We start from the raw sequence: 71,174 nt of genomic DNA, 5'->3' as shown, positions 1-71,174 counted from the left end.
AAAAGAGCAAGGTGTTCCCGAAACAATCTAATCGCCCACAGGAGAGTAGGGGGTGCAGGACTGGTGGATATACAGGACTACCTGTACGCAGTCAGACTTGACAGCATTAAACATTGGTTCACCACTCTAGGTACACCTTTATGGGTCAGTATTGAACAATCAATTGCACCTATTGAGGATTTAAAACTCCTCCTTTTGAGTGATGCATGGGTCCCGTGGAATTTATCCTCTCTATCACCACCTTTGCAAACCTCTTTATTAACCTGGAGACTCTACCTAAAATTAACCAGTGACATAACCCAAACCATAACGTATCAACTACCTCTAACTCTCCTTGAAGCCAAAATCCCAATGCTATCAGTGAAAGAACTCACTAACAAGGGTATATCCTGGATATCAGATTTATTTGATGGACACAAACCTAAGTCCATAGAACAATTAATAACCCAATACAACCTACCTACCACTATATGGTTCTCTTGCTTGCGCATTATGAACTTCCTCAAACTTCATCCGATCCCAGTAGTTCATGCCCCTTCCAAAGCTTGGCAATTTTACACTAGCACGGAAACTAATAAGAAAGGTATTTCCTTTTTCTATAACCATCTACAAAACAAACTTATATTTAAAAAAACAACAGCAATGTGCAAATGGGAGATCGATCTCAATACTACTTTCTCAGATACTCAATGGAAATCAGCTTTCAACGCTATATACGCCTCGACACATTGTGTTCAACATTGGGAGATGACCATAAAAATAGTCCACAGGTGGCAATACACGCCTTATAGATTATCAAAATACTTTCTAGGATCCTTACCGTATTGTTGGAGACAATGCGGTCAAATAGGAAATCTGTTACATATGTTTTGGGACTGCCCAAATGTTCGCAGTTTATGGAATCAAGTGTTTAGCCTAATCTCTTCTATCACTGGGGTGATAACCGCCCCTTCGCCAGCTCTGGCATTATTACATATAGGCATTGACAAATTTCCACGTGAACATAGTCAGGTTGTTAGCCATATTCTCTTAGAGGCCCGAGCGTCTATATTGCGCACGTGGAAAACGAACGCTACCATTAATATTGCTGATATCTCCAAAGCAGTCCATTTAAACTACACCTTTGAACGTCTCCTTGCTATCAATATCTTACATTGTAAGAAATTTGATAAAAGATTGTCCATATGGCCAAAGAGTGATAAATCTTGAGAGGTGGTCAGTACATTTGATATCTAGTTACACGTTGTTATAGTATAGCTTTTTTTGCTTCTGCTTACTTATGATGGAATTTCACCCTACTGTTTTATATAATAAGTAAGGAAAAACTGTGTATATCGCAATACTTTTTGTTATTGTGTTTTGTTTATTGTACTGTTATAAAAATCAATAAAAACGTATTGAAACAAAAAAAAAAACGAATAAGTGAAACGAAAACTAAACAAATTCCGAAAATGGATTTAACTAATTTTACTAAATGAAATTAGTTAATTAACGAATCTGAACGAAATGAAACAAAACAAATGCATTTGCTCTGCCTACTACTAGTCACACTTGTAGTTAAGTGCTTTTGTATAAAGTAATGCTGTATTCTGGTATTTGACTTTGTCACATCTATAAAACAAAATATAGTTTCGTAATGGCAATAATGATGGCATTTTGTTTTTCTAGCAAAGTCCACCATAGTTATTAATTATAATTTTGTTGTATATTTTTGACTTGCAGAAAATAAAACTATTCATAGGTATGAAAATGTAAGTGGACAGAAGCCTGTAACTCTAGTTTGTAGAGCAGACGGTAACCCAGAAGCCAATGTTACTTGGTACAAGGAAAATAAGATTGTCAAGAGGAGTAAATCATCATCAACTCTGCACATTACTATAATGAGCCCTACCACCTATACTTGTTTAGCATGGAATAAGCTGGGAGTGGACCTACAACATGTGATTTTCTTGCAGGGTAGGTGTATTGCCTCGAAAATATTAATGAAAGAGAAAAATACTACAGTAAATCACATGCAATATGTACTCTGAAGGATCAAAGCTGATAAGGTATAATGAATCTGAAAAACCAATGGGTTTCTGTGTAGGGGAAGCTTCTTGAGCTGTGCTCAGATGGAGATCAGTTGGCCTTTTAAATGGATTTTTACATATGCCCTTAAAAAGAATCTGTCACTTTGCCTTTATATGCACCTTTACCACTATCTTCACTTTGTAGAGGATTGGAGGGTCCAATGCTTGAGTTGGCAAGCACAAGGTCTGAACATTTTCACCTGTTGAGGTAGACCATGTCATCAACTATGTAAGCTTCAACATCATCCAACACAAAGCTTACACAGGGTTTTAGGATTGGTAAAACTAAGTAACAAGTAAGTAAAGGGAATTATGAGAGGATTTAGGGGTGGGCTACTAAATAGTAAAAGTGATAAGGACACTATAAACTAAATTCAAACTAAACTAATGAGAAAAATGATCACGTTACACCACTTTATGTACATTATACTAACATACAGAAATCTGCCTTAAAGTGCACTCAGACTTTGAGCACTTTGAGCACTGAGGGCCAATTTACTTCTTTGTATTTTGAGAGTGCATGCACTAATACTCACCTTACTGCGTGGCAAGGCAACACATGTGACCTGCATTGACATTCATTTTAAATAGTACTTCAATGCACTAAGGCAATGCATGTGTGTTTCAATGTACCGTAGTGTGTTGTGGTAAAATATTTGTGACGTATCCCATTTTTTATCTATATTGGTTCATCATTATATTGAGATTATTGATTTCAATAGGGCAGCTTAATACAATGCATGTTAACTCGTAACATAAAGCGTGTTAGTGCACATGCAATAAAGTGGAAGTAAAATCATGTTTTTAACTTGTACCTACAGGTAAGCCTATAATAGGGGTTACCTGTAGGTACAGTGAATATCTTCTAAACTTGTGGTGTTAGAGTTATGCTGGATGCAGCCAGCGACGTCACCGGCACATTCACTCTGAAGGTCTGGCATACTGTGCTGTACCTTCAGAGCAGGTGAGGGCTCCCATGAGCCGTGATGTCATCACGGCTCTGGCCAATCATACAGCCAAAGTGCGCAAACCCTGGGTGACGATGAAAGCCCTATCAGTGGTGATAGCTCAAGTTTAAGAATTTCATAATGAGCTAGTATACGATGCATATTAGCACCTTATCCCATTGACTTGCATGGGATTTTTTTTTTTAATGCTGCTTCAATGCAAAACACAAATTAAAATTGGCTGTAAAGTATTTAGAGATTCTCAAAGAGACCCTGTCTCTAACACAATGAAACTTCCAGTTTCATGCAATAGAAGAAGCAGTATACTCACCAATTTGGTCTCATGTTGCTTACCTCCCCTATGTTCCAGCCCTGCAGTCTTCAGATTCCTGTGTCCCCTGTAATGCACTGTGGTTTCATCCTCTGACCCCTTCATCATTACAGGACTCACTACTGACTAAGGCCGCGTACACACGGGCGGACTGTTCGCCCAACTTTGTCCGTCCAACAGTTTCGGCAAACAGTCCGCTCAAAATTAGCATGGACGGACATGGCCACACACGACGAACGAACAGTTTGCTGAAACCGTGCGCGATGACGTGAACGGCACGTACGACGGGACGAAAAATACGATGTCCTATACACTGCATTATAGCTTTCGGCGTGAAAATCCTTTCTGAGCATGCGCGCAACTTTGTTTGACGAACAAGCCTACACATGAGCGGACTGTTCGCTGAAACAAGGTTTCAGCGGACAGTTTTTCGGAAATTCCGAAAAACCTTGTCCGTCCAACTGTCCGCTGAAACTGTCCGCTGAAAGCCCACACACGAGCGGACTGTCCGCCCAAACACTGTTCAGCGGACAAAGTTGGGCGAACAGTCCGCCCGTGTGTACGCGGCCTTAGAGGTCCAAAGAAGGAACCATAGAGGTGGGAACATGGGTATATAACAAGGGTTGAATGCTGTACACTCTAATGGAGGCTGTATTATTTCCCATTGCTAGATAGACCATAAAGAGTATATAATCTAGTATGTATATGAATTCAGTCTAACTGCAACTATAAGGCCGCGTACACACGGGCGGACTGTTCGCCCAACCTTGTTCGGCAAACAGTTTCATCAAACAGTCCGCTCAAAATTTGCATGAGCGGACTTGCCCACACACGAGCGGACTGTTTGACGAACAAGGTTGGGCAAACAGTTCGCTCAACTTTTGAAATGAACGGACTCGCCCACGTAAGGCGGAGGCAAATCCGCCCATTTCGAGCGCGTGTACAGGTAGGCGGGGCCCGCGAAGGAGACGTCGCGGGCTCCGCCGCCTGGAATGGGCTTAAAGGGGAACCCCAACGCCGAAAAAAATCGGCGTGGGGGTTCCCCCCAAGTCCACACCAGACCCTTGTCCGAGCACGCTACCCGGCCGGCCAGGAAAGGGGGGCGAGCGAGCGCGCCCCCCCTCCTGAGCCGTACCAGGCCGCGTGCCCTCAACATGGGGGGTGCCTTGGGGAAGGGGGGGCCGCGCGGCCCCCCCACCCCAAAGCACCTTGTCCCCATGTTGATGAGGACAAGGGCCTCTTCCCGACAACCCTGGCCGTTGGTTGTTGGGGTCTGCGGGCGGGGGGCTTATCGGAATCCGGGAGCCCCCTTTAAGAAGGGGGCCCCCGGATACCGGCCCCCCACCCTATGTGAATGAGTATGGGGTACAATGTACCCCTACCCATTCACCTGTGAACTAAAGTACAATAAAAAACACAACACAGAGAAAAAATATTTTATTGCACAGCTCCGGGGGTCTTCGGGGGTCTTCTCGCCGGACTCCTCCGCTATGTGTGTGTAGCTCTTTTGCTAGCGGAGGAGTCCGGCTTTCTTCCTCCCCGCCGCCGGCCTCTTCTCCCGACTTCGGGGGTCTTGTCCCCCTCTTCGGTTCTTCTGCCGGGCCACCGCGCCTGGTCCGGTGGCCCGGTCTTCTGTCGCCGTCTTCCGTTCTTCTGTCGCCGCCTTCGGTTCTTCTGCCGGGCCACCGCGCCTTCTTGTAGCTCTTTTACAGGCGGTGGCCCGGTCTTCTGTCGCCGCTGTCGTCGCCGCCGCCGCCGCCTTCCGTTCTTGTTCTTCTTCTTGTTCTTCTTCTTCTTCTCCTGGAGATGTTGACTCGACGAGCTCTCCGGCCGGAATGCCAGAGCCGCGCTGTGCGGTCACTTATATAGTGACAATGGGGCGGTGTCACATGGTATATGTCACATGGGTTGGTCACATGGTGACCCCGCCCCCTTACGATGTCATAGTCCCCATGTGACATCAACCCATGTGACCAACCCATGTGACATATACCATGTGACACCGCCCCATTGTCACTATATAAGTGACAGCGGAGCGTGTCCCTGGCATTCCGGCCGGAGAGATCGTCGAGTCAACATCTCCAGGAGAAGAAGAAGAAGAACAAGAAGAAGAACAAGAACGGAAGGCGGCGGCGGCGGCGACGACAGCGGCGACAGAAGACCGGGCCACCGCCTGTAAAAGAGCTACAAGAAGGCGCGGTGGCCCGGCAGAAGAACCGAAGGCGGCGACAGAAGAACGGAAGACGGCGACAGAAGACCGGGCCACCGGACCAGGCGCGGTGGCCCGGCAGAAGAACCGAAGAGGGGGACAAGACCCCCGAAGTCGGGAGAAGAGGCCGGCGGCGGGGAGGAAGAAAGCCGGACTCCTCCGCTAGCAAAAGAGCTACACACACATAGCGGAGGAGTCCGGCGAGAAGACCCCCGAAGACCCCCGGAGCTGTGCAATAAAATATTTTTTCTCTGTGTTGTGTTTTTTATTGTACTTTAGTTCACAGGTGAATGGGTAGGGGTACATTGTACCCCATACTCATTCACATAGGGTGGGGGGCCGGTATCCGGGGGCCCCCTTCTTAAAGGGGGCTCCCGGATTCCGATAAGCCCCCCGCCCGCAGACCCCGACAACCAACGGCCAGGGTTGTCGGGAAGAGGCCCTTGTCCTCATCAACATGGGGACAAGGTGCTTTGGGGTGGGGGGGCCGCGCGGCCCCCCCTTCCCCAAGGCACCCCCCATGTTGAGGGCACGCGGCCTGGTACGGCTCAGGAGGGGGGGCGCGCTCGCTCGCCCCCCTTTCCTGGCCGGCCGGGTAGCGTGCTCGGACAAGGGTCTGGTGTGGACTTTGGGGGAACCCCCACGCCGATTTTTTTTCGGCGTTGGGGTTCCCCTTTAAGCCCATTCCAAGCGGCGGAGTCCGCGACGTGTCCTTCGCGGGCCCCGCCTGCCTGTACACGCGCTCGAAATGGGCGGACTTTCCGAGCGGGAACAGTCCGCTCATTTCGAAAGTACAGCGGACAAGCCCACACACGGGCGGACTGTTCGCTCAAACACAGTTTCAGCGGACAGTTTTTCGGAATTTCCGAAAGACTTTGTCCGTCCAACTGTCCGCTGAAACTGTCCGCTGAAAGCCCACACACGAGCGGACTGTCCGCCCAAACACTGTTCAGCGGACAAGGTTGGGCGAACAGTCCGCCCGTGTGTACGCGGCCTAACATACTTTTTGAATGGACTGACCATTTAGCACAAGTGACATTTTTTGCCAAACTCTCCATGTGTAAAAAACTATTTCATTATACATCCTGCTGATTGACCTGCTTTCTTTTGTTCAAACAACGATCTTTGTTACATGTTTTCTTTTTGAAAAATAATAAAATCTTTGTGGAAAAAAAAAAAAAACTATTTCATATACAGTTGCTGAAATTTTTCATTTGATTTAATATCAGTGCACAAATCCTGGTTCAGAGCATGTTATCTTGTGATGTGATGTCATATTATCTTAAAAATTTGCCCTTGATATGCAGTGCAGACTGGCAAATCACCAGATTTTTTAATTTAAACTGGCCATACAAATTGCACTCTCATTTAGTGCAAGAGCCTACCTATAATGTAGGTAGTTAGGTGTAGGTAATGAGTTTTTTTTTACTTCATATTGTTACTTTATACTTTTGACATTCAACCAGCAAGGAGTAAGCACCAAGCAAGATCCACAACTCCTCAAAGTTATTTTGGAACTTTTGTTAGAAGGTAAACTCAAAAAACAGAAGAGATCATATTACTCATAAAGTTTTCTAGCTGAAAGTAGGCACATACCACCTGGGAAGGTAGCAGTCCCTTACAGGAGTTGAGGGAAATATAATGGGTTTTTACCCATTCCTGCATTTTTTTTCTATTACACAGAGAGAGATGAGTGGTAGCTCCACCGCAACATGGAAAACCCAAATGATTGTAAACCTTCACCTTATAAAACAACCAATTCGGTTTCAAATAGAAACTGAATAATAGGTCCTCTTCCCCTTAACCTCTTCTCCAGAATTGGACCTCCATTCCCAGAAGCACTTGCAGCATCTTTATACTGTCGGTGCAGGGGATCATGGTTGTGCTCGCTCCCAAAGGGGCGGGTAAAGTATGCCTTGGGCATTCAGGAGTTAAGAGGAATGATGCTACGCCCAGAAGAGGGCTCTAGATTGCGGAGTGTTTAGTCTGCGGAGAAAGGAGATAGGGTAAGTATTTTAGTGACAAGTGGATAGAAAAGGAGAGAGGTGTAAAAGCTATGGTATTCCCAATAGTAACCTATGGCTGTGAAAGTTGGACCATAAGGAAGGTTGAACACTGAAGAATTGATGCTTTTGAACTGTAATGTTGGAGAAGACTCTTGCAAGTCCAATGGACAACAAGAAGATCAAACCCGTCAATCTTGAAGGAAATCAACCCTAAATATTCACTGGAAGGGCAGATTCTGAAGCTGAAACTCAAATACTTTGGCCACCTAATGCGAAAAGAGGACTCATTGTGAAATACCCGATGCTGGGTAACATGGAAGGAAAAAGGAGAAGAGGATGACAGAAAACAAGATGGATAGATAGCATCATCGAAACAATGAACATGAAGTTAAAGGGGTTGTAAACCTTTGTGTTTTTTTCACCTTAATGCCTCCTATGCATTAAGGTGAAAAAAAAACACCCAATATAGTGTAGTAATTTGATTTATTAGAAGAATAAAAACGTATGTTTATGCACTCACATGGTCGAAGCAATGACAGGTATGTCATGGTAGAAAAACTCCATGGCTGCAGAAAGATGGATGGCTGGACCCTCTGGTGGCTTGGTGAAAAAGAAGCCACTGGAGGTGCGGAAAGGAAAGCCACCTCTGGGAGCGGGATGCAAAGCCTTAGGTGGAACAGAGGATGCTGAAGCCACAGACACTGGTGTCCGCAGTAGGATTGGGAGAGCCAAAACTTTGCTGGAAGAAACTGCCACGTAGGGAAGGTAGTACAGTCTAGAAGCACTGCCGAGGGAGTAAGTGTAGGTATACTATAGGAACATGTTTTCGGGAAGAATTACAAGCTTCATTCATCAGCCTGAGTATTTCAGTGAGAAAACCCTTAGGGAGGAGTGAAAATAAAGAGACCACATTGATTAGATTGGAAGAAATAAAAAATACTTTACCCATTTACAAAAATATTCCTTTTATTAAAATGATTTCTCCTACACTTATAAGTAATAGTTGATCTATGATGACAGTCAAATAAAAATTGTTTTGTCAGTAGGTTATGTACAACTAAAGCCTAATCAGAGCATTCATATAATGTTTCCACTTAACAGAAACCACAGTTCGAGACGTTCTCATTGGGGTAGCATGTGGAATCATTATCAGCATTATTATTGTTGTTATTCTCTTCATATTCTGGTCAAGGTAAGATTTGGAATAACTCTTTTAGGTCTTATTCCAACACTGTACAATTGGTAGTCACATATGTGTGGAAAAGCTAAAAAAAAAAAAAAAACCTTCTCTATAAAGATTTTTTGAACCAACATATAACATGGGGATAGACGATATGCCAACAACCCATGGGCCCTTGGCTTTAAGAAGACCAATTTGTGATCTTAAAGCGGAGTTCCACCCAAAAGTGGGAGGTGAGGTGATCCTTGATGTGCTACATTTAGCCTGTCTTTTTTTGGGGGGGCAGCCGGTACCCTCCTTTTAGAGGGTCCCAGCTCCAACTTCCTCCCGGCGCACCGTGGCACCGGAAGGGAGATCACCTCTCCCCCCTTCCTCTCGGTAATCATCTGGGACACGTCAAGGGTCCCAGATGATTGTACAGTCAATAACGGTGCCACAGAGAGGAGGGGGAGACGAGCATGGCTTCCCCTGCATCGCTGGACCCTGGGACAGGTAAGTGTCCAATTATTGAAAGTCAGCAGCAGCAGTATTTGTAGCTTCTGACTTTTCATTTTTATTTTAAGCAGAACTCCACTTTAAAGAACATGTAAACCCTCACCTTGTAAAACAAACCATTTAGTTTAAAAAATGAATGAAGAGCAAAACATTTGTGTATAGACTTAAAAAGCAATATAAATAGCCCTTTTCCCTTTTTTTTTATAAATACAAAAAACTCCCCCTTAATGGGACTTTAAATTGACCACCAATACCACCAAGATAGGAAATAAAACTTACATACATACTTACATAGAAAACACATGTATATAACAACTCTTATTGATGTCCCAAACCCGACGCGTTTCCAGTATCTGCTACTGCAGAACCTTCATCAGGGGTAGAGAGAGAAAATAAGAATATCATCAAAAGCAGTTCTTATTGAAAATTATCCTCCAAGGATATACGGCAGGAACATAGCCTCAAAGGCGTATGGCCACACTTTCTGAGGAGATTCTGATAAAATGCCGCCGCCCAGTACAAGTCTCCCAAATATATTCCAAAACGGGGAGTGTCCCGTATGTACTGCTTCCTTAAGAACCAGAAGGCGATCAATGGGGTATGTTATAATAAACCATCCCCTAATGGTTTGTTAGAGGGCCCCAATGGGGGGCTACCCAAATCGCTTACGGATAAGAGAGCCGGGAAGATAGAACTATTGCCAGTAGTGTTCATTTTTAACAAATGGTGTTCTATCTTCCCAAATCTCTTATCCGTAAGCTACTGGGGTAACCCCCCCATTGGGAAACTCCCCGTTTTGGAATATATTTGGGAGACTTGTACTGGGCGGCAGCATTTTATCAGAATCTCCTCAGAAAGTGTGGCCATACGCCTTTGAGGCTATCAAATGTTCATGCCGTATATCCTTGGAGGAGCATTTTCAATAAAAACTGCTTTGATGATATTCTTCTTTTGCTCTCTACCCCTGATGGAGGTTCTGCAGTAGCAGATACTGGAAACGCGTCGGGTTTGGGACATCAATAAGAGTTGTTATATACATGTGTTTTCTATGTACAGTTGCCTGATGTTGTTTTATTAGAGATACTATGTGTATGGAGGTTTCTCTTTTTTAAAGTTTTGTTATATGAATAAAAAATACAAGTTTTATTTCCTATCTTGGTGGTATTGGTGGTCCATTTAAAATCCCATTAAGGGGGAGTTTTTTGTATACGTAACATAGGGATAGGACCACCGTGCCTGATTTTCTGACACACTGACAGCCCCATACTTTTTTGTCTTTTTTTTTATAAATGATCACATTCGCTCTGTTCACAGTTGCATAAAAGCTGGGGGAGGAGAAACAGCAATACACTGATCTTCCCATTGAATGGCTGTGCCGGGCGAGGGGGGGTGTCAGCAGAAGTCAATTCATGCTTAATAAATTGATAAGGGTTTTACGCTATGCAAGTTTGTCTTATCGTTTGGGAAATCTGCCGCATGCTTGAATTTATGGATTAAAGGGATTGTAAAGTAAACATTTAAAAAAAAACAAGCATGTTATACTTAGTGCACAGAGTGGCCCCGAACCTGCTCTTCTGGGGTCCCTCGACGGCTGTCTCTCCTTCCTCCTGCAGGTACTTCTCACGTTCATGCGAACTCCCTCGCATGGTGAGAAGCACCTGCGGGCGCGCGCCCGTGATACAGCTGGCGGCTATAGCCGCTCACTGTATCACATGGCCCCGCCCCCCAGCGTGCCGCGTCATTGGATGTGATTGACAGCAGCGTGAGCCAATGGCTGCGCTGCTTTCAATCCATCCACTCCAGCCAATCAGCGGCCAGGCTGAGCGGCGAAGAGGATGGCGGGGGAGAGCGCGGGACTTTCGAGGGGTCGGGTATGTAAAACGGGGGGGCTGGGGGTGCCGGCAGTGTGAGATATGGAAAAAACATTTACCTTTACAACCCCTTTAACCCTTTGGAGCTGGGAAATTCTTTTGATACCAGTCAGTCATAAGTTGTGGCGTTTCAACTGCAGATCACTCGATTGAGTTGAGGAATCTTTTGGGTGCCGTAACCATCCCAGGCTGGGGTTACAGCCATTCGCGCAGTGTGGCCCCCTGCAGTAAGGGACCACCTAGTTCCGGTAAGCGGCAGTGTGTCTATTCGTGGTGGAGGTGCTTCACAAGTCTTCTTGTGTGAAATTCTGGGTGTTACACTAACGCTAAGGAATCACGGAATTGTATAAGGACTATTTATTATCAATTTATCACATTAATTGACTTGATTATTTTTATATGTGGATTTTTCTCTTTTTTGTCACGTGTTTACATTTAGTTTATGTTATGCGCTTTTATCACAGCATTTCACGGAATCACTATTATTTGTGGATATTTCCTTTAATCGCGTGTTTATATTAATGTTATGATATATGCTTTTGATTATTATATATCACCATTTTTATCAGTCAGTATTAATAAGTTATTCAATCTATTGATATTTTATTTATTGTCATTATTTAATATTATTATCAGCACTTTTACCATTTATGGTTTAATTAGAGTGTGGTCACTTATTTAGCACAGCTCCTTTTTTGCATAATAGTATTGTATTTACATCTGTGCTTGTGGCAACCTGTAGTAGTGTTTTTTTTTTTTTTTTGTATTGTTTTTTTACACAGTTTTTATAAATTGGGGTGTCATTCAGGTTAACTTGCAGTGCACGTATACAACATGCTACGGCACACACACAAACAGTGTACTAAACATAATTCCTAATTGACGGCCATTTATTTATTTTTCTTAGGAGCCAGCGGGCATTGAAGCCAGATCTTAATCATCCTCAAGGATTTATCTCATCTCAAGACATTCCACCAGATGACAACAGCCAACTATATGCACACGTTCAGAAATTAAGATTACAAGTCAGTGAATGAAATTAAATTGAGTTGAAAGAGAGTTGAAAAGCCTGTCTCCTGCCAGCATGCTGCTGAGAAAGAACTTTGTTCTGTGTGTGGAAGCAGTGGTCTCTCTGCAGAGATCTGTCATGTTTCCTCTGAGTCAAAAAACGAGAGCTTTCTAATCAATGGGGGATATGAGCTTTAATGGTTGCAGAGCTATATGTCTGAATCGGCAGGGGGTGTGTTTGACCTCTGTAGAGAGATCTGTGCTTCCACAAAGAGAGAGAGGGTGCTTCTCTACAGCATGCTGGCAGAGGATAGGCTTTTCTACTCAGGCTGTGGCTACTTTCTGAAAAAACAAACTTTTTTGTTTTTGATGCACATGGAATGTATTTAGTTGATTTAAAGTGTTACTTAACCTGTAACAGTAAAATCAGTGTGTATATGCAGTAAGGCATGCTTTTTATACTCACTGTGGAGTTAATCCTCTGCATTGTGTAAAAAGGCCATTTGATCCTGCCTTCTCTGATCATCCCCTTCTTCCACAGCCCCCAAACCATCTCCTGATAGAAAAGAACCTTGGGGCAAGCTTCACATGCTCAGTTTGGTGTGTATTGCTAGAGAGTATTTTTATTAATTTTTTTGGTGATCAGAACGGGGCCAATCAGCACTGTCCAGACAGAGGGTCAGGGGCCCTGCAGCCTCATAGGACAGTCAAATGAGAATGAGAACTCCTCCTACAAGCTTTAACCAGACACTGATAGAAGTCCCAAGACTGCTATATACTGCTGATAAGAATAGGTATTTAGCAGTTTATATTTACTAAAATAATTGCATTTTTATGTTCTGTGTACGGTTGGAGATCCGATATAGTAAATGCAGGGTCCTGGGTTTAGTAACACTTTAAGCTAAACGCTTGGTTGGGTTTTAATTTTTTCCTACATTTTTCTTTTGTTTTTAGGCAGCTGAAAATCCACACGGGTCCTCAAATTTAACAGATGTCAGCTACGCATCAATCAAGTTTTCCAAAGCAGTGGCCAAAGGCACATCGATGCAACCTGAAACGGAATACTCAGAGATTAAGTTCCCATAATTCATATTTGAGTTTCTTAAAGGACATATCAACAGCATACTAGTCTTTACACTTGTCCTCAATTAAAAAGCAAAATTACATTTATAGTAATAATAGTAATAAATTACCTGTGCAGCAGTTGTGAAAAATATATACTTATGGGTAGCTGCACCTTGCATACACATTGAACAATAGATTTATGTAAGTTTAAGTGCGCTTAACCCCTAATAAACACCCGTAAGACCCCTTTTACACCACACCGCCCATAGTGTAGGCGGTAAAACGCCGCTATTTTTAGCAGTGTTTTACCACTGGATTTGCGGCGCATTTCGGCCGCTAGCAGGGCGCTTTTCCCCTCCGCTAACGGCCGAGAAAGGGTTAAAAATAGCGGCGTTTTGCCGGCGGTATTACATCGCTGCCCCATTGATTTCAATGGGGAGCAGCGGTGGAGGAGCGGTAAACACACCGACTCCAAAGAAGCTGCTGGCAGGACTTTTCCTGACATCCTGCCAGCGCACCACTGTAGTGTGAAAGCCCTCGGGGCTTTCACACTACAGACAATGGTGCAGCAGTTTTAGGGTGGATTGCAGGCATTATTTCTAACGCTATAGCGCCTGCAAAACGCCGTTGGTGTGAAAGGGGTCTAACTTAGTAAAATTCACACATGAAATACACACATGTGCATAAAGACAGAAAGTCCAAAAAAGTAACTAAATCAAAACAAAATTAGTGGCTGAATGAATAAAGTACAAGTCCATATAGGCTCCCAGGCCAGTTCTGGCATGTAAAAATCATCTTTTTTATTTTGCTAGACAATTACTCACAAACATTATATATATATATATATATCATTTTTTTTTTTTTTTAGCAGAGACCCTAGGGAATAAAATGGCAATATTTACAATGTGAAAGATGATGTTATACCAAAGAAATTGATACCTAACATGTCATGCTTTCAAATTTCACACACTTGTGGAAACTCGCCAAACTATAGTACTTAAAAATCTCCATAGGCGATGTTTTACATTTTTTTTACAGCTTGCCAGTTTAGAGCTAGGCCCCGTTCACACGAGACGGATCCATAATGATCCACTGCGTGATGATCTGCTTGCTCAGCGGGGATCGCTCCGTTTATCCCCGCTGTGCCGGCGGATGACAGGGCGGTCCATGCACACTGTGCAGGGACCGCCCTGTCAGATCTCCGCTCTCCTCTATGGGGGATCGGATGAACATGTACCGTCTGTCCGTGTTCATCCGATCCGTTCTGCAGATGGATAGACAAATAGGATTTTTCTTCGTCTGCAGTATCTGACCATGGCGGAGATATCCGATATCTGGTGTCAGCGGATGTCCATCCGCAGACATCCGCTATCCCATAGGGATGCATGTATGTCCGTATTTCATCTGCAAACGAATGGATGAAATACGGACATACTGTCCGCATGTGTGAAAAGGGCCTTACAGAGAAGGTCTAACATGTTAAAAATTGCTCTTGCTCTAATGATCGCATCGATACATATGTGGTTTGAACATCGTTTACATATGCGTACGCTTACATATGCGTTCATCATTTTTTTTTATTGTTTATTTTATTTTTACATTATTTTTACATTTTCCTCAATGTTTTTTTTAATCACTTTTATTCCTATTAGAAGGAATATAAACACCCCTTGTAATCGGAATAGGGCATGACAGGTCCTCTTTACAAACAGATCTGGGGTCTCAAAGTCCTCTATGCTGGAAAGCCTGAGATGAAAAAAAAAAACGATCTCAGGCTATCCACCAAAAAAAATGGCAGTGTTTAGATCTGCCAGAGCCAGAAGTGACGTCATGATGTCATTTTTCGGCTTCCGAGGGTCATAGAGATGGTAAACCACCGCCACTGGCAGATTTATGCTCCCTGATCACATGGGAGAAATCTGGAGAAGCATCAGAGGGTGGCGAGTTATCCCATAGCGCCGCTTGTAAAAGCAATCTCTGATGTCTCTCACAATGTAGGGAATCGCTGGATGAAAAAAAAAGATATCTGGATGATGCCTGTAGCTTCACCCATCATCCAGATAGCTTCCGGGGGGAAGTGGTTAACAAAAAAATTCATATATTTGTAGAAACGCGCTGAAGCGATGCTTAGTCTTCTGATATACGATCGCAGCCAGCAATCCACTCCATGCAAGTTTGTGCCCCACCCCCAATGGGTTCAAACTCACCAGATGAAGTTGATTCCCTCTAGCTTATACCAAAAGGGGTCTGTACAGATTTTCTAACAGCTCCACTGTGCGTGGACGTGAACCCAGATGTTCTCATACAGGGAAGGGTCAGACAAAAAGGGATTTCCTAGTGCATATCATCTTTTTTTTTTTTTAAATACGTAAAATTGTTAAAAAATACATACACTCACATTTTAGGGTGCCTACCCCGGCACCTAGGAATCATCTGCCAGATGTATGTGTATAAAACCACCGCCACCACTCTACTATTAGAGCCGAAATGCTGACATCCACTGTTCAGAGACCTGGGAGGACATGCTCACCTCTACATGTACGGGTTTTGTCTAAACTAAGACATATTCAGGAAGCGTAGCCAAACACCATTCTCTCAGTCTCTCATACTCATCTACTAGTTTCGATTGGTCATTTTACAAATTCATAGATACTATACTATCCAGCGGGTGATTTAATACAATAAATCCATAGAATCTTTTACACTGTTGCATACATGCAATTAAAATTATTCAGAATACTGTTAAACTATATATCTTTGCAAATGCTTATTAGCACCATCTTGCGTTTTTTTAGCATATTATTTCAACGACAATTCTAGTCTCTACCCCATGATGGCTTTCTATACTGAAGGTTTAAATTGATCACATATTAACCAGTAAAATTTTAAAAAAATAGTATAATTTAATGCTGGTAAACCAATTACATCACCAGATGTAACCAGCACCAGATAAATTAAAGTATGTGCAATTAGTTGCGTTCCAAATTCGTTTTTTAACAAATTTCAGCAAATGAGTTAATTAGGAAATATCCAAATTAACAAAAAGCTGTTTAACATTTTTTTTCTGAATATTGGTAAATTTGAATATTCAAAAATTCATAAATTTGTAAATTCAGAAATTTGGAAATTTGAAATTCGAAAATCCGAAAACCCAAAAATCTGAAATAATATCTAATAATAACATAACTATTACTAACTATTAAATTGTAGGTATTGGAATTTCCTTTCAAATTTGGCAGTTGAATGTAACAAATACGAATTTATCCAAAGTTACAAATTATCTGAAATAACGAATGTCGTATCTAAAAGGGAACATTCTCAAAAGGAACGTAATAAATTAATAGTAATAAATAACAATAATAATTAAAACATGTTTTTATTATTATAATTTTGTATTAATAATTCATTCTGTTCCATTTGTTTAGATGTGGCATTCATTATTTCGGATAATTCATAACTTTGGATAAATTTGTATTCGTTGCATTCACTAATAGCCAAATTTAAAAGGAATTTCCAATACCTATAATTTAATTATTATTCGTTAGTTATTCTTTTCTTTCTTATTTTCAGATTTTCTCATTTTCAAATTTATGAATTTTTTAATTTACGAGTTTATGAATTGCAATCATAACGAATGACCCGAAAAAGGAAAAAAAAAAAATTAAGCGAAAATGAAAACGAACACATTTTTTGTCAGTGCACATGTCTAAATTTAAGTAAAAAATCTACTATGAAAAACAATTTAAATTAAAATCTATGTTCATTCCATAGGAAATGAGAGTGTCCAGTTCATGTATCCGACACGTCTCATTTTGAGAGATGGCTTTTTTGAGATTGGACCCTCTCCAATGTGGTTTAACTCTATCTCTCCCATAGAATGTAAGAAAGCTGGGATCTCTCCCATGGAAAAGACGAAAATGACTTGAGACGCTGCCCTTCTCATATCCCTCGGCTATATTATTCATATGTTCTTTAACCCTAACAGAAAGTTTCCTGGAGGTTTTTCCTATGTACTGTAACATGGACATCTCAGTATGTAGGTTACATATGAAGTATCACATGATATGAACTCCTTTATTTTGTACTGTATTGCTACTTATCCTGCATGGTTTACACCAGTTACATTTATATGAGCCTTTCCTTTCAAAGAAAGTAGTCTTTTTTGGGGGGGAGGGGGGGGGGGTCTGGAATATTTTTGACAAGTTTGGTTCTAAGGCAACACCGTTTTTAATGCATGATCTCTTTTTAATATGGGCCAGTGCTTAATGATATTTTTTTTCAAAATTCCTGTATTGCCTATTAAATTCTGTTTGCGGGGGATTTTATCCTGTTGCATTTTTTTCTCTGTCTAATATGCCCACCAGGTCTTTAATAGAGCATTTTAAAGAAATTAACGAAACTGTTGTAAGAGACAAAAGTCAGTGGATTGAGTGGGCTGAAAAACATGTTTCAGGGAGCCACCCCTTTGTCAGTGTCAGCCAACTCAACCCACTGACTTTGGTCTCTTCCAACAGTCCAGAAGGAAGCCTCACATGCTGACAGCATCTGTATCCCTGGAGGTTTGGCATTCCATCTCCTGGCCAAGCGATCATACATCTCAAATTGTTGTTGAGTGGATCCCCCCACTCACCTAGCTCTTCTGAGTCCATGTGCGTCCAACTCCAGTGCCACTCATCCCTCTTAGTTTGAAGAATCAATCTCACCGAGCGGGGCAGAGGGCTTAGCGCACATGCTGACAGCTTCTTGATCCACAGCGGTGTGGCATTTCACCATCCAGCTCAGCGGTCCCTGGTTTGTGTCTGCTGTTTCCAGCTTTACAATTTTAATCTCTGAAGTGCTTCCCAGAGACTGTTATGTAAATCTGCCAGTGATGTTTTAATAAACGTTGACTTTTTTTTATTGATCCAGCGCCCTGGCTATTTGTATGCATGTAAATGAAAGCAGAACATACATTTTTCATTTTACTATGAGAAGATAATCTGCATCTCTTTGAACATGGGACACCTGCTACAATGTTGGTCATGGGATGTGCCGGATATTGGTGAATTTATGCTAATAGACTCTTCAAACAAATATCATTCTCTGGGGATCCCGTGTCAGTGGTCATATGAGAAATACCTTGACAAGGGTCATGTGATAGGTGACCAGAAGATTGTAGAATTAATTGTGTCGTAGAATAGGGTACATTTTCATAGTTAGTTGCCAATGCTTAAAGTGGTTGTAAACCCTTACAAACCACTTTGACCTACAGGTAAGCCTAGATTAAGGCTTACCTGTAGGTCCAAGCAATATCTCCTAAACCTATATGGTTTAGGAGATATTTGCCTGAAAACGGGCACCGCTGTCTACGGCGCACTGAACGCGGCAGTTCCAAAAATGGAGCTGCCGCATTTGTCGACTCCCGTGCGCATTTGCGGGAGTGACGTCATCGCGGCTTCGCCGAATGACAGCGGCGGAGCTGCGAGACGCCACCAGCAAGATGGATGCGGCGGACTACCGGGGACAGCGCGACTTCGCTGGCTCCTGTGTCAGGTAAGTGACACATAATGGGCTACTATGCGATGCATAGTAGTCCATTATGCTTTACCTTTGCAGGGAAAAAAAGAGGAAGTAAACTCATCAGGGTTTACTTCCTCTTTAAAGTAACATATCATTGGATACTAACTGAGATTTAATAGTTTGCTTGTCTATCATAAATAAGTGCCAATTTTATTTCTAATAAAACACATTTCTACTAGGGTTGCATTGATACCGTTTTTTTCCCGCCAAGTGTCAATACCAATACCTTCAGTCAAGTGCTGACAAGGGTTTTTTGGATGAACTGATTAAGGTTCACATCCCTGATACATGCAATGAAAGAAAGGTTCCTCAAAGGGTGGGGATTTGAACGGACCATAGACAGTAACATCAATATCGTAAAAATAGAAAATGTATTGAAAAATTAGATACATGATAAATAGATAAAACAAAAACACATGGTGAATTGAACAGCATGAAAACAGCCACTGAAATAACTCAAATCAACTGTCAGAGAGACAGGAAAATCCCAACGCGTTTTAACATACAAGGTGAAAGTCTTCTTCAGGCACAATAGGTTAAATGGTTCCAGATTTGTAAACCTTATCTATAATTATAAAATACACATAATTATAAACATGAACAAAATACAATAATGTTTATACACTAGTCATATACAAAACATTCATAAATGGAAACAAGAAAAGGAAAAGTCTGAACATACTGACCTCATGTCTTAGTGATTCAACCAAGGGAGATTATGGTTCAAAACACAAAAAAGGGCATTGTTATCTTAAGTAATGAAAAAATGATCATCAAACAGAGAGGGCTACATGTACACCTGCTATACTGGAAATTTTAATACATGTGTACCAAGCTTTAGTCTTTGGGAGATCCTAAAATAAACAACGATTTATAGTAGTAAATACATAATTTAATTTGTATTGATATAACCCATAAATCAAAAAAAAACACATCAATCTTTCATTTGAAAAATATCTGCTATAATAATTCCCCATTAAGCACACAGCCTAACCTGAGCCAATGAGCTCTCTAAATGTTTTTTTTGTTCCCTCTTACAACCTTATATAATGCAATGGTAGATAGGAGCTGAAGGTGCCAGGAGCCGCACATCAGTACAAGACCAGCTGTGAACTGGCATTCTCAGCCTCGACCCCCACCAGGCCACGCCCCCAACACATTTCACTCTGCCCACCAGAGCTTACTCATGGGAATGGCTATATAATATAGGAGCAAACAGAAAAAAGGATGGGACTATTGCATTGCAAGAAACAAACCAAGGAAAATATGCTGAGATAATATTTTCTAAATGTATTATATATTTACAACAAAGACATATTTTTAAAAGACAAGAATTTGGCTCATAAACTTGTTTAAAGTGGCATAGTGTTGAATCCCGACATGTTTCACCCTGTGTATTGGGCTTCCTCAGCGAATAGCATAAATAATATAAATATATATTACATTTTGAAAATGTTATCTCAACATATTTTCCTTGGTTTGTTTCTTGCACCGCTATAGTGCCATCCTTTGTTTTATTTGCTCCAATAACCCCCGGGATGAGGTGCTTTATATTGGGTGAATCTATTCACATTGGTCTACATTCGACTATATAATATAATGTAATGCATACGGTCAGGGCCGGGACAAGGGGTGGGCAGGAGGAGCGGTTGCCCTGGGCACTGTGGTATCATGTGAGATGGGGGGCACCACAAGGAGTCTGGGGGGAGGCGGATTTGTGTTACGAAGGGGAGTCGGGGGGGCCTCAGGGGGTAAGAATTATTCTAGGAGGGCAAATTTGGGAGGTGTGCTAGGAGTGGTGAATTGGGGGAATTTGTGTTGGGAAGAAGAGGGATGGGAGAAGAGGATTTGTGCTAGAAGGCGGGAATTTTGGGGGTTTGTGTTATAAAAGTAATATCGTAGAGTAGCAATATTTTTTTTTGTGTGGAGAGGGGTGGGGGGGGGGCGCAATTTGGCGGGTTTGCTCTGGGCTTTGGATGGCCTTGTCCCACCACTGCATACGGTCGCAGTGCGTGGTGCAGCATTTGTTCTATTTGCTCCAATAACCCCGGGATGAGGTGCTTTATATTGAGTGAATCTATTCACATTGATCTACTTTTGGCTATATAATATAATGTAATGCATACGGTCGCAGTGCGTGGTGCAGCATTTGGGAGGTTAAAACAATGATGCCTCATTAGATTACTCACCATTACCAGTGTTAATTTTGACATCAAATTTCGATTTAGGTTTAGTTTATAGTTTTTTGACGAAAATGCCATTTTAGCTTTAGTTGTATATTAGTCATCTGAATTGTTTTCGATTTAGTCGTATTTTAGTCTCCAGTTTTAGTCTACAATCACCCGTACATTTTAGTTGACTACAATCGAATGGGTTTAGTCATATTGTAATGCATTATTTAAGCATTTCTATAGAATTGCCAAACTCATTATACACTCCTGGAGTAAAAATCTAATAACATGGTAATATTTATGATATTAGGGTTTGAACATGCACTACAGACACAGATTTAGCCGTTGTAAAATATAACGTCTTTATAAATAAAATCCAAGTTTCATAAACAAACAAAAATATTGCTTTTTGACATACAGAAGTACAACTTTAAAATATAAGAAAAAAAAAAAATTATATATATATATATATATATATATATATATATATATATATATATATATATATATATATATATATATCCCAATGTCTTTAACGCCATTGCACACATTATCAGAATATATTACCAGCATTAAACATACTTTTTTGTAAAAGAGATAGGAAAAGCCATTTTCTTATTTTTTTCTCTCAGCAGCGTAGATGCCCCCTACTTATTCTTATGTGGGAGTCAATTTTTAATTTAGTTTCAATAGACTTTTGACTAAAAGGCCATTTTAGTTTTAGACGTATTTTAGTCATCTGAATTGTTTTAGTTTTAGTCATCTAAAATAGTGTTAATTTAGTCGACAAAAATATTTTCATCTACATAATTATCACTTCCCATTACACAAACACACAGCTGACTCTCTAGCACAACAGCCCAAAAGTCTCTAAGATCTCTCACAGCAGTCGGTACTCACAACTGTCCTAGGAAAGTTGGTTGCCTTCTTCTTCCATCATCCAACCATGTGACACCTTTTCCTGTTATAACAGACTAGATCTTCAGACAACAGCCCCTCAGTCAGCTCTCAGAAATTTCAGCATCAAGGCCCCTCAACTGGCTCTGCTGAGGCCTCAAGAACAGCAAACACATAACAGGGCTACCCAGAGAGCAGCAAGCCCTCCAGGCTGGACTTCTCCTCTCCAGGACAATGCATATAGACTCCAGCAGCCTTCATGCCTACCCTCCCTGGGATTGGCCAGAGTTGTATAAATATTCATGCTATTTGCATTGCTCCACACCTATGTTCCAGAGAGATCCACAGTTCTCTGGAAAGCAGAGAGAGCAATCAAATCTGCAGCAAGGGAAACACTGAACAGACCTAACTAATCACATACATCTACACTGATTACAGTGATCTAGAACTTAATTTGCCTGACCCAGAAATTGCAGCCACACCGATTACAGTGAGACAAGCTAAGTTTAGCTAATAGAGTTGGGCCGAAACACCCCCTGTTTGGTTCGTGTCAGAACTCTCAAACATCGCAAAAGTTCAGACTCGAGCCATGTACCCTATAAAACCTACGGGACCCAAATTTGAAAAATCAAAAGTGCCCACTTTGAAGGATTTATTGGCCATAAAAAGGGTATGGGGGCCCGGGCACTGCCCTGGAGCACATGTATCAATGCAAAAATATTTTTTAAAACTCTCGTTTTTATAGGAGCAGTGATTTTAATGATGCCTAAAGTGAAACAATAAAAATGAAAAATTCCTTTAAATATAGTGCCTGGCACATCTGTACTGTGCATATAAAACCTGCTGTAGCAAAACTAATATTTTTAAAGAAAAAAATGTTTAAAAAATGCCATGGGGTCCCCCCCCCCAATCCATACCAGGCCCTTTGGGTCTGGTATTGAATTTAAGGGGAACCCCATGCCAAAAAAAAAATGTTGTTGAGTCCCCCCAAAATCCATACTGGACTCTTATCCGAGCCTGATCCCGGCATGTCAGGAAAGAGGGGACAAGCAACACCCCACTCCTGAACCATACCATGCCACATGCCCTCAACATGGGTGGGTGCTTTGGAGCAGGGGGCTCTGCCCCCAGATCCTGGCCCCCTCTCTGTGTGAATTAGTAGGGGTACATTGTACCCCCACTCATTCACCAAGAAAAGTGTCAAAAATATATAAAGACAAAAGGCAGTTTTTGACAATTCCTTTATAAAAAAAATAAGAAAAGAATGTCTCCCGATGTAGATCCATCCTCATTCACGAAGCCCGCAGCAGCTCCGGAGCCAAAACCCCCCCAAAAAAATGCTTCGCCCAGGACAAAGGCTAACCACTGAATGCCTGCTCTGCCATTTGAGAGTTCTTAAAGTGGAAGCAAACCCATCGATTTAAACAGTTCAAAAAAAAAAGGCATTCCGGAAATGCTAACTGCACATTGGCTGTGCTCTCAGCCAAACTATCAAACCATCCAATGGCTGGTGTCATAACGAATCACATGTGCAGTACCATAGCAGTTGAAAATTAAACAGAGACAAAGATGGCAGCTTCCTTGGCTGAAACCAATAGGGGAGTTTACTTCCACTTTAAATAGGTAAGAGACGGGACCACCTGGTGAAGTCACCTGGTAGCACTGCCCCCTTGTGACATCACAGACCCAGCATGTACCAGGTAGGCGATCGATCTGAAAACTATATCCCAATGAGCTAGTTGACCTAAATTAATTTAGGGGGTCACTGGACTGCTGGTGAGTGTGTCTTTTTTACACAGTCTAGTGATTTGAGTGGAACATCTATTGGCAGAAGATTTCATGGGGGTGTTTTTTTTTATGCACATTAAAGTGGTTGTAAACCCTTACAAACCACTTTGACCTACAGGTAAGCCTAGATTAAGGCTTACCTGTAGGTCTAAGAAATATCTCCTAAACCTATACGGTTTAGGAGATATTTGCCCGAAGACAGGCACCGCTGTCTACGGCGCATGCGCCGTAGACAGCGGCGCGCAGGCGCACTGAGCGCGGCATTTCCAACAACGGAGCTGCCGCGCGTGTCGGCTCCCATGCGCATGCGCGGGAGTGACGTCATCGCGGCTCCGCCGAATGACAGCTGGGGAGCTGCGAGACCCCACCGAAAAGATGGATGCGCCAGACTACAGGGGACAGCGGTGACTTCGCTGGCTCCTGTGTCAGGTAAGTGACACATAATGGGCTACTATGCGATGCATAGTAGTCCATTATGCTTTGCCTTTGCAGGGAATGAAAGAGGAAGTAAACCCATCAGGGTTTACTTCCTCTTTAAGGAAAGACTATAGACTTTATTATGGTTTAATCATTTATGTATTTGTGTATAAGTTTGAATTGGTGTTAGCTCTATACACCCTCTTTCTTTATATAATCTCTTTTCTGTGTTAGTAAGCATCTTGTGCAGTCAATGCCATTGAGGTCAGGGCTCGGTGGCCATTTAGGTCAAGGCTCTGTGGTCATATATTTCACTTCCTGTTATGTCTTTGTCACTTTCTGTAATTGTGGGAACAAAATGTGAAGAGAAATCTCCCTAATAGGACACAGACAGCAACACAAACATGAACAAGGGTTTTAGCAAAATTAAAACAGGCTTTCCATGTGCACAAACACATTTCAAATGGTTCCTTTTTGTAACCCACATCCTATAATAAAAACCTGTGTTAATTTTGTAGACAAAAATGTTTTCGTCATAATGTCTGTCAGCGGCATGTTACCAGTGATGAAAACTAAACAAAAATGATCCCAAATTTATGTCAATTGATGAAAACTATGACGAAAATCAATTCCAATTTTCATCAACAAACGAAAAAAGAATGAAAATATGAGGGAGGGACGTTTACACAGATGAACTTCAGTTTTTTTCTGCCTGTATAGCCACTGAGTGTTTCCCCTCCTAGCAAACATGGTAGAGACTGTAGCGTGCTTACTGGTGTGGTGTGCTTAGTACTGTGAAGCATTACAGGCCTCCTCAGACCACTGTCCAGAGAATTGTGTGCATTACAGGCCTCCCCAGACCACTGTCCAGAGTATTGTGTGCATTACAGGCCTCCCCAGACCACTGTCCAGAGTATTGTGTGCATTACAGGCCTCCTCAGACCACTGTCCAGAGAATTGTGTGCATTACAGGCCTCCCCAGACCACTGTCCAGAGTATTGTGTGCATTACAGGCCTCCCCAGACCACTGTCCAGAGTATTGTGTGCATTACAGGCCTCCTCAGACCACTGTCCACAGCACCATGTGCATTACAGGCCTCCTCAGACCACTGTCCACAGCACCATGTGCATTACAGGCCTCCTCAGACCACTGTCCACAGCACCATGTGCATTACAGGCCTCCTCAGACCACTGTCCACAGAGCACTGTGTGCATTACTGGCCTCCTCAGACCACTGTCCAGAGCACTTTATGCATTACAGGCCTCCTCAGACCACTGTCCAGAGCACTTTATGCATTACAGGCCTCCTCAGACCACCGTCCAGAGTGTCTGCGTAATTTGTTCATTGGGAGCATCCGGCTCTTTATGCTGCACTTTTGTCACACGACAGTTGTGAGTATTTTCCAGACAATGGGATACCCCAAATTACACCCTTTCTTTTGTTTTTTTTCCTTTACAAAGGCAGTGATTTAGAAGCTAGACATGTGCATTCGTTTTCGTCAGAATTTCAGGTATTTTCAGGAAAGTGCAGAATCTGAAAAACGAAAGATCCGACATAAACAAATGCTTTATTTTTGTTTTCAGAGTGACAACAGTTCGATATAGAATAGGAGATTCGACATGACGCTGACAATAACAATCTGTGTCTATTGAACCTGTGGTCGAATGTGCCTAAACTTACCTCTATTATTCCAAGATTATTCTACATAGAGAGAAAAGATTCGACATAGAGAGAAAAGATCGCTGCTGTAATTGGGTGGGGGAAGTAAAATAAAAATGATGATGATGAATTTTATTGGCTGATTGTAACCAAAGAGGAGTAAAATACCAAAGAGCAGTAAAATAGCTAGAACTAAATACACACGTACAGCCAACTTACTTTCACTTACGATTGCTAGCAGAGAGAGACACACACTGAATCATTTCAGAAGACAGTCAATCTTAGCTGGTCCGTTTGTCAGAGAACCTGAATTAATTAGCAATTCAGCATAAGCACAGCAGCAGAACAATAGTGAAGCAAGCTACAGTTCAACTTAACTTTTTCATAATAATCTGCTGCTATTGTGTTAGTATTGTGAACTTGATAGTGATACTAATGTTGCTAGTGTTGTGATAGCCTCAGAGGCTGCCTGTGTTGTTGGGGAGATTTATTTTATAGATTCTTTATTATAGATTGAGATTCTATATAGATTCTATATACCCCTTATTGTTACCTGTCTGATCAGTGATCACTATCACCAGTCCATTTTCTGTTTAACCAGTTCCCGACCAGCGCACGCCGATGTGCGTCGGCAGAATGGCATGGGGAGGCAAATGGGCGTACCTGTACATCCCTTTAAATTTGGTGGCCTGCCATCGCGAGCACGCCGGCGGCGGCACACTCGCGTGCCAGTCGAGACCCCCGTGAGTCCGGTCGCGGGGCCTGCGGACTCGATTGCCGTGGGCATAACCGAGATCATCTCACGGGGCGGCTGAATGGAGAGATGCCGCTGTAAACAGCATCTCCCCGTTCTGCCAGTGACGCTGATCTCTGCTCCATGTGATTGGAGCAGAGATCAGTGTTCACTAAATGAAAGCCCAGCCCCCCACAGTTAGTAACACACCCCTAGGAACACTTAACCCCTACACTGCCACCCACTGGTTAACCCCTTCACTGCCAGTGTCATTTACACAGGAATCACTGCATTTATATAGCAGTGATTACTGTATAAATGACAATGGTCCCAAAAAATGTGTCAAAAATGTCTGATGTGTCTGCCATAATGTCGCAGTCACAAGAAAAATCTCTGATCGCCTCTATTACTAGTAAAAAAAAAATCATTAATAAAAATGCCATAAAACTATCCCCTATTTTGTAAACGCTATAACTTTTGCGCAAACCAATCTATAATCACTTATTGCAATTTTTTTTACCAAAAATATGTAGAAGAATATGTATCGGCCTAAACTGAGGGAAAAAAAAAATTAATATATTTTTGGGGGATATTTATTATAACAAAAAGTAAAAAATAATGCTTTTTTTCAAAATTGTCGCTCTATTTTTGTTTATAGCGCAAAAAATAAAAACCGCAGGGGTGATAAAATACCACCAAAAGAAAGCTCTATTTGTGGGAAAAAAAGGACTTCAATTTTGTTTGGGAGCCACGTCGCTCGACCGCGCAATTGTGAGTTAAAGCGACGCAGTGCTGAATCGCAAAAAGTGGTCTGGTCTTTGATCAGCAAAATGGTCCGGGGCTTAAGTGGTTAAACTATATACATTCAACTTGAATGACAAAGATTCGACAAAGCAGCGAAAAACATACAAACGTCGAATCTTTGGTTTATGGTGTCTGTCGAAAGTTCTAAGAAGATTCGACGGAGCAGCTAAACTATACAGAGTCATACAGTTTAGCTGCTCCGTTGAATCTTCTTTGAACAGTCGACAGACACCATAAGCCGTCAATGACAGATTTGACCTTAATTCATTTGGATTTTCAGACAAATGCAATTAAAAAAAAAAAAAATAATAAATAAAAGAATTTAGGGAGTAACTAAATAAATGTATTTTTCGGACGAAAACAAAATTCCGAAATGAAATATTTCAGTGTGCACATGTCTATTAGAAACCTATATATCTCTTTCAGATATACACATATTTTCTCCTGAAGAGTGGATAAAACTACATGAAACACGTCGAGCCTCTGTACATGCAATGTTCAACCGCTTCCCAACCATCTCATGCAGATATACTGTGGCAGAAGGGCAGATTAACTTATCTGTATGTGGCCCTTCAACAGGCGGCTTGCGGGCACATGCCCGTCGGGAGATCCGTGACCGTGATTGCGGGTCCCTCTGACTCAATGTCCACGGGCTTACCCGCGATCGTCTCACAGTGAGGAAGAATGGGTAGATGCTAATGTAAACAAGCATCTCCCCATTCTGCCTAATGACACTGTCACTGATCACAGCTCCCTGTAATCGGGAGCAGTGATCAGTGACGTGTCACACACAGCCCCTCCCCCAGTTTGAATCACTCCCTAGGACACACTTAACCCCTACAGCGCCACCTAGTGGTTAACCCGTTCACTCCCAGTGACATTTTTACAGTAATCAATGCAATTTTTTAGCATTGATCGCTGTATTAATGCCAATAGTCCCAAAAATGTGTCAAAATTGTCCGATGTGTCCACCATAATGTCGCAGTCATGATAAAAATTGCTGATCGCCGCCATTACTAGTAAAAAAAAATTATCAATAAAATGCCATAAAACTATCCCCTATTTTTTAGATGCCATAACTTTTGCGCAAACCAATCAATAAAGGCTTATTGCAATTTTTTTTTACCAAAAATATGTAGAAGAATACGTATCGGCCTAAACCGAGGGAAAAAAATGTTTTTTATATATATTTTTGGGGGACATTTATTATAGCAAAAAGTAAAAAATAATGCATTTTTTTCAAAATTGTCTCTATTTTTTGTTTATAGAGCAAAAAATAAAAACCGCAGTGGCGTTCAAATACCACCAAAAGAAAGCTCTATTTTTGGTGGAAAAAAAGGACGTAAAAGGATGTACATTTTTTTTTTTACTCCGGGAGTATATAATGAGTTTGGAAATTCTAGAGAAATGCTTAAATAATGCATTACAATTAACCTAAACCTACTAGATTTTAGTTGACTAAATACGACAAAAAATTAAAACAATTTTGGATTGCTACTCTGACAAAGTTATACTCCGACGGAGTGCTGAAAGAATATCAATGGCTTTGTATGAACTACAAAGTGGAGGTGTTTTTTTCCAGTACCTACAATTAGGAGATACCTTGAAATCCCATGGTTTGTCCTTAAATGTCTCTTTTTTTTTTATTATTCCTATTTTGGGTAGTGTAGTCCAAGCTAATAACACAATGGGCCTGATTTCTAAAGTTTGCATGCAATTGTTATCTAACTCACTTCTTAAATTTCCTATCCCATGGAGGCAGAAATGGGAGATGGATATCAAAGTTGCTCTAGAAGATATATGGGATAAAATAATGATGAGCGTTCAGCTGGTTTCGTTGTTTACAAATCATACAGTCAACTCAACTCTTTATCCTGTATAGGTCATATCAAACCCCAGAACTGCTGCATAGGATAGGCAAAAAGGAAAAGGATGGATGCGCAAGATGTACTCAATTCCATGGTTCTTGTATTCATTTATTTTGGAGATGTCCAAAACGACGTCAGCACTGGCAAGATGTGATAGATGTGATAAATTCTGTTAATAATACTGTGTTGATTTCAGATCCCGTTCCATGTCTCCTAGGGTATATAAACCCCAACAACTTGAAATACAATCAGGTAGTGGCTATTATAAGATCACATTTTATTGCTCGTTAATAGCTTCTCCCTAGGTCTCACCCAACCCTCCTACCCCTGGGGACTGGATCCGGGAAATGGATAAACATGTAATATTTGAAAAATACACTTATGTTCCATGAAATGCATCCCGGAAGTTTAAAAAAAAAATTGAAAAAAATGGATAGATTCTCCATGCTCTAGCGTTAGCTCACAATAAGGAGAGGCAATGCTTGAAGAGCAGGCTGGGCTGTCTTACCTAAATCTTCTACATAGCGTATCGGTTGCCCTGAAATACTTTTGGAATATTTGCAATACTGGATAATGAATTATGAATTATTTGTGTTGTTGAGGTTGATGCTTTATCAGTTTAACTTAGTAGAAAGGGAAGGAGAGGAAAGAAAAAAGACTAAAGGACATTTTTGTTTTGTGTTTTTTTTGTTGTTTGTTCTGTTCTTTTTTTAGATGTTTTGATATGGAAAAAAATAAAATCTGGTTTAACAAAAAAAAAAAGAAATCTATTTAGATGACTAAAATACTACTAAAATGAAAATTGTATTTTAGTCAAAAGACTATGAGACTAAAACTAAATCGAAATTTGACACCAAAATTAATACTGCTAAAAACTAAAAAAAAACAAAAAAAACAAAAAAAAACAGGCACCACCAATAAGACACGTAAAGTTCTGCAGAAAATGTGATGTAAGATAACATTAGAAAAAAAAATGGTGCAAGATATTATTTTAGGTAAGAGACAGAAGTTAGATTTACTGATAAGTGTATGTGAAATAACGAAAAAGGAGAACTTCGTTTTATGTGACTTGAGGAGGAGCAGAAAGAACAAAGTTGTCGGCATATATGCACAGGGCACACAATACATTATACAGGCTTTCTCCGAATGGTTTAATTCTACTCCGATACCTCAGGATTTTTCCACAAATTTCTGAAAATACAAAGTAGAAGACTTTCATTCTCAACTTCCAGGTATGTCCAATCCTTCAGGAATATTGTACAGTCATCAATATTTAAAAAAAAAAGTAGTTTCAGGGTTTTATCACACTGTCCCTGTCTCTGCTGTCACCTTCTGGTTTGGTGAGACTTATCGGTGAAAAGTCAGTATAGAAAAGGATAGATAAAGAACACTCCTTTTCTGTTTACAGACACAGGGCCTTGGGTGTGGGACTTAAATCGGGTAGAAATACAACAAAGAAAAAGCTTGCTAGCCGTGTAGGGCCTTCAAAATGGTTATTTTTTTTATTTTTTTGGATCCCAGCAATGTTTTATCAGGTACGACAAGTCATATAGTTGTAGTTTAGCTTTCCATTAGTTGCTTGCCTGGAATTAAAGCAGAACTTAAAGTGTGTTGACCAAATCTATAGATTATGAGATTTAATATTTCTCTGATATGATTTGGTAAATTAGAATTCTTACCCAAAAAAGGAAAACTTCAACACAACAACAGAAATGTATTGGTAAATAGTATAAAGGTCTGAAACAAAATAAACAAAATTGGGTTACAGACATGAATTATTATTAGGAAAGCCTCTAACATATTACTAAATACAAACAGTGAGGGGAAAAAAAAGACATAACACAAACGTGTAAAAAGGGGAGTTTGGGACTTTAAATGAAGCACTTGGATAGTGGAGGTGAGTTTTAACCATGTTTAGATGTTTATTGATTGTTCAGTAGAAAACCATAAATTATAATAATAGGACAAATTCATAATATGTATAGGCATCAATACAATAAAAACACAATATATAGTATCCCCACATAACAACACTTGATAATGGTAAATGAAATGAAAGAATGGAGTGGCATGGTGGTGCCCATGACAGCAAGCCCGACATCGACAAGTGTACCCACATGGTAAGTATGCATACACTAAAGATAGTTGGTATGTAGTTAAAAAATCAATTCATAACAAAATAAATATGATTCCGTATAAAATATAACTGGGACATCAAAGCTTGACACGTTTCGTGGGTGTCTCCCCACTCATCAGGAGCTGATGCTACCACAAAGTTCCTATAGAATAAAGTAAAAAATATATAAATAATGTACTAACCATATAAATAGAAATAGATTAATGAGGATTTGATACATGTAAATGGTTTGGCCAGGGCGAACTCACCAGTCCGGACGACAAGTGCAGTGCGCGGCGGTGGATGCTGGGCGGGCCAGGAGCACACTCCCTCCATGGGAACTGATAAAGGTGGATGCGATATCGGGCAAAACAAAAAAATGCACCAGCATAAGAGGGTGTTCCCAAAGGTGGGAGGTGTAGTGATTGTTGAAACCAATGTATCTAAGGACAAAATGTTGATTATAGGTATACTTAATGAAAATAATGTTGTAACAAAGGAATTAAAATTAATACTGAACCCCAAAGAGACCCATAAGAGTGATGAACAAATAACCGAATAGTGCTGTGCTGTAGGTATATGGAAATAAATGTCATCTTGTATGATGTGCAGATTGAAGGGAATAATGTGAACACAAACATTTAGATATAAGTGCAAGGGATATATTCCATAATTACCATGGAGCTACGAGTGAGGACCCCATCCTGTTAACTGGTGTTCCAAAGACTTCTCCCTCTTTCTCCATCTAGTGTGTGTATTATCAGAGGGATTTCCTTCAAAGATTTGCATGGAGTGGCTCCGCATGGTGGGCATCTCTATTCCTTCTATTCAAATCTTACTCATACTTTTTAGGATTGACTAATTCCCAATCCCCTGTACTTTGCATAAGTCAGTCCTCTTTAAAGTGGTTGTAAACCCATTACAACCACTTTGACCTACAGGTAAGCCTAGATTAAGGCTTACCTGTAGGTGCAAGAAATGTCTCCCAAACCTAAAAGGGTTAGGAGACATTTGCAGAAATATCGGTACCGTTGTGCCTATGACGCATGCGCCATAGACATCGGGCGCAGGTGCACAGAGCGTGCCGTTTCTAACGGCGATCATGCCGTTAGTGGCGGCACCAGCGCGCATGAGCGAGAGTGACATCATTGCGGCACCGCCCAGTCACAGCGCCCGGGGCTGTGATACCCGGAAGTCACTCCGGGATAGATGGAGGCGTCGCAGGAGGCGAATGAGGGCCAATGTCAGGGCTTCGATCTCAGGTAAGTAATTCATAATGAGCTAGTATGCATACTAGCTCATTATGACTTTGTCTTGCAGGGTGTATTTTTTTTTCCAGAGGCTTTACTTCTTTTTTATTGCAAATCCTTGGCACAAACTATATTGTTTGGTTGGGGCCAGTCTATGACCTTTTTCAGAGAAATTAAGTATTCAAGACAGACTGGCCACCTTCATTGCATATCTATATGAGGGATGCTTTGAAGTGGATATTTGTAAAGCAAACAGGTTTGGGTCCCATTGTTAGATAAGCAAACTCAAACACTGAGCCGTCTAAAATAAGACTTTCAGCATATTAGCCTTCATGTACACAGCAGTAATTAATATTCCCCTGGCAACTAAAACCATCCCCAACTATCTTTAGAACAGGGACTTATAAGAAGACATATTACACACCCACACTGATACAACTCACTGATACAACGCTAACCAAAATATATTCATAATTACAATATTATTTACACTTTTTAATAGAGATTTCAGATAAACTCATTATCTAACAAGTGATTGTAAATGATCACCTTGTTACATAGTTAGCAAGGTTGAATACAGACGTCAGTCCATCCAGTTCAACCTGAGAGAGTGTGGTGCATAGCTACAATTTTATTTAAGGTACCCATATAGTGCTGTCAATTTATGCAGCGCTCCACATGTACATCTCACGCTCACATTGGCCCCTACCTTCAAGGAGCCCACAATCCAAGGTCCCCAACTCACATTCATATATTAGGGCCAATTTTGGACAGAAGCCAATTAACCAACCAGCATGTCTTTGGAGTGTGGGAGGAAACTGCAGTACCCGGAGGAAGCCCACCCAGGCACAGGGAAAACATGCAAACTTCACTTTTTACTGCTACTCACAACACCACTGTGCCACCACACCAACACCACATGTATCGAAATGTCCGCTAGAAAATTTTCCGTCTGTAAAATTGAGAACCTGCTCTCAATCTTTTGCTGGCAGAAATTCGGCCAGCAAAATTCCAATGGAGCATACACATGGTCCCATTTTCCGATGAAAAGCTCTCATTGGTCTTTTACTGGCCGAAAATTCCGACCGTGTGTACACGGCATAACTCTATGAGAGCTCTCATCTTGGGATATTTAAAGTAAAAAAAGAAAAAAAAAAAGGACAGATATGCCATTGCCTGGAGGTAGCTAATTCCTCCTCCAAGGTGCAGAAACACGCTAGAAGCCCAGCACAGAACAATGACAGAGACTTTCAGTGTTTCTCTGAACCAACTCAAGAAAAACATAAATGGCGACTAAGCCTATCACTTTATAACTGGCTTTTAATCAAATTTTAGCCTGATCCCCCAATTTTACCCTTCAAATAACAATACACTTATGCCCCATACACAAGAGCAGATTTTCCGTCGGAAAAGACTTGGATGGTTTTTGCCAACGGAATTCCGTTCAAGCTTGGCTTGCATACACACGGTCACACCAAAGTTCTTTGAACTTTTGACCGTCAAGAATGCCGTGACGTACAACACTACAAAGAGCCGAGAAAATTAAGTTCAACGCTTCTAAGCATGCGTCAAATTGTTTCCGTGCATGCGTAGGAATTTTGCACGTCGGAATTTGTACAGATAATCAGAATTTACGATCTGAACTTTTTCCGACCGAAAAATAGAGAACCTGCTCTCAATCTTTTGCTGACTGGAATTCTGCCAGCAAAAGTTCGATGGAGCATACACACGGTCGGAATTTCTGACCAAAAGCTCACATTCGACTTTTGCTGGCAGAATTTCTGATCGTGTGTATGGGGCTTTAAAGTGTATATAACCCCAAGAACAAAAATTACCAGTCCTAAGATGGGGTGGCTGTATTATTTATTTATTTTTTTAACGCAAAAATATATTCAGCAAGTCCAAAAAATAACAATTGATCTTGCCAGAAATGTCCTTGTCATTTTCGGTGAGCTAAACTGGAAGCAAAAAGAATGTTATCTTACTTCTGTAAACTTCTAATACCATCACCCCCCTCATGCAGTGGAGAAGACATGTAAAGTATGGAATGTATTTCTAATTTAAAACACTATGGTATATAAACTGAAAAAAGTTCAGTTGACTTTACTTAAAACAACAAAGTTGTTTGAGTCTATTGAGTCTGACAAAAATAAGTTTAGTTGACAGTACTTAAAAAGCTGATGCAAATAGTCGCCTCAATTTTTTTGAGTAGACCCAGCACAATATTTTTAAACCTTCCATTTTCGTAGGTCAAATTTTTTCTAAAATTTGCAAAAAACTCTCACTTCAACTACAACTGGAAAAATAAAAAGCCTGCAAAGGGGATGTAACTAAAAATTGCTTCTTTTACCATATATGTGATTGTGTCCTTCTGCCAGGGCTGGATCTACACAAAGGCAGATTGCTGCCTTGATTGCTGTGATGGTTGGGCTGCTGGGGCAGGAGTCTCTCCTGCCGTCATACTTCCCTCCTCCCCAAGGCTCTCCTATTGTAATCTGTTGGGGGTTTCACTGTCAGTTTGATATTCTATGTATCAGAGGAGCTGATTGCAGCCCTCCTGGCAAAGCAGCTTGTCCCCATGTTGATGAGGTCAAGGACCTTTTCCCCACATCCTTGGCTTAATGTACATGGGAGTCTGCAGGGGGGTACTTATCTTAATTTGAAATATAGCCCCCCTCCAGCTATATGCCCCCTTTACGTGAATGAGTAAGGGATGCTTACTGATTCACACAAAAAAAAAAAAAAAAAAACACAAAAAAAAATAATAATAAGTAATCAAGTCCTTTTTTGAACAAAAAAAATACAAAAATGTTTTAAGATGTAAATCCACTGTCAATCATATTATCCAGCGATATAGATCTCTCATCAATAAAGACGTTGTCACAGTCTTGTGAGCTTATTTACTATATTACTTTTTTGTGAATGAGTAAGCATGGGTACTATGTGGTGGATGGATTTCCGAGTGACCCATTAGTGAGGCTGGAAAAGGGTCTAGTATTGATTGTGGGGGTATCCAAACAAGAAGACTCGCTGCTCCAGGTGAGTACATTTCTTCTTTTGATTGATTTTGGGGAGACTTTTTGTGTTTTTTTTTTTTGCAAAGTGTGCACCTTAAAATGCATTTTAGGGGTAACCCATAACCCTTTTTTTGTTTGTTTTTTTACATGGGGTTCTTCCCCTAAATACCATACCAGACCCTTATCTAGGACAACGATCTCAATTTTGTGTTAGTTGTCACCACAACTAAATAAATGGCTTCCAGCTACAGCAGCCATATGTTTTGTTGCCCCATTTGTTGGATGCCTCGCCCCCTGTTACATTCTGTGCTTCCACCCGCCAGTGGGGGAGAGGGAATCAGGGGTGCAGGCACTCAACACATTGAAAATATCACCTAAAGATTTTAAATAAGTCCATAGCTCCTAAACAGAGGGAAGATCCAAGGGTTGGGCAGATGGACAAGTGAGTATAAAATGTCTTCTTTTAAAAATGTTTCTCAAATTTCTAATATGGTGACATGTCCTCATCTTTTAAATCATTGTTTGATTAGTTTACAGCTCCTTTAATAAGCCCGGCGAGCACTGATCTCATAGTCAAGATGTGGCATGAAAGACGGGTTCTATGGATACAGATGATAGCAATTAATGTGTTCCTCCTCTGGGAAGGTATGTGTGATCCATAATATCTGGGTTTTTATTTAATTATTTAGCACTGTTTTTCCTTTGCTGAGAAGTTTAACAAGCAACTCCACTTCTGGGAAAAAGCAATATAGCAAAAAATAAAATAAAAAAATGTATATATATATATATATATATATATATATAATTATACAGGTTTTATATAGCGCCAACAGTTTGCTCAGCGCTTTACAACACGAATATATATATATATATACACACACATACACACACATACATATATATTTATATATATATATATATATATATATATATATATATATATATATATATATATATATATATATATATATATATACCCAAGCCATGTTGTAACTTAAAGTGGAGGTCCACCCTAAAGTGGACCTTCCGCTCATTGGAATCCCCCCCCCCCTCCGGCGCCACAATTCCGGGATAGCTCTCTGCGGAAAGGGGCGTAGATCTACGCCCCTTTCCGGAAGTCCCCCGCTGCCTGCTGGGAAACACACAGATCCCAGAGGCAGCGGGTCCATCCTTATTGCGCAGCGCGACTCGTGGATGCGCAGTAGGGAATCAGGAAATGAAGCCGATAGGCTCCACTTCCTGATTCCCATACCCAAGATGGCAGCGGCAGCACCCGAGAGACGATCGAGAGATCAGCTTCGGGTGCCGACATCGCGGGCGCGCTGGACAGGTAAGTGTCCTTATTTTAAAAGTCAGCAGCTGCAGTATTTGTAGCTGCTGGCTTTTAAAAAAAAAAACGGCGGAACTCCCGGCAGACTCCCTCTTTAATGTTATTAAAAATTAACTTTCTTTTTTAACCTACGGCCGCTGTAATTTTCTATTAAATTCAATGCAATATGGCAACCTGGAGGCATTCTATACACCACTCAGGGGCAGATTGACAACTCATGCCCCCCCCCCCCGTGTCTCTGCCCACACTAAAGTCACACCCACACATAGCTCCACCAACATATTGCATTGTCTATTTTACATGCATTTGTGGCAGCCATCCTCTACATATTGCATCTCATCTGCACAGAAGCTATTAGGCTCTCATGTTCAGGAATTGGCCAATGCCCAATTCTTTCTGCAGCTTGGCTCACCGAGATTCCCCTTGCCATTGCTGGGAAGTCACTGACACAGCCCCATGCTCCTGGGGTCCCATACAGCCCCTATACCTCTGGATTGGAGGGTCAGCAGCATGTAGAGGAACTTATCCCTCCATGCAGCTGCTGAATGCCCATTTCTCTGCCTCTCCTTTCAGCGGGCATTCAGCAGCTGCACAAAGGAAATTGGTTCCTCTACATGTCGCCTCCCTGTCCTTCTGCCTCAGGGCCCCCCTGTGATTTCTCCTAGCCATTTTCTCTGCAAAGTGGAGCTACTCTGTAAATAACAGCACAATTTACCACTTAAGCTCCGGAAGATTTTACCCCCTTAATGACCAGAGCATTTTCTGAGATTCAGCACTGTGTCATTTTAACTGACAATTGCGCGGTCGTACGACGTTGTACCCAAACAAAATAAACTTCCTTTTTTTTCCCACAAATAGAGCTTTCTTTTGGTGGTATTTGATCACCTCTGCGGTTTTTATTTTTTGCGCTATAAACAAAAAAATACAATTTAGAAGAAAAAGTAGTTTTTACATTTTGCAATAATAAATATACCCCAAAAATATGTAAAAAAAATTAATTTCTTTCTCAGTTTAGGCCGATATGTATTCTTCTACATATTTTTGGTAAAAAAATTGCAATAAGTGTATATTGATTGGTTTGCGCAAACATTAAATCGTTTACAAAATAGGGGATAGATTTATAGCATTTTTTTTATTATTTTTTGGGACTGTTGATTGCAGCGGACAGATTGGAAACTTTTGACAATATTTTGGGACCATTGACGTTTACACAGGGATCAGAGCTACAAATAGCCACTGATTACTCTGTAAATGTCACTGGCAGGGAAGAGGTTAAACACTAAGGGGTGATCAAGGGGTTAACTGTGTTCCCTCAGCATGTTCTAACTGTGGAGGGGATGGGCTACCTAGTACATGACAGAGTCACTGCTCCCGATGACAGGGCGCAGTAGATCTCTGTCATCTCACTAGGTAGAACAGGGAAATGCCACATAGGCATTTTTCCATTCTACCTCTCCTCGTTGCAATCGCGGGCCACCGGTGGATTCTTCATCGCACCCGCTAGCCCAGGATTACGGAGGGACGTACGGGTACGCCCTTTTGTGCACCCATGCCATTCTGCCGATGTACATCGAGAACCGGTTAATTAAAGGCTATCTAAAGACAACCTAGGAAAATATATATATATATCACAGCTTAGGGCTTGTATGTCATTAGTCTTATGTTATTAGGCTAAGTTCATTGTCAGCAAGTACAATACATACTTGTTGAACTTGTCAAAAGCTTTGTAATTTCTTGTGTAATAAACTGATAACTACAAAAGATCTCAGCTTCCCAACTATCTTCTGTGAATTACAACACAACTCCACCCATATGTAGGGAGGATGAATAGCAGAGGTGTTTGTAGTCCAAATCAGAAGAGCCCCTAGGCCCTAGGGCAGTGATGGCGAACCTATGGCACGTGTGCCACACCTGGCACACAGAGCCATCTCTGTGGGCACCCGAGAGAGTCCAGGTTTGAGGCGGTGAGAGCGCGGCAGCAAGCAGCAGCGAGGTACAGGAATCTATCTGCACGGGGGGGTAGGTTACAGGCATGAGAGCATGGGAGGGAGAGAAGAGCTTCATCGCCTCCTTGATGGCCAAAGAGGTGAGTAGCAGGCGCAGCATCCCCGGTGCCATCTGGAGCCTGGACTCCTGAAACCTCCTCTTCAACAGTGAGACCTAGAGAACAGGAAGACGAGGACAGGTGGAAGATGCAGATTGCGAGGGAGCCGCTGGATGGGACAGAGCAGAGAGCTCTCCAGGATCAAGTACAGAGACTGGCATGGAAGGTATCGGACTCAATCATACACCAACTACCTGCAGACAAAGACTGGGGCAGGGGGCAGAGCAGGGACTGCAGATAGGAACAGAGCTAGAGGTCTCTCTCATCTTCCCCCTCACTCTCCTCTCAGCCCCCGGTCTCTCTCAGCCTCCCTCTCAGTCCCCCTCTTTCTTTCACACCCCTCTCTCTCTCTGTCCCCCTCTTTCTTTCACACCCCTCTCTCTCTCTGTCCCCCTCTTTCTCCGTCCCCCTCTCTCTCTATTAGCGCCCTTCTTTCTCTCAGCCCGCCTCTCTGTTCCCCCTCTCAGCCCCCCCATCTCTCGGTTTCTCCTCTCTCTCAGTCCCCTTCTCTCTTTCAGCCCCCTCTCAGCATTTCTCACACCCCCCCTCTCTCTCTGCCCCCTATCACCCCCTTCTCTCTATCTCTCTCTGCCCCCTCTCACCCCCCTTCTCTCTCTCTCTCTGCCCCCTCTCACCCCCCTTCTTTCTCTCTCTCTGCCCCCTCTCACCCCCCTTCTCTCTCTCTCTCAACCCCTCTCTCACACACCCCATCTGTCCCCCCTCTCTCACACCCCCTTCTCTCACTCACCCCCTCTCTTTCTGTAACCCCCCCTCTCTCACACATTCTCCCTCTCTCTCTCTCAGCCCCCCTCCTGCTAATTGCAGTGTTGGCACTTTAAAATAAATAAGTTGGTTTTGGGTTGCAGTTTGAGCACTCAGACTCCAAAAGGTTTGCCATCACTGCCCTAGGGTGACAACACAAGAAAGAGAATCCGAGGACTGGCTTTAGATATGCTTCATGTGCTCAGTTTGATCAGTTGTAAGGTATGTTTTTGTAACAAGTATTTTCTCCATAGGAGTTGCTTATGGTGGCCCACGTAAATATAAAGAGACCAAAAACATCTCTAACCATAAAGATCTAAGTATCACCATTCCAGGTACCTTTGCTCAGACTTTTCATGCATTGGGTGGTTATAATATCCAATAATGTTAGCGTACTAATGCCGTATATACACGATCAGAAATGCTGCCAGGAAAAGACCAATGTGAGCTTTTGGTCGGAAAATGTGACCATGTGTATGCTCCATCGGACTTTTGCTGGTGGCATTTCCACCAGCAAAAGATTGAGAGCAGGTTCTCTATTTTTCCGCCGGAAAAAGTTTTGATCGGAAATTCCGATTGTCTGTAGCAATTCCAACGTGCAAAATTCCTACACATGCTCGGAAACAAGTTGACGCATGCTCGGATGCATTGAACTTCATTTTCTCGGCTCATCGTAGTGTCGTAGTGGCGTTCTTGACGGTCAAAAGTTCAGAGAACTTTTGTGTGACCGTGTGTATGCAAGCCAAGCTTGAGCGTAATTCCGTCGGAAAAACCATCCAAGATTTTTCCGACGGAAATTCCGCTCGTGTGTACGGGGCATAAGGGTAGCCTGTCAACAGTGGCATGAGGTTGTGGCCTAGCATGAAAGGATGCATAATCCAGGCCATGATCAAGGTAAACCCTTTTTTCTTAAGAAAACAATTACCCCAGATGAGATAGATAAAATAGCTTTAAAACAAGTCATTCCTGACTTTTTTTCTAGGTTCTGATATTCAGAAAGGGGGGGGGGGGAGAGAGAAAGAAAGAAAGAAAGAAAGAAAGAAAGCAAAAGGAAGGAAGAAAGAAAGAAAGGAGGGGAGGGAAATAAAGAAAGAGAGTGAGGGAAAGAAAGAAAGAAAGAAAGAAAGAAAGAAAGAAAGAAAGAAAGAAAGAAAGAAAGAAAGAAAGAAAGAAAGAAAGAAAGAAAGAAAGAAAGAAAGGTAGAGAAAAAAAGAAAGAAAGAAAGGTAGAGAAAGAAAGAAAGAAAGAAAGAAAGAAAGAAAGAAAGTGAAGGAAAGGAAGGAAGAAAGAAGGAAAGAGAGGTAGAGAAAGAAATAAAGAAAGAGAAAGAAAAAGTAAGCCGTAATACACTACTTTGGATTTGTCATGCTTTGTGTGTTTATGATTAGGGATGAGCCAAACACCCTCCTGTTCGGTTTGCAGCAGAACATGCGAACATCCAAAAAAATTGGCAGAACACACGAACACCGTTAAAGTCTATGGGACACGAACATGAATAATCCCCCCCCCCCAGTCCATTACCAGGCCATTTGGGTCTGGTATGAATATTAAGGCGAACCAATTTTTTTTTAAAAATGCATGGGGGTCCCCCTAAAATCCTTCAGGTCTGGTATGGATTTTAAGGGAAACCCTGCACCAAAATAAAAAAATAGCATCGCCCCCCCCTCCCATAATCCATACCAGACCCTTATCCAAGCACGCAACCTGGCAGGCCACAGGAAAAGAGGGGGGATGAGAGAGCGCCCCCCACACTGTGGGCCCTAGCAAGATGGCTGCAGCTGCACATGCTGGTTTGGCCTTCTGAGAGTGCTGGAACCCTGGAGTGTGCTGTGCCAATGCCAATTTTCAGGTCTGCATGGAGCCTATGATCACCCGGTTCCAGGGATGTATGGATGAAGCACTGGAGTGAGAGATATCTCCAGGATGGAGTCAGATTGTTCAGGATTAGGGATGGGCCAAACAACCCCTGGTTCGGTTTGCATCCAGAACATGCGAACGGACCGAAAGTTTGCACGAACGTTCGGACACCATTAAAGTCTATGGGACTCGAATGTGAGAAAGCAAAAGTGTGGTTTTTAAAGGCTAATATGCAAGTTATTGTCCTAAAAAGGGTTTGGGGACCCGGGTGCTGCCCCAGCAGTTTTAAAAAATGAATTTTTTTCGGGAGCAGTGATTTTAATGATGCTTGAAGTGAAAAAATAAAAGTGAAATATTCCTTTAAATATCATACCTGGGGGCCACCACGTTGTAGGAGAGGAGGACGGGCTCCTGTTTGCCGGCCGGCTTTTTATGTACTGTTTCTATACGCTGTGTTTTATCTATCCACATGTAAGTGTGCTACTTTTTTCTCTCAATAAATTGTCCCTACGATATTATGCCATGTTAGTTCCTTTCTTTTTTGGGGATTACTGAGCTCCCTATTGGGACCACGGAGTAGATTAATATCTGGAGAGTACTATTAGGAGATGGAGAGCTGACCCACTAAAAAGGAGAATATCTTTTGATGGGACCCATCGACTATATACAAACGCCCTAATTTATACATTTTCTGGTAAGCGCATTTAATATACGGTGACGGGCACTTTATGCGCTTTTGGATCGTGTTGAATCACTGTGGTGTCACAAACGCCTATCTGGACTCACATATGAACTTTTTATGATTGGATTTTGTTTGTGATATTTTCATCCTTTTATGCATTGTTGTGTTTTTTATGCACTTAAGGTGTTTATTTGTTTGCTATAATCATTTATTGATAATTACTCACATATTCTGACAATATTTTTTTGTTATTTAATTAGGTATAGGGTTGGCGCAGTTTTTTATTTCTGTATTTTTGTAAGGTGGCGCTTGTTTCCCATGTTTAATACAGTCCCTGCACAAAATTAAATTTCTAAAGGAATAAAGTCATTTAAAACTGCTTGAGGCTTTAATGTAATGTCGGGTCCCGGCAATATGGATGAAAATCAGTGAGGCAAATGGCATGGGTATCCCCCAGCCCATTACTGGGGATTGGCCAATCCCCAGAAGACGTCCATTTGTGACAAAATACGACAGTGACGTCATCAGGCTATCCTTCCACGACTGTGGTGAGACGAACGCTTTAGGAAACAGGGAGAAGCTAATAGAGACGCCGTGGCTTATATGACACAACTGCTCGTATGATACTTCGCTCCTGTAAGTGCAAACTCTCTTTTCACATTAAATTGTTTGAATTGATATACTGCACCATGGGAGTTTTATTTTTTATCTCTAAGTAACATTAGAACATCGGCTGGTCCGGATACCTATAAGTTTTGGGTTGATAACTAATTTGGCGTGAACGGCCCACAATGTTCGATCTTCGTCGAACGATCGAACAGCCGATTTTTCGAGCAAAACTCATGTTCGACTCGAACAGACAGCCCATCCCTATTCTGTGCAGACATGTCCTGCTTCGTTAACATCCCAGCTACGCCCCCCCAAATTCAGAAGGTTTAGATAGGAAGGAAGGGAAAGAAAGAAAGAAAGGAGAGGGGGGAGAAAGAAAGAAAGAAAGAAAGAAAGGGGAGGGGGGAGAAAGAGAGAAAAAGGGAAGGGAGGGAAAGAAAGAAAGAAAGAAAGAAAGAAAGAAAGAAAGAAAGAAAGAAAGAAAGGAAGAAAGGGAGGGAAAGAAAGAAAGAAAGAAAGAAAGAAAGAAAGAAAGAAAGAAAGGGAGGAAAGAGAGAAAGAAAGAAAGAAAGGAAGGAAGGGAAAGAGAACGAGAAAGAGAAAGAGAAAGAGAAAGAGAAAGAAAGTATCTAAGTATCTTGCTAGACTAATACACCTCACTAATCGTTCCGTGACTGCTGCCCCTCTCTGCCAATTCCTTCACTGGCTTCCCCTACCCCACCGTGTAAAATTCAAAATGCTAACCTTAACATACAAAGCCCTCCACAACCTCACCCCCATCTACATCACCAACCTCATCTGCAGATATCGCCCAAATTGTCCCATCTGCTCCTCCGAGGACCTCCTGCTTTCTAGCTCCCTTGTTGCCTCCTCTCATGCTCACCTTCAAGACTTCTCCAGAGCCTCTCCCATCCTCTGGAACTTCCTGCCCCAGTCTGTCCGATCAGCCCCTACCCTGTCCACCTTTAGAGCCGGTTCACACAGCGGGCGATGCGAGGCGACACGACTCGCCTCGCCTCGCTCTCGCAAGTCGCCCCCGTTCTGTACAATGGAACCGTTCTGAGAGGAGCGACTCGAGTCGCTCCGACTCAGAAAAAAGGTTCCTGTACTACTTTTGGGCGACCTCGGGGCGACTTGCATTGACTTCTATACAGAAGTCATCTGCAAGTTGCCGCTGAGGTCGCGGCAGGTCGCGGCGAGGCAAGTCGGAGTCGCCTCGCCTCGCCTGCAGTGTGAACCGGCCCTTAGGAGTTCCCTGAAAACTCATTTATTCAGGGAAGCCTATCCCACACCCACCTAACTGTCCCCAAGCCACCCTCATCAAATCATTCTCTGCAGCTATTACCTTTTGTACCACCACCCCCTCCCTTTATAATGTAAGCTCTACATCTACATTGTAAAGCGCTGCGTAAACAGTTGGCGCTATATAAATCGTTAATAATAATAATAATAATAATAATAAGGACTGGCAAGCTATAATACACTACTTTTTTGTTAACTGTTTTCATCTTTACGCTTTGTGCACTCTTAGTTTGGTCAGTTGTAAGGTATGTTTATGTAACAAGTCTTTTCTCCATAGGAATTAGTTATGGTGACCTACGTAATTATCCCAAAGTGAGCAACAACATCTCTGCCAATTTACTCATAAGGCCGCGTACACACGCGCGGACTGTTCGCCCAACTTTGTCCGTCCAACAGTTTCGGCAAACAGTCCGCTCAAACTTAGCATGGACGGACATGGCCACACACGACGGACGAACAGTTTGCTGAAACCGTGCGCGATGACGTGAACGGCACGTACGACGGGACGAAAAATACGACGTCCTATACACTGCATTATAGCTTTCGGCGTGAAAATCCTTTCTGAGCATGCGCGCAACTTTGTTTGACGAACAAGCCTACACACGGGCGGACTGTTCGCTCAAACAAGGTTTCAGCGGACAGTTTTTCGGAAATTCCGAAAAACCTTGTCCGTCCAACTGTCCGCTGAAACTGTCCGCTGAAAGCCCACACACGAGCGGACTGTCCGCCCAAACACTGTTCAGCGGACAAAGTTGGGCGAACAGTCCGCCCGTGTGTACGCGGCCTAACTGTTTTTGTCTTTAGAAATGCTTTATGTGCTCTTAGTTTGGTCAGTTGTAAGGTATATTTTTGTCTTTTCTCCATAGGAATTACTTCTGGTGACCCAGGCAATTATTCCAAAACAGGGACCAACAACATCTCTGACCTTGAAGATGGAGGTACCACTGTTCCAGGTACCTTTCCTCAGACTTGTGCATTGTGTGGTTATAATATCAGATACTGTTAGTGTGCTAAGGGTAACCTGTCAACAGTGGCATTAGGTAGTGGCCTAGCATGAAAGGATGCCTAATCCAGGCCATGATCAAGGTAAACCTTTTTTTCTTAAGAAACCAATGAACCCAGATGAGATAAGTTAAATGCAAGGATTTAAAGTGCACCCTCATCCAAACTCCGAACATAAAAGTATTTAGATAATTTTTGAAAACAGAAAAAGATCTTTAAAACAAGTCATTACTGACCTTTCTAGGTGCTGGTCCTGTGGATTAAATAGGCTTTATGCCCAGGCAGAAAATGTCTATCTTGGGATAAAATTCAAAAGGTTTAGAAAGGAAGGGAGGGAAAGAAAGGAAGGGAGAGACTGTAAGGACTAGTAATACATTACTTTTTTGTTAACTGTTTTTGTCTTTAGAAATGCTTTATGTGCTTTTAGTTTGGTCAGTTGTTCCAAAAGTATTGGGATGCCTTTACATGCACATGAACTTTAATGGCATCCCAGTCTTAGTCCGTAGAGTTCATTATTGAGTTGGCCCACCCTTTGCAGATATAACAGCTCAATTCTTCTGGGAAGGCTATCCACAATGTTTAGGAGTGTGTCTATGGGAATTTTTTGGGCATTCTTCCAGAAGCGCATTTGTGAGGCCAGGCACTGATGTGGACGAGAAGGCCTGGCTCCCAGTCTCCACTCTAATTCATCCCAAAGGTGTTCTATCGGGTTGAGGTCAGAACTCTATGCAGGCCAGTCAAGTTCCTCCACCCAAAACTCGCTCATCTATGTCTTTATGGACCCTGCTTTGTGCACTGGTCCAAATCATTTGGTGGAGGGGGGATTATGGTGTGTCTTTTAGGGGTTGGGCTTGGCCCCTTAGTTCCAGTGAAGGGAACTCTTAAAGCGTCAGCATACCAAGACATTTTGGACAATTTCATGCTCCCAACTTTGTGGGAACAGTTTGGGGATGGCCCCTTCCTGTTCCGACATGACTGCACACCAGTGCACAAAGCAAGAACCTCAATTACCCCAGATGAGATAGATAAAATAGCTTCAAAACAAGCCAATACTGACCTTTCTAACTGCTGGTGCTATGGAATACATAGACTGTATGCCCAGCCAAAACACGTTTTTTCTAGTTTTGGATAAAATTCAGAAGGTTTAGAAAGGATGGGAACGAAAGAAAGAAATTGAGGGAGAGAAAGGACTGGTAAGCTGTAATAAATTGCTTTTTTGCTTCCTTGTTTGTCTTTAGATATGCTTTATGTGCTCTGTTATACAGTATTTTTGTAACCAAATCTTTTCTCCATAGGATTCTCTAATTCCAATGAGATGACCAACGTCACCAATGGCATTCAAGATAAAAGTACCACCACTGAAGGTACCTTTACTCAGACTTGTCATGCATTGTGTGGTTATGATATCTGATACTGTTATGCCGCGCACACACGATCAGACTATCCGGCGGACAACCCTCCTGACTTTGCAGCGGAGGTCCGCCAGACTTTCCAAAGGAGTGGACCTGCCCACACACGCCCACGACAGGACTTTTCCAGCGGACAATCCGCCGGACTATGGCGGGGGCCCGCTGGACTTTTAAAATGAATGGACTTGGCCACACACTAATGCCGCATACACATAATCGGACTATCCGGCAGACTTAGTCCGGCGGAACAGAGTCCGGCGGACAATCCGCCCGTGTGTGGGCTCCGGCTGACTTTTTCTTCTTTTAAGTCCAGCGGACTTAGCAAGAAGTCTTGACTCAAAATCTGCCCGTCTGTGTGTTAGTCTGCTGGACTTTTGAAATGAACGGACTTGCCCACACACGGAGAAAAGTCCGTTCATGTTGAACGTGGCTCCAGGTAAATGGGTCTAGCAAAGGAAGTGAATGTCGCCGCCTTCATCGTCGAGATTGACACCTCACTGGGCTCGTCACCTGGTGACGAGCCCAGTGAGGGCTGCGTGCTCGAATAAGGGTCTGCTATGGACTTTGGGGGATCCCTATGCCGAAAAAATGGTGTGGGGTCCCCCAAAATCCATAGCAGACCCTTATTCGAGCATGCAGCCCAGCCAGTCAGGAAAGGGGGTGGGGACGAGTGAGCTTCTCCCCTCCTGAGCCATACCAGGCCACGTGCCCTCAACATGGGGGGTGCTGTGGCCCTGCGGCCGCCCCACCCCAAAGCACTTTGTCCCCATGTTGATGAGGACAAAGGCCTCTTCCCGACAACCCTGGCAGTTGGATGTCGGGGTCTGCGTGCGGAGGGCTTATTGGATGTACCCCTACCCATTCACCTGGGTAAAAAAGTGTATGTAAAAAAAAAAAAAACACAACACAGGTTTTTAAAATGCTTTATTAGACAGCTCCAGGGGTCTTCTTCCATCTTCGGGGGTCTTCTTGCCAGGCTCCTCCATTATCTTCTGCTCTTTTACTAGCTCTTTTACTAGCGGAGGAGCCCGGCTTTCTTCTTCGTCGTTGCCACCGTCCGGGGGTCTTCTTCTGCCATTGTTGAACAGTGGTAGAAAAATTGGGCCTTTGGTGGTTGTGGTGGTGCAATAAGGGGTAGCTTCAGGTGGATACTGTGCAGGAGGCACACAACACCCACTCTAACTGCTGCAGATGCCTGTGTTACAGAAACAGAACATCAGCAATAAGGGGTAGCTTCAGGTGTATACTGAGCAGGAGGCACACAACACACACTGTAAATGCTGCAGATGCCTGTGTTACAGAAACAGAACAACACCAGCAATAAGGGGTAGCTTCAGGTGTATACTGTGCAGGAGGCACACAACACCCACTGTAATAGCGCTAGGTTCACAAGCAAAAAGACACTGTCCCTGCCTATCCTGCTCTCTCCCTGCACGCCAACACACTACACAAGGCCGCCATGCTGGCGGCCTTATATAGTGTGGGTGTGTACTAAACTTCCCTGAGCTATAATTGGCCACAGGCATCCTGCCTGTGGCCAATTATAGCTCTCCTCGCTGCCGGCGCTGTGATTGGCCAAGCATGCGGGGTCTCGGTGCATGCTTGGCCAATCATGAGCCAGCAATGCACTGCGATGTCACAGTGCATTGCGGGCCGTTCACGCCACACGAATATGGTGTGAACGGCCCACAAAGTTCTGGATTCGCCGAACAGGTGAACGGCTCGTGTTCGAGTCCAACATGCATTCGAGTCGAACACCGAGCTCATCCCTAATTATGGGCCATGATGGGCCACTCGAATTTGGAGAGATCGGCACATAATGTTCGATCTTCGTTGAACGATCGATCAGCCGATGTTCGAGTCGAACAGCCAGCCCATCCCTATTCTGTGCAGACATGTCCTGCCTCGTTCACATCCCAGCTACGTCCCCCCCCCCCAATTTCAGAAGGTTTAGCTAGGAAGGGAGGGAAAGAAAGAAAGTGAGGCAAAGAGGGAAAGGGAGGCAAGGAAAGAAAGAAAGAAAGAAAGAAAGAAAGAAAGAAAGAAAGAAAGAAAGAAAGAAAGAAAGAAAGAAAGAAAGAAAGAGGGAGGGAAAGGGAGGGAAAGAGAAAGAAAGGGAAAGAGAAAGAAAGAAAGAAAGGAAGGGATAGAGAACGAGAAAGAAAGAAAGGAAGGGAGGGAAAGAGAAAGAAAGAAAGAATGAAAGAAAGAAAGAAAGAAAGAAAGAAAGAAAGAAAGAAAGAAAGAAAGGGAGGGAAAGAGAAAGAAATTATCTAAGGACTGGCAAGCTATAATACAATACTTTTTTGTTAACTGTTTTCATCTTTACGCTTTGTGCACTCTTAGTTTGGTCAGTTGTAAGGTATGTTTATGTAACAAGTCTTTTCTCCATAGAAATTAGTTATGGTGACCTACGTAATTATCCCAAAGTGACCAACAACATCTCTGCCAATTTACTCAGACTTGTTGTGCATTGTGTGATTATAATATCCAATACTGTTAGTGTGCTAATGGTAGCCTCTCAAGAGTGGCATGAGGTAGTGGCATAGCATGGAAGGGCTCATAATCTGGGCCCTGATCAAGGCAAACTTTTTTTTTAAAGAAACCAAATACCTCACATGAGATAAGTTTAATGCAAGTATTTAAAGTGAACCTGCGTCCAAAATCTGAACATAAAAGCATTTAGATAATCTTAGAAAACAGTTAAAGAGCTTTAAAACAAGTCATTACTGACCTTTCTAACTGCTGGTCTAAAATTCAGAAGGTTTATAAAGGAAGAGAGGCAAAGAAAGGAAGGTAGGGAAAGAAAGAAAGAAAGAAAGAAAGAAAGAAAGAAAGAAAGAAAGAAAGAAAGAGAGAGAGAGAGAGAGAGAGAGAGAGAGGGAGAGGGAGAGGGAGAGAGAGAGAGAGAGAGAGAGAGAGAGAGAGAGAGAGAGAGAGAGAAAGAAAGAACAAGCTGTAATACATCACTTTTTTTGCATTTAGATAATCTTAGAAAACAGTTAAAGAGCTTTAAAACAAGTCATTACTGACCTTTCTAACTGCTGGTCTAATACATCACTTTTTTGATAACTGTTTTTGTCTTTAGAAATGCTTTATGTGCTTTTAGTTTGGTCAGTTGTAAGGTATATTTTTGTCTTTTCTCCATAGGAATTACTTCTGGTGACCCAGAAGATTATTCCAAAACAGGGACCAACAACATCTCTCACCTTGAAGATGGAGGTACCACTGTTCCAGGTACCTTTCCTCAGACTTGTGCATTGTGTGGTTATAATATCAGATACGATTAGTGTGATAAGGGTAGCCTGTCAACAGTGGCATTAGGTAGTGGCCTAGCATGAAAAGACGCCTAATCCAGGCCATGATCAAGGTAAACCTTTTTTTCTTAAGAAACCAATGAACCCAGATGAGATAAGTTAAAGCGGGATTCCACCCTAAAGTGGAACCTCCGCTGATCGGAACCCTCCCCCCCTCCGGTGTCACAATTGACACCTTTCAGGGGGGAGGGGGGTGGAGATACCTGTCAAAGACAGGTATTTTCACCCATTTCCGGGCATAGACTCCCACGGGAGTCTACGCCATTTCCTGCCCTGCCGCGCTGTCTGCTGGGACACACACGGGTCCCAGTGACAGCGTGGAGATTTCCTATTGCGCGGCGCCGCTCGCGCATGCGCAGTAGGGAACCGGGAAGTGAAGCCGATTCGCTTCACTTCCTGATTCCCTCACCTAGAATGGCGGCGGCAGCAGCCGAGGCCCGAGCGGTCGATCGGCCTCTGCTGCCGGCATCGCTGGAACCCGGGACAGGTGAGTGTCCATTTATTAAAAGTCAGCAGCTGTAGTATTTATAGCTGCTGGCTTTTAATATTTTTTTTTTTTGGCGGAATCCCTCTTTAAATGCAAGGATTTAAAGTGCACCCTCATCCAAACTCCGAACATAAAAGTATTTAGATAATTTTTGAAAACAGAAAAAGAGCTTTAAAACAAGTCATTACTGACCTTTCTAGGTGCTGGTCCTGTGGATTAAATAGGCTTTATGCCCAGACAGAAAATTTATATCTTGGGATAAAATTCAAAAGGTTTAGAAAGGAAGGGAGGGAAAGAAAGGAAGGGAGAGACTGTAAGGACTAGTAAACTGTAATGCATTACTTTTTTGTTAACTGCTTTTGTCTTTAGAAATGCTTTATGTGCTTTTAGTTTGGTCAGTTGTTCCAAAAGTATTGGGATGCCTTTACACACACATGAACTTTAATGGCATCCCAGTCTTAGTCCGTAGAGTTCATTATTGAGTTGGCCCACCCTTTGCAGATATAACAGCTCAATTCTTCTGGGAAGGCTATCCACAATGTTTAGGAGTGTGTCTATGGGAATTTTTTGGGCATTCTTCCAGAAGCGCATTTGTGAGGCCAGGCACTGATGTGGACGAGAAGGCCTGGCTCCCAGTCTCCACTCTAATTCATCCCAAAGGTGTTCTATCGGGTTGAGGTCAGAACTCTATGCAGGCCAGTCAAGTTCCTCCACCCAAAACTCGCTCATCTATGTCTTTATGGACCCTGCTTTGTGCACTGGTCCAAATCATTTGGTGGAGGGGGGATTATGGTGTGTCTTTTAGGGGTTGGGCTTGGCCCCTTAGTTCCAGTGAAGGGAACTCTTAAAGCGTCAGCATACCAAGACATTTTGGACAATTTCATGCTCCCAACTTTGTGGGAACAGTTTGGGGATGGCCCCTTCCTGTTCCAACATGACTGCACACCAGTGCACAAAGCAAGAACCTCAATTACCCCAGATGAGATAGATAAAATAGCTTCAAAACAAGCCAATACTGACCTTTCTAACTGCTGGTGCTATGGAATACATAGACTGTATGCCCAGCCAAAACACATTTTTTCTAGTTTTGGATAAAATTCAGAAGGTTTAGAAAGGATGGGAAGGAAAGAAAGAAATTGAGGGAGAGAAAGGACTGATAAGCTATAATAAATTGCTTTTTTGCTTCCTTGTTTGTCTTTAGATATGCTTTATGTGCTCTGTTATACAGTATTTTTGTAACCAAATCTTTTCTCCATAGGATTCTCTAATTCCAATGAGATGACCAACGACACCAATGGCATTCAAGATAAAAGTACCACCACTGAAGGTACCTTTACTCAGACTTGTCATGCATTGTGTGGTTATGATATCTGATACTGTTATACCACGTACACACGATCAGACTATCTGTCAGACTTAGTCCGGCGGACAACCCGCCGGACTTTGCAGCGGAGGTCCGCCAGACTTTCCGAAGAAGCGGACCTGCCCACACACGCCCACAACAGGACTTTCCCAGCGGACAATCCGCCGGACTATGGCGGGGGCCTGCTGGACTTTTAAAATGAACGGACTTGGCCACACACTAATACCGCATACACATGATCGGACTATCCAGCGGACTTAGTCCGGCGGAACAGAGTCCGGCGGAACAGAGCCTGGTGGACAATCCGCCCATGTGTGGGCTCCGGCGGACTTTTTCTTCTCTTAAGTCCAGCAGACTTAGAAAGAAGTCTTGACTCAAAATCCGCCCCTCTGTGTGCTAGTCTGCTGGACTTTTGACATGAACGGACTTGCCCACACACGGAGAAAAGTCAGTTCATGAACGTGGCTCCAGGTAAATGGGTCTAGCAAAGGAAGTGAATGTCGCCGCCTTCATCGTCGAGATTGACACCTCACTGGGCCCATCACCTGGTATGGATTTAAAGGAGAACCCCTATGCTGAAAAAATGGTGTGGGTCCCCCAAAGTCCATAGCAGACCCTTATTCAAGCACGCAGCCCAGCCAGTCAGGAAAAGGGGTGGGGACAAGGGAGCGTCCCCCCCTCCTGAGCCATACCAGGCTGCGTGCCCTCAACATGGGGGGTGCTGTGGGGGAAGGGGGGCCCTGCGGCCCCCCCACCCCAAAGCACTTTCTCCCCATGTTGATGAGGACAAAGGCCTCTTCCCGACTACCTTGGCCATTGGATGTCGGGGTCTGCGGGCGGGGGGCTTATCGGATGTACCCCTTCCTATTCACCTGGGGAAAAAAGTGTATGTAAAAAAAAAAACAACACAGGTTTTTAGAATGCTTTATTAGACAGCTCCAGGGGTCTTCTTCCATCTTGGGGGGTCTTCTTGCCAGGCTCCTCCGCTATCTTCTGCTCTTTTACTAGCGGAGGAGCCCGGCTTTCTTCTTTGTCGCTGCCGCCGTCCAGGGGTCATCTTCCGACTTCGGGGGTCTTGTCCAGCTCTTTGGTTCTTCTGGCCAGGCCTCCGCTATCTTCTTATAGCTCTTTTACTAGCGTTGGCCCGGTCTTCTGTCGCTGTCGCTGTTTCCTCCTCTTCCTCCTCCTTCTCCTCCTATGACAGGGATGCTGTGTGCGGCGACTTATACAGGTATAAGGGGCGGGGTCACTGGGGGATGTCACATGGTGACACCGCCCCTTATGATGTCACTGTCCCAGTATCCTCTGGGACTGTGACATCATCCGGTGTCATCACCATGTGACATTACCCGGTGACCCCACCCCCCGCTACCTATATAAGTCTCCACACAACGCGTCCCTGCAATTGCGGCCAGAAAGAGCGTCGTGTCAACATCGGAAGGAAGAAGAAGAAGAGATGAAGGAGAAGAAGGAGGCGGCGACAGTGACAGAAGACCGGGCCAACGCTAGTAAAAGAGCTATAAGAAGATAGCGGAGGCCCGGCAAGAAGAACCGAAGAGCGGGACAAGTCCCCCAAAGTCAGGAGAAGACCCCTGGATGGTGGCAACGAGGAAGAAGAAAGCCTGGTGAGAAGACCCCCAAGACGGAAGAAGACCCCCGGTACTGTCTAATAAAGTATTTTAAAAACCTGTGTTGTATTTTTTTTTACGTACACTTTTTTCCCCAGGTGAATGGGTAGGGATACATCGTATCCCATACTCATTCACATAGGGTGAGGGGCCAGAATCTGAGGGCCCCCTTATTAAAGGGGGCTCCAGGATTCCGATAAGCCCCCTGCCCACAGACCCCGAAAACCAACAACCAGGGTTGTTGGGAAGAGGTCCTTGTCCTCATCAACATGGGGACAAGGTGCTTTGGGGTGGGGGGGCCGCAGGGCCCCCCTTCCCCACAGCCCCCCCCCACATGTTGAGGGCACGCGGCCTGGTATGGCTCAAGAGGGGGGCCGCTCGCTCGTCCCCACCCCCTTTCCTGACCGACCGGGCTGCATGCTCAGATAAGGGTCTGCTATGGACTTTGGGGGGACCCCCACACCATTTTTTTGGCATAGGGGTTCCCCTTTAAATCCATACCAGGTGACGGGGCCAGCGAGGTGTCAATCTTGACGATGGAGGCAACGACATTCACTTCCTTCGCTAGTACCATCTACCTGAAGCCACATTCCAAATGAACAGACTTTTTTCCGTGTGTGGGCAAGTCCGTTCATTTCAAAAGTCCGGCGGACTAGCACACAGATGGGCAGATTGTCCGCCGGACTGCTGAGTCCGGTGGACAATTTTGAGTCAAGACTTCTTTCTACGTCCACCGGACTTTTGAGAAGAAAAAGTCCACCGCACGGGCGGATTGTCCGATCTTGTGTACGCGGCATTAGTGTGCTAAGGGTAGCCTGTCATTACTGACCTTTCTAGCTGCTGGACCTGTGGAGTAAATAGAATGTATGCCCAGCCATAACTTTTTTTTAATTTTGGTTAAAGTTCAGAAGGTTTAGAAAGGAAGGGAGGGAAAGAAAGAAAGGAGTAAGCTGTAATACATTACCTTTTTGCTTCCTTGTTTTTGTCTTTAGATACTTATTCAAATGAGCTGGCCAATGATGACCATCAAGGTCAAAATATCACCACTCCAGGTACCTTTACTCAGACTTTTCATACATTGTGTGTTTATGATGTCCAATACTGTTAGTGTGATAAGGGTAGCCTATCAACAATGGCATTAAGTGATTGGCTTAGCATGAAAGGAAGCATAATCCAGGCCATGATCAATTCAACTTTTTTTTTGTTAAGAAAGCAATTATCCCAGACAAGGAAAGTTCACTGCAAGGATTTAACCACTTGCCCACCAGCACTTTTAACCCCTTCCTGCCAGGTCAATTTTCATCTTTCAATGCAATTTTTATAATTTTGAGACAGAGCTTTTTTCTTGTGGTATTTAATACCCACTGGGTTTTTCCATTTTTTGCTAGAAAAATTAAAAAAGACTGAAATTGTTTAATAAAGAATTTTTTTTTTTAGTTTCTGTTATACAAATTTGTAAATAAGTATTTTTTCTCCTTCTCAAATGTATGCTGATGAGGCTGCACTGATGAGTCAGCACTGAAGGGTAGTGATGAGGAGGCACTGATGAGGAGGCACTAATATGCAGCACTGATGGGCACTGATAGGCAGCACTGATGGGCACTGATAGGTGGCACAGATAGGCAGCACTGCTGGGCACTGACTGGCATCACTGCTGGGCACTGATTGGCATCACTGCTGGGCACTGTTGGGGCTGCACTGATATTCAGGGCACTGTGAGGAAAAACTGCTGATCAGCTCTCCTCTCCTCAAACGCTGTCAGTGTGAGAAAAGGATTGCCCATAACTGGCATTTCCTTTTTTACATGTGATCAGCTGTGATTGGACAGAGCTGATTACATGGGTAAAGAGCCTCGTCATTGGATCTTTAACTAGATCAGTGATGCGATGAGTGCACCACCGACCGTGGTGCTGCGCACTCCCACTGGCATGTAAACGTGGCGAGAGTGGGACAGCGTCATAAAAAAATGATCCCAGAACAAGAAAGCCACCGCCTGCCTCTCATTTAAGAATACAGTGGGTGGGAGGTGGTTAGAGTGCATCTGCCCCCAAAAAAAGATTTAAAAAATGCAAAAAAACGCATGTGTGCACTCAAAAATACATCAAACATATTAATCATTATAGCTGCAAACACTTAAAGAGGAACTGCAGTCTGCTCACATAATTTTGTAATAAAAATATCTTTGCCATTCTGAAGCTTCCCTCCAACCCCTTTGCATATTATTTTATATATACTGTGGTTCTGTACTTGCCAAATATGCTGCAGAAATCTCCCTCCTCTGAGTCTGGCTGCAACCATTTTAACCGTGGGCAGCTGAAGCTGCTGCCTGTTCACTTCCTGGATTTACACAGAGGCGCACCTCCAGCTCTGCAGCCCTTCAGCTCTCTTTGGCCCTCTTATGACTCACCCACCCCCTCCCTTCATGGCAAACTTTCACGAGAGTGAAAAAGAGAGCTGTGCATGATGTCATAAGCCTAGGCTTTTTAACCATACAAGAAACAGGAAGTGGGTTGTATAAGGTATTTATTGGCCGAAAAAAAATGTTTTACTTTAAAACAACAAGAGCAGAAGATTTAATAGATGGAAAGTTGAAAAAAAATTACTCAAGGTCCCCTTCCCAGCGAATTAAGTAAAATAATAAAAAAAAAACCTACTGGCACCATCCACTGCCCTACCGACACTGTCCAACCCCTCCCCAAAAAAAAATCATTATAAAAAAATGATAAATAAATTATAAAAAAATAATAATAAAAAAAATAAAAAATTCTGACTCTATCCACTGCCCTAGTGACACCATCCACTTGGCCGCATTTTGAAAAGAAAGCATTTTGAAAAATTGAAAAAAAAAAAATACAAAAAAATTAAATTGTTAAAAAATAAAATAAAATAAATAATAATAAAAATAAAGAGCTACTGACACCGTGCACTGCCTTACTGACATAATGCTGCACTTAATACCCACCCATTGTACACGCCACAATTCTCACCTGCACATTCTACCCAGCTACATACATTCCGCACTCCTCTCCTGCACATACTATCCATCTCCATACACGCCATACCCCTCTTCTGCACATACTACCCACCGACCATACACTCCGCACTGTACATTCCTTATTTAACATTACCACATTCTGCACCATGTAAGCCATATTTGATTCTTTTAAACCACACCCCAGTAAGCCACAGCCAATATTTGGTGATATGTAAAGCCCCGTACACACGATCACAAATTCTGTCAACAAAAGTCGGATGTGAGCTTTTGGTCAGAAATTCCGACCGTGTGTATGCTCCATCGGACTTTTGCTGGCAGCATTCCAGCCAGCAAAAGATTGAGAGCAGGTTCTCTATTTTTTTCGGTCGCAAAAAGTTCCAATCGGAAATTCCGATCGTCTGTACAAGTTCCGACGTGCAAAATTCCTACGCATGCTCACAAACAATTCGACGCATGCTCGGAAGCATTGAACTTAATTTTCTCAGGTCGCCGTAGTGTTGTACATCACTGCGTTCTTGATGGCCTGAAAAGTTCAGAGAACTTTTGGGTGACCGTGTGTATGCAAGCCAAGCTTGAGCGGAATTCTGTAGGAAAAACCATCCAAGTTTTTTCCGATGGAAAATCCGCTCATGTGTACGGGGCATAAGCCATGCCCACATTTTGCCACGGCACACGTGGGGCCCACTTTTTATCTTGCACACAGGTCCACTCATTTCATGATACGCCCCTGCACAAGTATAATATCTTTTTTTTCATTTAAAATAAATAAAAAAATAAAGAGACAATACAATACAAAATAACACAATAAGTGTATATAGTGTACATACATTCAAAGTGAAAGATAATTATAAGATAATAAATGGGCAAATTATATAATGTACTTATAATTCATAATAAGTGAAATAAAGTCAGTAGAAAGTCCAACTGAATTGTGATATAGTGTTCATCAAAGCGTAGTGGGAGTGTCTACTTACCAACCTGCCTTGACTCTCTTATAGCAAGAAAAGTCTAATCACTCAAAGCTGCAATGCACTTCCCAGACCACCTTCTCAACACCTAGTATGCTCACAATGACCAAGTATACCAGGACTCCAGCAGAAGATATTCTTGTGAAAGAAAGCAGAGACATCGCTCTCCATAGTTCAATAAAACCTTTAACGTATTTATTCAATATAAAAGTTCACTTACATTCACATAAAACAAATACGCATGAACAATAAAATCACCAAGCCAGTATAGACTTAGCCCTTGTACACATGGTCGGAAATTCCGACAACAAAATCTGTCCGATTTTGTCCGAAACCAATGTTGCATACACATGGTTGGACAAAGTTGTCGGAAAATCCGATCGTTCTGAACGTGATGACATTATTTCGCTATGACGGGACTACGTTCAGGCTAGTAGCCAATAGCTTTGGTCTAGGAATTTGATCTGAGCATGCGTGGCAATTTGTCCGACCGGAATTCTCTACACACAATCAGACAAAGTCCGATCGGATCATGTTGTCGGAAAGTTTTATAGCCCAGCTCTAAAACTTTGTCCGTCGGATATTCTGATGGAAACAGTCCGATGGAGCCCACACACAGTCGGATTATCCAACAACGCGGTCCAATCTGACATTTTCTATCGGAATGTCTGACCGTGTGTACAAGGGCTAACAGTTCCGGGAGTGCAACGCCATTGGCATGAGGCTCAGACTGTTATCAAAAGACGCGTTACTGGGTCTTTTGATGACGAAACGTGCCAGAGGGAGCCTCATGATGACATCATCTCTCTCCCAGAACTTTTGGTCCATGCTGGCTTAGTGATTTTATTTTTCATGCACATTTGTTTTATGTCAATGTACAGTAAGTGCACCTTTATATTGAATATTACTTACCAAACTCCTTACCAAACTGCCTTGATCCTCTTATAACAAGAGAAGTCATATGAAGCATATGCAATCACTCAAAGCCGCAGTGCACTTCCCAGACTGCTCTCTGAACATCTAGTATGTCCACAATGAAGAAGTACACCAGGACTCCAGCAGAAGATATTCTTGTGAAAGAAAGCAGAGACATCGCTCTCCATAGTTCAATAAAACCTTTAACGTATTTATTCAATATAAAAGTTCCCTTACATTCACATAAAACAAATGTGCATGAAGAGTCCAAACTCTGAACATAAAAGTATTTTGATATTTTTAGAAAACAGTAAAAATGCTTTAAAACACGTCATTACTGACCTTTCTAGGTGCTAGCCCTGTGGGTTAAATAGACTTTATGCTTAGCCAAAACTTTTTTCTATCTTGAGATAAAATTCAAGAAGTTTAGAAAGGAAGAGAGGAAAAGAATGGAAGGTAGGAAAAGAAAGGAAGGGAGAGAAAGAAGTAAAGAAAGGAAGAAAGAAACAAAGGGAAGGAAAGAAAGAAAGGGAGAGAAAGAAAGGGAGAGAAAGAAAAAAAAAGAAAAGAAAATTAGAGAAAAAAAAAAGTGTGCAGAGACGGACCTGTCATCTGCCTGCTCAGCGGGGATCGACTGAGCGATCCCCCGCTGATCAGAGCAGGCTCCGTACATGGAAGGAACCCTCAGCCCTTGTACACACGGTCGGAGATTCCGACGGAATGTGTCCAATCGGACCGTTTTGTCGGATATTCCGACTGTGTGTGGTCTCCGTCTGACTGTTTCCATCGGATTATCCGACGGACCAGGTTTTCCAACTTGTTGGTAAAATTTTCCGACAAAATGCTCCGATCGGACATACTCTGATCATGTGTAGAGAACTCCGATCGGACAAAGTGCCACGCATGCTCAGATCAAATTCCTACATCAAAGCTATTGGCTACTAGCGTGAACGTAGTCCCGTTGTAACGAAATAACGTCATCACGTTCTGAACGATCGGATTTTCCGACAACTTCGTCCGACCGTGTGTATGCAACAGTTTCGGACAAAATCCGTCGTACAAAATCCGACGGATTTGGTTGTCGGAATGTCCAACCGTGTGTACAAGGGCTTAGTCTGCAGAGTTCAATATTGAGTTGGCCCACCCTTTACAACTACAACAGCTTTAACTCTTCTGGGAAGTCTGTCCACCCCAAACTCTCTCATCCATGTCTTTATGGACCTTGCTTTGTGCACTGGTCCAAATCATTTGGTGGAGGGGGGATTATGGTGTGTCTTTTAGGGGTTGGGCTTGGCCCCTTAGTTCCAGTGAAGGGAACTCTTAAGGGGTCAGTATACCAAGACATTTTGGACAATTTCATGTGCCCAGCTTTGTGGGAACAGATTGGGGATGACCCCTTCCTGTTCCAACATGACTGCACACCAGTGCATAAAGCAACAACTTTACCCCAATTACCCCAGATGAGGTAGATAAAATAGCTTTAAAACAAGCCAATATTGAGCTTTCTAGGTGCTAGTCCTATGGAATAAATAGACAGTATGCCCAGCCAGAACATTTTTTTTCTAGTTTTGGATAACATTCAGAATGTTTAGAAAGGAAGGGAAGGAAAGAAAGAAATTGAGGGAGAGAAATTAAATGAGTATGCAAGCTAAATGTGGCGAAATGTGGGTGTGATATGGCTTACATTTCACCAAATGTCGTCCGTGGCTAACATTGCCAAAAATATTGGATTTCTTTTGTTAACCTCCCTGGCAGTAGGATTATGTCCGATTTTTGATGCATGAAATTATTTTGCATGGAAATTTGGAGTTTTATATTGTAGGCCTGTAATGCTTAGGAATAACTCACTTAAATCTGTCCAAACAAGAGTCTAGTAGACATGCCGGGTATGATAAAGTTTTAAAAAACGAAATTGAAAAACGAAAAGAAATTATAATATAATAAATAACTATAAATAAGTATAACAAATAATAATATAATAATAATAATAAAAATTATTCAATAATGTAATCAAAACAAAAACACTGAAATTTGCTCAGTTGCAGAATTGTCGCTGTCATTACTTTCAGCGTTTGATGACGGATCTCCCCACGAATCACTATCACTCAATTCTGCAAATGATTAGAATTTATTATCGTTGTTTACTAGCTGGTCTAAAACCGATTTTGATGTAAAGGGACGCTTTTTGGTTGCTATGGACAATCTCCAGTTTTCAGAAAGAACAGTATTTATAATATAATAAATAATATAATAAACGTTGCATTCAGGGCACTGGAGAAACCACTAGGAACAAAAGGGATGTGAAATAAATTGATAAAGTAATGTAATCTGTAAGATTACAGTGTACTATATATGTACTGTGTTTTTTACCTTTTAAATTTGGCGCCGTTCTCCGTCTCCGTGCGTCGCAACACTCGTAGGGAATGGAGCTCGGCACTGTAAGAGATCCAGCGGAGGACGGCTCGCACACAGAGTGTGGTGACATTGCAGGATCCTGGGGACAAAGTAAGTAACCTCTTCCTGGATCCTGAGATGCGATCCTGGGGTCACCGCTTTTGGTACTGAAAATCCACTCTGAGCCACACTCTGCAGTACCATCAGGGAGGTTAAAGTGTTGCTGAACCCACAACAGTAAAATTACTCTATCTATACAGTAAAGCATGCTTGCTTGTTATACTCACTGTGGAACCTAAGGGGTCAATACTCTGCATTGTGTAAAAAGGCTGTTTGATCCTGTCTTCTCTGATCCTCCCCTTTTTACACTGTACCCAATCCATTTCCTGGCTGATAGTACAAAGCCTTGGGGGCACTTTGCACATACTCAGTTTGGTGTGTATTGCTAGAGAGTTTTTTATTTTTATTTTTGGAGGGTGCATGTGATCAGCACTCTCCAGACATAGGATCAAGGGTCATGCAGCCTTATAGGGCAGTCAGAGGAGAATGAAAACTCCTTGGACTGGATGTGACCCTCAAGGTATTTCTGTAAAATAAAGTCATCAAGTGAATTACACCTTCCACATTTGATGTGAATATGACCTATATTATGTGTACTGACATTCAAATGATTCTGTGTCTTATTTGTAGGCTTCAAAAAACACAACTCATCATGCTCAACTCCACATTCGCAACAAACTGGTAATGGCTTATTATCATCTATCTAAACTGAGAAAATTGACATAAAATAAAAATTCTATTTATACTCTTTTCAAAAACAGAATGACAACTTATCCCAAATATGTTTCTTATTTTATTCCTATATCCTTTTTCTTTCTTTCTAGATGTCTTTCTTTGTCTTTTCACACAATTCTGCACCAGACTTTGCACTCTCCAGTTTTAGTAGATCAACCCCTATGTGTCCTAGCATGGAATTTACAGACATTTACAGTATGCCGCAGACACGTGATCGGACATTCCGACAATAAAACCGTGGATTTTTTTCTGACGGATGTTAGCTCAAACTTGTCTTGCATACACACGGTCGCACAAATGTTGTTGGAAATTCCAAACGTCAAGAACGCGGTGACGTACAAGACGTATGACGAGCCAATAAAAATTAAGTTCAATAGCCAGTGCGGCTCTTCTGCTTGATTCTGAGCATACGTGAAATTTTGTGCGTCGGAATTGGGTACACACGCTCGAAATTTCCGACAACAAGTTTTAATGTCGGAAAATTTGAGAACCAGCTCTCAAACATTTGTTGTCGGAAATTCCGACAGCAAATATCCGATGGAGCCTACACATGGTCGGAATCTCCACCAATACGCCCATTTCGAACATTTGTTGTTGGAAAATCTGACCATGTTTATGCGGTATTAGAAACAGAAAAAAATCTCAGTGCTAGGCACATTTAGCTCTTGAGCATTCATTCATTCCATTGCCCAGAATAAATTAATAGTATGGCCAATGGAATGAATGCCCACACACTCAACACACCTAAACGTGCTTAAACACATTTGCAAAACACGGCTTTAAGCGCATTTCTAAAGCTGCTTATTACTCCCCAAGAGCAAAGGCATCCAGGGGAGGAAAACAAAAAACAAAAAAACTCCTGTGCCCATGAGGCCTAAAACTTCATCTGTTTAGGTGTGTTTACATAAGAATTAAGGTTATATAATAAAATATATTAATCTAAACTCCTGCGCTGCTATCACTAAAGGAAGGAAGTCACGTGATGCAACGGGTCTGGCCGGGTCTGTGACGCCACTTTTGGCTCTGACAATACCTAGAAGGTTTGGTGAGGACGTGATTAATGACCATTTGTTTTACTGTGGTGTACTTTTTGGGTCCAATCATACCGCATATGTTTTAAGGAATAATTGGACCCAAAAAAAGCACACACCGCCTTTGTGTGAACTCTTGTGTACTAAAATCATTTATAAGGGAACCTAGTTTCCCATAAATCACTCATTTGTGCATCCGCCCCTTAGTGAACGGTTTTTAGATGTGACTTTCAAGGTGTTTTTGTAAAATGAACCTTCTCTTAGTGTGGTCATCAATTGAATCATACCTTTGATGTGTATACTTCCTTGTACTGACATTTAAAGGATTTTGTGTTTTATATGTAAAAGGTGGAACAAAAGGTGACAACACATTAACTCCAGCATCATCAACAAAAAATGGTAATGTCTTATTATAATCTCTCGAAACTGAGATACGTAATATAGGATAAGAATACTATTTTTGCTTTCTCCTACTACAGAATGCCAACTTATCCCTCTTACTGTATATTTCTTATCTTTTCATAGGAAATTTCTTATTTCATTCTTATTATATCTTTCTAGATGTTCTTTGTCTTTCCCGACAATTATTTGCCTCTGGTAACAAAAAATAGCTGGCATTCTTTAAGTGAAGCTGTTGTTTTTCATCATCTGTGTCAAAAACGTATTTCTTGTAATTATTAACCACTTGCCGACCAGCCGCCACAGTTGTACTGGCAACATGGCTCAGCTGCGCGAATCACCGTTATGTTACGTTGCTTCCTTTTTCAGCCACTAGGGGCGCACACCTGCTGCTCTCCCCTGGAGCCGTGCGAGTGCAAGGCAGTCGCGATCACCGCCGGGCTACCACGATCGCTCGGAGCACACCGAAAACCGAGATCTGTGCGTGTAAACACAGTTTCCGGTTCTCTGAGGGGAGAAGAGACAGATTGTCTGTTCATACAGAGTATGCACAGCGATCTGTCATCTCCCCTACACAGTCCCCTCCCCCCTTCAGTTAGAACACACACTGGGGAACACAATTAACCCCTTGATTGCCCCCTAGTGTTAACCCCTTCACTGCCAGTGACATTTTTACAGTAATCAATGTATAGCACTGTTCGCTGTATAAATGCCAACGGTCCCAAAAATGTATCAAAAGTTTCCGATGTGTCCGCCATAATGTAGCAGTCCCGATAAAAATCGCAGATCGCCGCCATTACTAGTAAAAAAAAAACAATAATAATAAAAATGGCATAAATCTATCCCCTATTTTGTAGATGCTATAACTTTTGCGCAAACCAATCAATATACCCTTATTGCGTTTTTTTTTATATTGCTGTGATGAAAAGTTGCTTTTAAAGTTTGTCTGTGTTGGTGTGCTTACATGAAAGTGAGGTTTTTTTTGCCATTGTTTGTAGTAGAACTAGCAGATCTTAACTACTTGCCTACTGGGCACTTTTACCCCCTTCCTGCCCAGGCCAATTTTAAGCTGTCAGCACTGTCACACTTTGAATGACAATTATGCGGTCATGCAGCACTGTCTCCACAATGTGTTTTTCTTATAATTTGTATTAGACAAATAGAGATTTCTTTTGGTGGTATTTAATCACCACTTGGGTTTTTATTGGTTGCTAAAAAAAAATGAAAAATATCGATCATTTAAAAAAATATATGTTTTTCCTAGTTTCTGTTATACGATAAATATGATAAATAAGTAATTGTTCTACTTCACTGATGGGTACTGATGAGGAGGCACTGATATTCAGCACTGATGAGCACTGATAGGTGACACTGATTGGCACTGATGTTAAGCACTGATAAACATGTACTGATGGGCACAGAAAGGCAGCACTGACTGGCATCACTGCTGGGCACTGATTGGCATCACTGCTGGGCACTGATTGGGGCTGCACTAATAATCAGTTCCCTGATTATGTATGCAGATGATCGGCTCTCCTCTCTTCACACGCTGTCAGTGTCAGGAAAGTAATGCCCATGGACAGAGCGCACCACCAATCACCACGATGACATCATCCCAGAACGAGAGGGCGATACAGCGAGTGGGAGATGGTTAGAGTGGTTCTAAAAGCAGAAGGTTTTTTTTACCTTAATGCATTCTATGCATGGGCAGGGTTGAGCCGTGCACTTTGTGTGAATGGATATTGTCTATTTACAGGAGCACAGCTTGGGAGCGAGCCTACTCGAGTGCCCCCATAGCAAGAGACTTGCTATTGGGGGGACTTGGCAGGGGGGAGGAGCCAGGCCGAGAAGAAGAGGAAGAAGAGGATTGGGATAGCTCTGTGCAAAACCATTGCACGGAACAGGTAAGTATAATATGTTTATCATATTAAAGAAAATACAACCTTTAGAATCACTTTTATTTTTAGTTCAATGTCTGTTAGTCTATGTCGTTGAGTTCATGCCTTGGAGGCAGAATTTCCTGAGAGCTGGGCTTGAAAGAGATCCTGTCACCAGACCATTCAGATCAACAAAAATCTTCCAAAGGTTGTGCATTTATCATACAATATACATCTTATTTACCAGTAAAAACCTCCCTGGTGTAGACCTCCAAAAGTCACGAGAATTCTGCTGGGTGCCACCATATTGGATGTGACTTTAGCGGCCCCAACTGACTCAGTGCTGACACTTTATACTATTCCACTTAACTCCTCCTCTGGCAGGTATAAAACAATGTATGCAGAAAGCAGGGAGAGGGCAGGAGGACCTGGGCTAGAACAAACAGTATGTAGACTCTCCCAAAAAATTAGATGGCAAAGGAGGGTAGGCAATGTCTCTTCCCAGATTCTCAAATTCCTAAGAACATTGCAAGTGAATAAAAAATGTTTATGGAAGGAAAAACATGCATTGATCATTTAAATACATGATATCGTGCTTTTACCCATAAGTTACACTGAGCAAAATTATAAACGCAACACTTATGTGTTTGCCCCTATTTATCATGAGCTGACTTTTTCTATGTACACAAAAGGCCTATTTCTCTCAAATATTGTTCACAAATCTGTCTAAATCTGTGTTAGTGAGCACTTCTCCTTTGCCGAGATAATCCATCCACCTTTACAGATGTCAAGATGCTGATTAGACAACATGATTATTGCACAGGTGTGCACTAAAAGGCCACTCTAAAATGTGCAGTTTGACTGTATTGGGGGGGTGGGTAACTGGTCAGTAACTGGTGTGACCACCATTTGACTCACGCAGTGCAGCACATCGCATAGTCCTTCGCATAGGTTGTTGATTGTGGCCTGTGAAATGTTGGTCCATTCCTCTTCAATGGCTGCGAAGTTGCTGGATATTGGCAGGAACTCTAACACGCTGTCATATAAGCCGATCCAGAGCATCCCAAACATGCTCAATGGGTGACATGTCTGGTGAGTATGCTGGCCATGCAAGAACTGGGATGTTTTCAGCTGCCAGGAATTGTGTACAGATCCTTGCAACATGGGGCCATTCATTATCATTCTGCAACACGAGGTGATGGTCGTGGATGAATGGCACAGCTATGGGCCTCAGGATCTCATCACGGTATCTCTGTGCATTCAAAATGGCATCAATAAAATGCACCTGTGTTCATTGTTGATAGCATACACCTGCCCATACCATAACCCCACCACTACCATGGGTCACTCGATCCACAATGTTGACATCAGCAAACAGCTCACCCACACAATGCCATACACGTTGTCTGCCATCTGCCCTGTACAGTAAAAAAAAAAGTAAAAAATGGGACTCATCCATGAACAGAACACCTCTCCAAAGTGCCGGATGCCATCGAATGTGAGCATTAGCTCACTCAAGTCGGTTACGACGACGAACTGCAGTCAGGTTGAGACCCCGATGAGGACAACGAGCAAGCAGATGAGCTTCCCTGAGATGGTTTCTGACAGCTTGTGCAGAAATTCTTTGGTTATGCAAACCAATTGTTGCAGCAGCTGGCCGGGTGGATGATCTTGGAGGTAAAGATGCTGGATGTGGAGGTCTTGGGTTGGAGTGGTCACACGTGGTTTGCGGTTGTGAGGCCGGTTGGATGTACTGCCAAATTCTCCTTTGGAGATGGATTTTGGTAGAGAAATGAACATTCAATTCTAGGGCAACAGTCAGCATGCCAATTGCACGCTCCTTCAATACTTGCGACATCTGTGGCATTGTGCTGTGTGATAAAACTGCACATTTTAGAGTGGCCTTTTATTGTGGCCAGCCTATAAGGCACACCTGTGCAATAATCATGCTGTCTAATCAGCATCTTGCTATGTCACACCTGTGAGGGGGATGGATTATCTCGACAAAGAAGAAGTGCTCACTAACACAAATTTAGACAGATCTGTGAACAATATTTGAGAGAAAAAGGCCTTTTGTGTACATCGAAAAAGTCGTAGATCTTTGAGTTCAGCTCGTGATAAATAGGGGGATAAAACACAAAAGTGTTGCGTTTATAATTTTTCTGTGTAGTAATGGGGCCTTTTTAAGACTTTCAACAACTGCATGTACAGTATGTGAAAAATATTATTTGTGATCAATGTTTGATGGTGTATGATGGTCAAGTAACCATTGATGAGTTGTTCTGGACAACTAATTTATTTCTCAAAATTCTTACTTTTACTTTGACCTAATTTTAGTTTTTATGTCTCGTTTCATTTTTAGAAGTCAATTATTGGATCATTGGAATAATATGTGGGATTATCCTTCTCCTCATAATTGCTATTGTTCTTCTATACAAATTTTATAAAAGGTATGTTTTTTTGACTCACATATGGAGCTAAATTTATCATTAACTATAGCCAATGCCTATAGACACCTCTTTTGAAAAGTTGGGTTTAAAATTGCCATTTATTTTGCCCAAACTGCATAGAGCTAAATAATAAAGGGTATTTAAAGTATGGGTATATCCCAAAGGACTTCTTTATTTTGGACAAAGTAGTGAAAGGTTACAGCTCCTATCATTTTATGTTTTACTGTCTGTCTCATTGTGGACCTTTCCCTTCACTTCCTATCTTGGTAATGCAATAATGCAACTCATGAGATGTTAGGGTAAATCTTCCAATAGACTTGTGCACAACGGAAAATTTAGTTTAGTTTCGGTTTGTTGTCATTCGTAAAATACATCATTTCGTTCTGTTATATTCGTTAAGTTACGTTAATACGTTTTTCGGATAATTCGTTATTAGTCGTAGAGTGTCGAATTCATTTGTTCGTATTCATTGAAATTCACTATTTATGTATGTATAGACATTCGTGATAATGATTCGTAGTTTGGAAAGTCATTTGTTTATTGAATCTTTTAACACACACAATGACAACGTCTCTTCTCTGCTCAAATACAATACAACACCCTTCTAACACTTTGCCAGTAATCCATCCTCTGGCACAAAATTAATTAGCTGATTGGACTATAAGATTTACTTTGAGCTGACCTTTTGTTTCATTAGAACTTTAAAGAATTACCGAATCATGTCAAATTCATTCGAATTCATTGTTATATTTCTTTCGTATTCGTTATTCGTTATTTTTTTTATTCGGACATTCGGATGCATCCGAATGTCCGAAAAATGCAAAATTCGGCCGAATTTCGACTCGTTACGAAACGAATTGCACAAGCCTATCTTCCAATGCATATAAAATTACAACTTATAGAAGGGGAAGCCAGGGTAGACTATCTAGTGGTAGTGGGACACAGACGGCAAACAATAAAACAAAAAAAAAACAGCAAAACTGAAAATTATTTCAGACATTCTCTATGCAGAGCAAACACAAATGCAAAACTGTTTTGGCTATCTATACATTTTAATCTAGCTATCAGGGACACAAAAAAAAATAAAAAAATAAAAAAACAGCTCTAACCAATCAATACTCAAGCCAAAACTAGGGAAACATGTCTTTACTATACATAATATGCATTTTAATTCTGCACCCTCTCCCCTACATAAAATACACCTTTATTTTCTTCCATTTGGTCAAAGTGCAACACTTGGCAATTCCAGGCATAGGTCAATCTTCCCCGCATACCAATCATTATTTGCCCAGCATTATAGCATGGGGTCAGGGAAGGAGTCCTTTGCCCCGTATACATTTCAAAAAGTCAGTTTAGAGCTTACAAAAGACTATGTTCCCCTGGTCGGTGACAAACAGAGAGGGCCCAGAGAAAGCCCAGTATATGCTGTTGTATGGGGGTAGGGTTATTGACCTTTTTACTTTTCTTTGCAAAGAGCTAAGCCAAGGGTCATTTTCACCAGTCTGAAAAAATAAATTTTAGGAGAACCAATTGGAAGATGGAAGAGGGAAAAACCAAAGCAGAGATAGAGTAAGGTTGTGGAAGACAACCTAAGCGATGAGACGATAAAGATGCAAGCGTAGGTGGAATGGGCTAAAATAGGACAAGACAAACCAAAATGTGAGAAAAAAGTGCTGTGCAACACAAAAATAATTAAATGCCATTCCTTGCTAAAAGTGTAAAAGTTTATTAGATGAACAAGGGCATTCAGAGTCAAGAGATGATGCCAACCCAATGGAAATACCTGGAGGTGAAAGCTGCAAGAGTGACTAGGTGGCTCTTGGTAATCCAATTAGACAGCTTAGGCTGTGAGATGAAGGGTGTGCACAGCCAAACTCCTGGGGATGGAAGGGAGGTCCATGTCCCAGCAAGATGGCCCACTGGAGGGGTTGTAGATGAGGTCAGCTCCTGGGTTCATAGATCAGCAGCCTAGGGATACCAAGGCAGGTAGAACTGGCAGGGCGCCCTTTGTGTGTAAAAATAGGACGGGAGGACCTCATTATCCAAGGGATGTAGTGTCAAAAAGATAGTGAGAGTAGAATATTAAATTAGTGACAATACCACTTTAACATTCAGAGATATATTTTTTTTCTTTCATAGAGACCAGCCAGATTCTGAGTTCACTCAAGAAATTCCTTCACCCCAAGGTGTTCCATCAGGTGACGTGAGCCAGTTATATGCAAAAGTCCAAAAAGCAAAATCCAAGGTTGGTGAACTAACCTAAAATGTATCAAAACAAAAATGTGATAAATTGTAGCTTACCGGTAATTAGATGTTGTGAATAGTTTTCTTTTTTTCCCACTTTTTTTTTTTCTTCATTTATACCTGCCGATCCTGCAACCACCCCTTGGGGTTGATTAACTAAAGTTGGAGAGTTCAAAATTTGGTGCAGCCCTGCACAGAAACCAATGAGCTTCCAGCTTTTTTTTGCCAAAGCTTAATTGAACAATTTGAAGTTAGAAACTGATCATGCACAGTTGCACCAGATATTCCACTCTCTGGTTTTAATAAATCAACCCTCCCTGTCTTTTTTTGTTTATACTAATTTCTCCATTGTTTCTAACGGAAAGATAAGGTTCTTTGGGGTTGATTTACTAAAATCCAAAAAGTGCAAAATCTGCTTCAGCTGTGCATGGTAGCTGATTGGTTTCTATGCAGAGCTGCACCAGATTTTATCCTCATCAGTTTTAGTAAATCAACTCCTTTGTGTGTTCTTTTAAGCTGATGGGAAGTGATGAGAACTCTGAATTTCTGGTAAGATCAACGGGCATTTTCTATACTAAGAATTGGTAAGCTACAATATTTGAAACTTTTTTGGAGTTTTGAAAAAAAATCTGTTTTGTCTCATGCTCCTTATTCCATGATTTTTTTTTGATTTTTTTTTTACAATATTTGAATTTGTTTTTAATTTTATTATTTTCTGTTTTATTTTTAGGAAAATTGCGCCTCTGCTGTAGGCGATGTCAATTATTCATCGGTAAAGTTCGTCAAAGAGGTGCCTACAGACAAAGTGGAACAATCCGATACAGACTACTCAGAGATAAAATGTCCATAGCTCATACTGGAATGACTTCAAAGGCCCACTCTAGTCTAAACTCTTTTTTTTTTTTTTGTGTTTTTTTTTTGTTTTGTTTTGTACATGGCAGAGGCTTGATTATTTGTCAGATTTTAAATGTTGTGACTTTTTTCTTTTCTTTGGCAACAATGAACTCTCATTTTCTTTGTACGTAAAGCCAAGACTTTTCTTTTCTTTTTTTTTTTTTTTGTAATATAGGAATGGTAAAATCCCTGTCAGGTTTTATTTGCTGAATATTTCCTTGCTGGGTAGATTCACCTTCTCTTGTTGTACTGGTGACCATTGTCACTGGGGTCTGAACATGATGGGTGATCCAAAATGTTTGAGTCTTTTTAAAATATCATTAATTTTTAAAAATATTATTAATATTATATTTTATATATATATATATATATATATATATATATATATATATATATATATATATATATATATATATATATATATATAATTATATATTTATATAATTATATATTTATATATATATATATATAATATTATATATAATTATATAATATTAATATGATTTTTTAACAATATTTCATTGCAAATATTAAAATAATAAAAAAAAAAGCTTGTGAAGGAAACAACTAATTATTCATAACCACTTTACGAAGGGTTGTCGGACATTCCGTCAACAAAATCCCATGTTTTTTTTTTTTTCCCAACGGATGTCGGCTCAAACGTGTTTTGCATACACAGGGTCGCACAAAGTTGGTCGGAAATTCCGAACTTCAAGAACGCGGTGACGTTCAACGTGTATGACGAGCTGAGAAAAATTAAGTTCAATAGCCAGTGCGGCTCTTCTGCTTAATTCGGAGCATGCGTGGCATTTTGTGTGTCAGAAATTGTCTACACACGTTTGTAATTTACAAGAACGGATTTTGTTTTTGGAAAATTTAAGAACCAGATCTCAAATTTT

At 42.0% G+C, this 71,174-nt stretch overlaps 1 protein-coding gene across 1 annotated transcript; it reads left to right on the top strand.

Moving 5' to 3' along the window:
• Window positions 1-38,831: 38,831 nt before the first annotated feature.
• On the top strand, window positions 38,832-70,588 carry LOC143933377 (uncharacterized). Its single transcript, XM_077456245.1, has 12 exons — window positions 38,832-38,877; window positions 39,912-39,992; window positions 44,974-45,060; window positions 46,405-46,473; window positions 49,669-49,755; window positions 51,581-51,649; window positions 54,306-54,365; window positions 61,276-61,326; window positions 62,760-62,810; window positions 67,050-67,137; window positions 69,277-69,382; window positions 70,112-70,588. The coding sequence occupies exons 1-12, from the start codon at window positions 38,832-38,834 to the stop codon at window positions 70,229-70,231; spliced, it is 915 nt and encodes a 304-aa protein (XP_077312371.1). The 3' UTR covers window positions 70,232-70,588.
• Window positions 70,589-71,174: the final 586 nt, after the last annotated feature.

Source organism: Lithobates pipiens, unplaced genomic scaffold (assembly GCF_037356315.1).
Source record: "Lithobates pipiens isolate NorthernLeopardFrog02 unplaced genomic scaffold, aLitPip1_a1.2 Scaffold_27, whole genome shotgun sequence".
In the NCBI taxonomy this organism is placed as follows: domain Eukaryota; kingdom Metazoa; phylum Chordata; class Amphibia; order Anura; family Ranidae; genus Lithobates; species Lithobates pipiens.
Note: the sequence above shows the minus strand (reverse complement) of the source record. Positions and strands in the feature narration are given on the sequence as shown.

Coding starts and splice junctions, on each gene's coding strand:
- LOC143933377 (XM_077456245.1), top strand. CDS start 38,832: ATGGGAGGGAGAGAAGAGCTTCATCGCCTCCTTGATGGCCAAAGAG. Junction 39,993..44,973: donor TCTAAGTATCACCATTCCAG/GTACCTTTGCTC, acceptor TTTTCTCCATAG/GAATTACTTCTGGTGACCCA. Junction 61,327..62,759: donor TCCACATTCGCAACAAACTG/GTAATGGCTTAT, acceptor TATATGTAAAAG/GTGGAACAAAAGGTGACAAC.